Genomic DNA, 72,089 nt, shown 5'->3' with positions numbered 1-72,089 from the left:
GAATTCCTGTCTTCAATCAATTAAAGCCATAGCTGCACGCTCATCCATCTTCCAATCAAGACATCGGGAATCCCTCCATCCATTCTCATTTACGAGTAGAGTGGGTCAAACAAATTAACAGAGATCGCATCCATCCATGTCTTTTCAGCTTTTTCCCCCACACATTATCCCACCTTTTTGTAACTTTTTACCTATGAGGGTCACGTGAGGGATAAAGTCAGAAATACTAGGCTTTATTTTCCTCACACTTGCACACTATCATATCCACTTTTGCAAAACTCTTCACACTTGAGCACAATTACCTTCTGATGCGAAATCCACTTCAGTCACTGAAACTCCTCATTCAAACATGACTCATGCTGCCTTAACTAAAGCATATACTCTCTGCTATATGACTACTTACTATGTCCCTTCATGACCAACAAATTATGAAACATGATAAACTGGAAGCATTGGAAAACACACTCAGTGTTGCATTGCAGGATAAAAGAAAAAAAGTATGACATCAGTTACAGTAAACTACATATCATAATTAAAGGGATTATAATGAAATTTTAGTTGGTGCTTTCTTGTCACACATAACTGTGATTAATTTGTTTGTCTTTTCTGTTAATTTTTGGGGGTTTGCCACTAGCACCTACTCAGCTCTACTCGACTTTACCCAGTTGTTAAGGTTTGCCTTTAGGTAACAGTACCGAGTATTAGGCACTTTTCTAGTACCTACTTTGCCACGGCTCCAAGCGAGCTGAATCGAGCCAAAAATGTGACATCAACAGACTAATTGACCCAAGTGTGACATCACAGGATGAGTCACAAGAGCTACTCCATGTCCTCTATTGTTGTGTTGCATTTGTGTCGCATATGAATGATGTCACAGGAGTTTCTGGCCATCTTTGCTATGACGACCCCACTCAGATTGAGGTGGTACTCAATTGTAATGGAAAGCAATCAAAACCTAATAGAGCAGTGTTTTTAAACCTTGGGGTCAGGACCCCACGTGGGGTTGCCTGGAATTCAAATGGGGTTGCCTGAAATTTCTAGTAATTGATAATAAAAAAAAAAAAAAACCAAAAACTTACTAATAAAAAATTTATGGTGAGTTGACAGAGACAATCCCAATACATAACTGTTGGTACTGTTTATCTTTCAAATGTTCATTGTGGTCAGTTTCAGATGCTGCAGCTCTTTCATAATTCATAGTTTGAGTTACTGTTTGTTCAGTATTAATTGTCAGCCTTGTAAATCCAAGCTGGACTGACTGTACATATCCTGACCAAGGAAAATTAAATTCTCACTTAGTGCAGTAATCTACACCTGGCTTTTTTGCCATAATAATATACATTATATAGCCTGAATGTCGTCTAAAATTAACATTTATTTGCAACATAGCAAACTATTACATGATCAAAAACAAATTAATTTTTGCAAAAACAAAAGTCTCTGTTATGAATGTCTGGGGTCGCCAGAAATTTGTGATGTTAAAATGAGGTCATGAGCCAAAAAAAGATTGGGAACCACTGTAATAAAGTGAAGAAGAGTCGAGTAGAGCTAAAACTGCGAAATGGAAAAGTAGCATTTGTGCCACCTTACTGTATTAGTAAAACACATCTTTGAATCGGATTTTAGAACACTAAATAACAAAATGACTGAAATCTACAAAGAACACTGTAGAAATGAACGATAATGACTGGAACCAGTGAAGTAAACAGTCCAATTTTGTCACTAAAAGAGCACCAGTCACATCTCAAACTGTGGAAAATAATATGGTGATGGAAAAGTGACATTTATGTTAGTTCCAACCTGCTGTTTTTATGTAGGTGAGAGGAGCCCATCATCATGACTATGCAAAATAATTGCAGTCGGCTCAAGTAATTACAAAAGGCAGTGTAAGAATTGTGACAGGCCTAAATGTAATGCCAATCACATACAGTAAATGTGGACTTCTGCTCGATGCTTCATGACACCTGTGTTACATTTACTGAGGTTAATTACAGTACAACAAAAAAGTGTGCTAAGGCTTCATTTTATTACAGAAAGTGAAACAAGAGCATGAGACCTCCATTGGAAATGTACCACACCTCTATTTCTGATCCATCCTTGGTGTCCGACCTTCATATGTATGAACTTCACATTTGCCTTGAACCTTGAGAGGAAAAATCTCTAGCATTTGACTGTATCCATCCATACAATCAGCCACAAATATTTTAAGTTAAATAAACTTCTGACCGGTCTTTGTGCCAGGTGTACATATCACTGTTGCGCCTGTTAAATGACTGAAAGTGTAGTTCTCTCACTGCTAGAACCTTGAATTGTATATACATGGCAATAATAGTGGGAAAAGATGGACAGCTACATCTATGTCTTGCTGATACGCAAATATTGCTATAAACATGACCACATCCTGTTAGCAATGGTTAATCAGAGTCGACAGGACATTGAAGCAACTAAAAAGATACAACCAGTTCTGACTCAGTTTACATTCAGCTTGATGTTCAGTGATGCAGGGGTTTTAGCTCATTATTACTTGTACATCTTCATCCAGCTTCTATTGAAGACGTGCAAAATATGTTTTCGGTCAGACTGGGGGGGGGGGGGGGGGGGGGGGGGGGGGGGGGGGGGGGGGGTTAATCAGCTCTCATCTTTTCTACTCTCAAATAAATCCACTATTAGACTATGCGTCGAGCTCTCACATGCACAGAGGAGGCTTTAAGAAGTCCCCAAATAACAATAATCTGTCTCATTTTGAGCAATAGGTTTAATTTATCTGTCAAAATGCTGTTTCCATCTACAGTGGTTGAAATTTACTAGGTTTTTGAGTGAACCTGTGTGGAACAGTGCATTTAAACATCTGCAAAATTAGATGAAAGTGTACAGGACCTTGACAGAAATGTTGGAAGAAGTTATAATCGAATGTATTATGTATCTAAGTAATTCAACATTTCTGTCTTTGTTCTAAATAGGAACAATGTGCTTCTACTACAAAGTGCAAGCCTGACCCCTCACATTTTTCTCTGCACCAAGTGACTGCTGTGCTTGTAATTAAAATGTATTCTGCTGAATCCTTGAGTAAATACAGTGGTCTTTTATCTGAAACCCTTTAGTCCTGCTCGTCTACACTAGATACTGTGATACCTATTGTGAAGGTAAGTAACAGTGGCTCTCTTCATTTCTTAAAAACTCCTCTCAACACACACAAACATCAACTCTTACACACTGAAACACACACAGTTTGGCACCACCTGCTGGAATCTTGAGAAACATAGGAGAAATGTTTAGCTGGAGAGGGTATCTGTAATAATGTAAACAATTGAGTGGTGAAAAACAGGGGAAAAAAAGCCTTAAACAAAGGGAAATGCCCAACATGCAGCAGCGCTTCAAGGCATTTTAATGACAGCTGGTTGTTTTTTGACAGAAAAGCGGAGGGTTGTTGAGTAATGAACGCAGCCTGTTCACTGCTGAATTAGAGGCAGGAGAAGGAGCACAGAAATGGTTGCCAAGGTGCCAAGATAGTCATTTAACCCTCATTGGTTGAGAGAGAAGCTGAGGGCAGTGCAGCCTTTTCACATGCTGCTCTTTCCATCCCCATTATCTCCTCTGTCTCATCCCTGCAACCTCCAATATGGTTTCCTTGAAAGGATTTAGCATTCTTTTAAATGTAAATACCAAACTGTGCTCTATCTGCGCAGACACGCTGGATGGTGCTGAAGATTAGGTTTGATGTTTTATCACCGCGCTGGCTTCTCTTGAGCAAAATCGTTTAACGGCAGCACCAACTGCAGCGCAGAGCATTAGGGGTGTTTTGGTCACATTTAACATTGGGGAAGATCAAACACAAAGACGGGCCTAGTGGACTGCAGCGGCCTTGCCTAAGCATCCCACTATGATAGACTCCATAAACTGCAGCCTCAAACTTCAATCTCATCACTCTACGCGCTGCTCATCATGTTACCGGGTGCCTTCAGATGTCTTCATTCAGGGGGCAGCCTCAACTATATCTTTACTCAGAGCCCTTGCATTTTTTGGATGTCAGTGTGCATGCATTCCCTGGCACAATTTTCAATAGAGCTCCCTCTGGAGTAGCCGGGGAATGGCTATCACAACAATTACACTGACAGCTCTTTTCTAAAGTGCACTTGATTTATTTGATTTAGCAAAGATTAATGGCCCTCCCTCCAAGCAGGCCTGGCTGCGATGTGTAGCACAGGCCAGACTCGCTCATACAGAAGCACAGGTGTATGCTAACACAGATAATGAAATTGTATGAGATGTATGCATACATCTAAACATACATACACTCACAAATCATCCTCGACCACACTTTATCTAACAAAACAGTGTAGTTATCCCTGAGCTGGCAGATTTATACATTCTAACATTAACTGTAGGGATGATTGGAGTGGACAAGCACTTACAATAACAAACTATGGAAGTTCAGAATGTAAATATTAGAAGGCCCAAACGCAATTCAGCTGTGACATGATACACGCAAAAATAAAGTCTGATTTCTCAGTCTCAATTTATGAATGCAAACTAGCGTTACTGAAAAGGTATCTGACTTCAGCATGTGACACAATACTCTCATAAACTCAATTTTATTTTTATCTATAATTTTATTTTTCTAGGCACTTTTACTCAAGTGCTTTGTCTTAGTACACATTTCAGGAACTTGTATTGTATTTGAGTATTTCCATGGTATGTAGCTTTACCCATCTACTTCAGAAACAAATGTAACATCTAATGATCTTACAGGATATGATGAACAGATGTACATTAAATTACACCACAGTGTGTAAAGAAGTTTCAATGAGCTCATGCTTGAACATCCACAGCAGTAAAATATGACACATGTACATACGACTGCAGTAATGTTTTGAATGTAGATCTTTAACTTGTAGTGGAGGATTTTCAGAGTGTGGTATTGGTGCTTTCTCTTAAATGAACAATCCAAGTCTTTCTTCCTCCATATGTAGTGCTAATTTGTTTTGAATCTGTATTCAACTGTTACTTATTCAGATGTGCACAAATATTCTAAGTCTAGCAAGTTGCATGAAAATAAAGGTATTCTGTGTTTCACATTCACTGACCTCTACTTCAACACATAAGCCATATTTTGCTATGCATGCGTATTCTGTGTTGCAATAAATTACATTATTTGATATGTGTCACACACAGGATTGCATCGACTGTGAGCATACATGCTTGCAGAAACATACCCTCTGCTAGAGGGAGACACCTGCTTCTCCTCTATGTGCCAGAAAGTGCTGCGTCTGGCGAACTGGCCGACAGTTGCCAGGCCAGCGGTCCGGTATGGTCCAGTGCGGTTGGCACTGACGCCTACCCATCTGCCCGAGTTGACACGTTTGCTCCCACAACACTTGTCCAGGAGGACGAAATGTGCTATGGTGTCCTGGCAAAGTTCCCTAAAATGTCAACCTGGCATGACAAACCCATGCCGGCCCCTTGGCCCTTGCAGGCCTAGTTGTGTGGGGCACTGCCCCGGATCAGGCGGGGAAGCCAGGAACATGCCACGGTAACAACAACCGCTGATCAACTACCGGGGCGCTACCATCTTGTCCTGGGTGGGCAGAGCTTGTTTGGTCAGTTAGAGGATGACCGTTCTCATTACTGGCCCTCAACCTTACAAAACTTGGCTTTCCATGAGCTGATAGAGGGCAGCTGGACAGAAATGAGACATTGTACGCAGGAAACACATTTAGAGAACATGTTTGGATCCTCTGCTGAATCAATCCCATCCATTTGAAAAACAGTTGATTGTAACAAATTGGAACTTGGCATCCCACCATACAAGTAAAAGACAACAGAACCACAAGACAAATATCAAGCAGAACATATTTTCTGTTGTTTGAGCAGATGGTCTTGGAGGTTCTGTGAGGGTCTGATGTTGGCTGACTCTGTCCTGCAGCCCCCTCAGGGCAGCAACTGTGAGTGGTCATTAACACGGGGAGCAGGCCCTGCCAGCACAGAGACCAGTCTAGCAGTAGTTAATGGCCACGATCCGGTTAAATCTTTCTCATCTGTGCTAAACAGGAACAACTACAGCATTCCTGTTGGTTGCCAAGGCTGTAAAAGCAGCACATCATGTAAGACCTCTGGAAAAAAAAGACATTGTTTTGCAACCACAAAGGAACAGAATGGAGAAGGTGTATTTCTACTCCACTGCGCCTAATCGCTCACTTTTGCTGAATCTAAGGTTACGGCCAGGGCTGTCTGGCAGTTATCCATACGCAGTGATTCATGGCATGTGTATGCGTGTGTGTGTGTGCACAATGGAGCTGTGGACAGGTATGACAGGCTGACCTCCGCATGTTACCAGAGAGAGTGTGCGGCCCAGTGTTACCTGTCATAACACGGGCTGCCTGGAGCCCCGGAGCACCAGTCTGACCAGGCCACTGGGCAGCCAGAAATAATAGAGACTGGCAAGAGGGCAATGAGGGGTCACACAGAGGGGAAGAGGAGGAGGGGGGACAGGGACATATGACAGGAGGAGGACTGGTGGAAGAATGAAGGCAGCAGAGGCAGAAGAAGAAGAGAGGAAAGAGAAATGTACTGTGGTGAGGAGAGTGCGGATAATGATGTGGGAGCAAGTGGGTCAATCAAAGAGCAGACAGAGCAAGATAAAAGAGAAGGAAGGTAAGGTAGGTGGCTGCTGTTCTCCCTGCATATTATCTCCTCAAGCCTCTGAAGAGAGCTCAGAATTATACAGAGACAGTCATTGAAGAGACTCCTCTGTCTGACACCTTCAAATAGAATGGGAATAAGACAGTAAGTCATCATACAGTACCATCGCACTAACTATGGAATCATGATTCTGTGATGTTTGATACAATGGAAGACAATCATGTACCATATATCATGACGTCTGTGCAACCGAAGGAGAGAAAGTACCCCTAAATGGCCAAACAGCAGTAAATATGTGCCTGGTCACTGCCATGTGCTGTCATATTCTGAGAAATTGACAACTGAGATGAAGCAATGTGCATAAAAGTGCATAGTCTTAGTGCCTCTAACATAAACACACACACGGCAACTTCCATGTCCACATAGGCCAACACTCCAAGTAGAGACTCTGGTGAGTCAAACTGGCAGTTTGTTTACAGTGCCTGCATATTTTAATAACAATATCAATATTTGTGTATGTACAAAACACTGTACTGTATTCTGTGTCCTATGTATCATATATACTGTACAGCATAGTATATTCCCTCAGGGTTAAGGAGGAACTAGTTACATGTAATGGTGTCCCAGTTATCAGGAGAAAATAAATTCTCAACAAATGTAGCAATATATATTGTGACACATTTGTCATGATTTATTAATATGCAATTTTTTAATGCATAAACTGTTAGACTATAAAAAACATGCCTCTGTATGCATAAGTTAAATAACTACCGTTTCCGCAATCAGTCTGTTGTTCTTGTTTCCATCACAGTCCCTTTAACATCCAACATAAAACTAAAAAATGCCAAATGTTTTTTACTTGTAAAGTATAAACTAAAATTGGCAAATGTTTTAATTGAAGAAACGTTAAAGAAACAAGAATTTCAGACATCAAAAATCAAATGTACGTTGCTTAAAATATTAACTCGTAATCTGTAACCTATTACATTTCAAGGTAACCCTCCTAAAACAGTCCCAATATCAATATTTTTTTGGTTCAAAGAAGAAAAACAAGCCTCAGTTTTGACAGGGGAGACCACCTCTTTGCATCACCACCCATTTGTTCTGAAGCCCAGTTTATCTTTGTGAGTCCGACGCTGGAGCGTTCTGGAGGCGCAGCCTGCAGAGATGAAACAGCTGAATTCACTTAGGCAGGCTTGGCCAGCAATTAAAGTGCTGGATTAAGAGTGATTGCATTTTGTGTCCTGAGGAGGCGCTGCCTGCCATCTTGAGAGGTCTCATTAACATGGCTGCTGTGGGCTGTGCAGAGCACGGCCACAGGCAGTTAAAAAATAATGGAGACATTATCAACCTTAATGTCCTGTACCTGGTGTGGGGAAGATTTTATAATCACTATTGTGATGGGCTACAGGCTGGCAGTTGTGCGAAAGGGAAAGGTTGGATGAAGATAACCCTTTTTTTTTTTGACCAGACCCCTGTGTGTTTTTTTTCTGATCAGCCACTACACGTGGGGAGTCTGAGCAGCTGGATTTCATTAATTGAGTGCTGGCAGCGTTCTGCTCTGGCGGCAGGGGTGAGTCACACTGGTGGGATTGGTCTCTCTCTCCCTGATATCATCTTCCAACCATAACTACAAATAATTATTCACTCAAATCCATTACCGGGGGTCAATCAAGTTCCCCAATCAGTTCTAAAGTCCAATTACTGGCGCCAAGGCTCGATTCGCGCCTTCCTGCAGATGAAGGCCTGGCCCACAGGCTGCCCAGTAAATTACACATAGCAAACAGCAGAGTGTGCATGTGTGGGAGAGCCAGTTTCCTCAGGTGGGTAATAAAGCAGAGGTACATTCTGGTCTCCCTGGGGCATTCTGACCGTACCATCTAGCAGACTTCACTAGGTTAAATAGAATTAGCCCATGCAATGAGACGCACCTCGAATACCAACCACATCTCATCACTCTACAGGCTAGAGAGCAGGCGGCATGCACAGCGCAGCCTGGTATTAACATCCATCTCAGCAGTTGATATAATAAGACATGTCGCCATAAGGGTCTTCTTATAAAGAGGCTGCACAGTGACCCACCAGAGCAGCATAATGAGTGGGGTGTTACATCTACAAGCGCACACGCACACTCAGGGCTTCGATGCAGCTCTCCAACCCCATTAGTGTGTGGCTCCTTGTATCGTTTTGCAGCCAGTCTTGAAAGTGAGCCCCCCAGCCTGGAGGAAATGCTTCTCACACACTCATCTGTCACTACAGAGAGACAGCAGTGCAGCCGGCCGAGTCGGAGCAGGGCGGGCAACAAGGCAGGCTGTGTGTGTGACAGCGGATGGATGGCTTGAATGTATGTACGAGATGTGTAGGAGGTGAGCAGAAAGGGTGTTCGCATGTGTGGAAAAAAAAAGAGGGAGGGGAGGGGGGGGTTGAGGTGAATGTGGTGGCATGTGCTCGAGTGTACGGAGCAGAGCAAACATAGCAGGGACGGTTTGAGGCTTTGTGGATCAGCAGCCCATGACCAGCTGTCACACGGCACACACACAAACACCAAAAACAGCCTAGTAGGGGGGCCACTTTGACATTTCCCTCACTGTCAGCCTCTGATCTGATCAGAAAACAACCAAAATATAACCAGAGCTGGGGAGGAACAACTTACATGAAAGGGCATCACATAATTAAATCAAAAGGTAAATTTAACTGTACTGCAAAATCTCGATAAATACACACAATACACATACAGTAATGCTGGTGATTATAAATGAAACAAACAGCCAAACAGCTTACATGTGGATTATGACATTAATTCTGCTACTGTGCATCTTCTCATCAGGTAGGAATGACTTTGGCAGCATTAGTTAGCATAACTGATGGCCCAAATGAGAGTGGAACACCAGGTGGGATTGGTGAAAAAAAAAAACAACTAACAAAACAATAAAAAAGCATTACAGACAGTTATGAGTCAATATATTGCAATTTTTTAAGTCAAACACCAGGAAAACAACACTACTTCCTGTCTCAGTTTACGTCGTCATGTTGGAGGGGAAGGGTCAGATGGCGAATAGTATAAAGCACAAATATCTGACCCTGAGTCCAGTACGCAGTGAAATTAGCACATTGACAATTAATAAAAACAGCTTCATTTAAGAATCAGTGCAGTATCACAAAAAACATTGTGCCATTCAAGTGTATTTCTAAATTTTGACACCTCTAAAGGATGGGATAGCATACAGCAAGTTGTGTTTCTCCGTAGAGATAATTCAGCTGTACAGGTTCACATTTTCAGTGTTTTTGATTGGCTCTCTTATCTAAATTTACACCGTTTCTTGTCTGCCAACTGAATCAAAACATGACGCTCTAAGCAAAACAGGTCTGCCGCCCAGCTGACCGCACCAAGAGAGCATCCTTTAGTAAAAGCGGCCCTAAGGCGTTAGAAAACTAAGCATCTCCAAGAGCTCTTTAAATTTCGGACAAGAGATCTTAAGATGTGTCGGTTTCTTTTAATATATTATGCCCATGACAATCATACAAATCTGAAATACTATCTTAATTTGATTGTTTCCTGCTGTCCATCAGACTCGGCGTGCCATTAATGTGACTGTACAGGCATTAACTGCATCATAAGGTACACAAGGTGAGTCAAGTTATACTTTTCTCCGCAGTGGGAGAAACTGCTGCAAAAACAATAACAACAATAGTAATAGTAATAATAATAGACAAGTGGGTGCCAGGTAAAACAAACCCCGCCCCTTGCACATATTTCACTCACTATAAGTGAATGGGAAGATTTAAAATATTCATTCAAAATTGGAACTGTGACCTACAGTTCCCAAAATGTAATGAGATCCATTCTGGGTCACTGGCAATCTATAAAGTCAGTTTAGTATGAATTCAACCAATAGTTTTGCTGCCACAGATATGTGAAATTTCACCCATTATAAGTAAATGAGGAAAAAAACAGATTTAAACTAGAAAAGCACACGGACAGCGCAGACCTCCGCCAAGGCAGATTAGTCGTCGTCGCCCCCCCCCCCCCCCCCCCCCCCCCCCAGACATTTAATCATTTGTTCCTTGTGCCAGTATCAACATTTCCTGAAAATTTCATCCAAATCCGTCCATAGCTTTTTTAGTTATCTTGCTAACAGACAGACAAACCCCAATGAAAACATAACCTCCGCCGTTCCTTAGGGGAGGTAAAAATTGCTAAAACATTGAAACTTTGATGTATAAAATGCAAAGACATCTATTCTGGGTCACTGGCAATCCATAAACCAAATTTGGTATGAATTCACACAATAGTTTTGCTGCTACATTTGAAATTTTGTCCATCATAAGTAAATGGGAGTTTAGAAATTCATAAAAAATGGGAATTTTGACCTACTTTTCCCAAAATGTAATGAGATCTATTCTAGGTCACCGGAAATCTATAAACCAAATGTGAAATTAATTCAACCAATAGTTTTGCTGCTAGTGTTAACAACCTAAAAAAAACAAACAAACTAGAAAAGCACTCGGAGAGCGCAGACCTCCACCAAGGCAGATCAACCCCCGACCCCCACCTCCCATGATCACCACCAAAATTTGTTCCTTGTACCAGTATCAACATTTCCTGAAAATTTCATCCAAATCCTTCCATAACTTTTTGAGTTATCTTGCTAACAGACAAACAAACAAAAAATCCACGTATCCCCCGATCACCACCAAAATTTTATCGTTTGTTCCTTGTGCCAGTATCAACATTTCCTGAAAATTTCACCATAACTTTTTAAGCTATCTTGCTAACAGACAGACAAACAAACAAACAGACAAAAAACAAACAGACAAACCCCGATGAAAACATAACCTCCTTGGCGGGGGTAACAAACCGAACCAAAAACAATACCCCTTGCCTCCCCTTAGGGGGGGTGGGGTAATAACAGTAGGAAGGTAGAAGCGGAAGTAGACAGATCAAATTTTGCATCGGACCCATGAAGGCTTAGGTCCACACTTCTTTCTAATAGGTGGAATTACACATGTTCCATCTGAAATAATATTAGCACTCTAACATTACTGCAGTGAAAATACTGTCAAGTGTTGTTGAAACACTTGATGAAAAGTAAAATCCAGTAAATTACTTTGATGAATTACTTAAATTAATCCATAAAGAACTAAACATCCACTGGCAATCAAAACTGTCTAGTTATGTAAAATGTTAAATAACTGTCGATCCACTAATTCTATCAATCTATGTAAATAATTGCTGTAAAACACAGTTTGTCATCTTTTCATGGCCATCAGATATGACCCATTTGGATGTTCAGAGGCTTCGTAGTGAACATGGAAACACCGTCATCTTCTACGTCAATTCAACAGTAAAACCCATGGAGTTGGATCAGTGACAGTGGATGGAGTCACTTGTTTTATGTTCAGTTAATTATATATTTTGCCAAAAAAGTAACTGTTTCTTCAGTTTTCTCTGTTTTGATATAAAAACCTTTGAATTTACTCTGTTTTCATGAACATCTAAATTAAATATAGGAAATTAAATATAGGAAAATACATGATTTACAGTGAAACATGCAAAATACAGAGGATAATATAATAATAAATTGTGATATATCACTTAAGAAACATTAAATAAAGAGAAAAATTCATTTGGGAATGGCCACAAAAGTAGCACTGGGTCTGTATGGGTTACTGTGTGAACCTTGTACAAGTATGTCTCCATACACCGACACAACCGACACATAGAACAAACACAAATGTCTGTCCGTGCTATGAAATGCTCGCCTTGTTTACAAGACATTTGTAGCTTTGTATTGTTCAGAGCTCATTCCAGACTTTGAGGTTTTCAAGGGGGGAAAAGCTGAGGTTTTGGACTGCAATAACAGCAGTATGAGGGCACCGTTTTGTTTTGTCCTGAGCCAGGAAAGCATTCTGACTTCAGACTGCTGACACAAAGAAAGGCTGTCAGTGTAAGCCTGTCCATTAAACATGAAAAAACCCTCGCAACCTCATCAAAGAGCCAGTCTCTGTCCTCTGCTTACATTCAAGAGATCCAGCAAAATGCTAAACACATGTGGATGGGCCCTGTGTTTAGGCTAAAATGGCTGAACACGATCCGGCAGCATTTGAGTTAATCTTCCTTAGTGAAACCGCATGGTGTTGTTTACACTGGAGACAACTGTGTGTATGTATACGCATATGTGTATGTGTGCGTGTGTGTGTGTGTGTGTGTGTGTGTGGAGAATGTCCAGAGCTGCAGAACTCACTGTTCCCTTTTGCAAAGCCAGAGTAGTTACAGTGTGTATGTGTTTGTGTCAGCATGATGGAGGAGAAGGGTGTTACTCAGACCTAATGAATCCATCTGCATTCAAGGGGCATTCTTCCTCTTGTATGCAGACGGGAGCAAATGAACAGCGACCTGGGAGACTGTCCAGCGGTTTGGTGGGGTGGGATGAAGTGTGTGTGGGGGGGGGCTTTCTCCGGTTTCCAAAGCAGACCTCGCAAACACAAGCACATGAGTTAGTATTGAATTTACCACATTTTTTCTCCATGAAATACTGGTTATTTTCAACAACAGGGCTGAAGTTGAAAGCAGAGCAGACATACGCTGAATCCTCCTGTCCTGCGCCGAGCATTGATGCTTTCTGGTTTTCAGCGAGGACTGCGAGTAGCCAGGGAGGCTTTGGCACCGAGGGCGAGGACTACAGTACAGTGTGTGCTTCAGGAGAGTGGCAGCTGCTGATGTCCTCACCTCTGAGTGACCTGGCACCCTAGGCAACCTCAATGAAGAATGGATGGAGGGCAGGAGGCGGGGGCGTTATGAAGGGGAGGGTGCCTGGCACTGAGGGCCCAGTCATTAGGATAATGAACCCACAGCGGAGTGGACTTTGGGAGACCTCTAGTGGTCGAAGGAAGACAAAACTTAAACATATCAGGGTGGATGTGTTAACTAGGGATGACAAGTTACATCAATGTTAAGTAACACTGTGGTAGAGAACATATTTTCTTTACTTTTGCAACCCTTTTATGAATTATTTAAAAAATAATTATGATATTATGGGGGTTGAAGTCAGGGTCAGGACGTTGGATGATTTAAAACATATCATCACTGGTCTATAATGCTTTAGAAATGATCTGCTTCAAAGATAAAATGTACCGAATCATACTTTGACAAGGTGAAATGGAAAACAAATGACAGAAAAGCTGGTAGGCTGATGTTTCCAAGACGTACTATGATAAGGTGCTATTACTTATATACACAGGTTTATGTGTAATTACAGTCATGGAAAAAATTATTAGACCACTCCTTGTTTTCTTCAATTTCTTGTTCATTTTAATGCCTGGTACAACTAAAGGTACATATGTTTGGACAAATATAATGAAAACAACAAAAACAGCTCATAAGAGTTTAATTTCAGAGCTGATATCTATCCATTTTCCATGTTTTCTTGATAATAACCAAAATCACTTGTTCTTACATCAATAGCTATGTCATTGTTCTGCCAAAAAACAGTGCTTTTAGGCATTCCATGTTTTCTTTTCCGTCTGTTTTAGTCACATGATACACAGTTAGTAGTAGAGTTAGTACTTGATTGCATAACCATTGTTTTTGATGACTTTTGATGGTGTAATAATTTTTTCCGCAACTGTATTTAACAGATTTATTTTTGAAGGAATCTGAAAAGTGAATATAATAATGTACAGACAGTGTGTTTTGAAGCAGAACTAGTAGCTCAGAAACATACATTTCTTTTGACTAAACCCCATTCTGTTATTAATTGCCAGAATTTCACATTTTGACCAAATATTGCATCTTGAAAACTTAAGTCAAATAGTGCTTGACCTTTTTTTTTTTTTTTATTAGTGACTAAAATTTAATCAAGTTTGACTACTTTTTTACTGGTATAAGTTTGCATGTAGATCAGTGTATTTATTCATTATCAGTGCAATAATAATCAGTACAGTAATTCTTTTAAAAACAAGGATAACGCAGATATTATGCAAAATGTATAAAGAAAAATATGTTCACTTATGAGTCCAGACTAATGTTCAAATTTTTGTGTACCATGAAGAAAATAACAATAAAGTCAGATAACCTCTGAACATTAACAGAAGAGTTACAATGATCATTTTAGCTACCAGTGAAATAAAACTGTTTCCATCCCATTGAAGTTGAATACATAGCCTGCGATTTCTTGAAAAGAATAGATATTAAAAAGTGAAGGGATCTGACCATAAAAGACAGGAAAACATGGCTGTAACTTTTACTGTACTCACTTCTCCTATTTCTATTCAGCTTAGATGGTGTGGCAAAACACAAAGGTGCTCTGCCTGTTATTTTATAAAACCCTGGATTATCTGTTGGCATCAAAACTCCAAAACTACAACTGAAATAAGAGAACATATTTTATCACCAACCCATTGAGTTTCAGTAGCTTAGAATGCTCAATCTTTTTTAAAAGACACTGTGATCATCAATGTTATTGTGTAACGTCTTGGTCAAAACCAGTGTTTACAACTTTGTATCACAATGTGCCACTGAGGAATTAATATTTTGGGCCAAAAACTGCTGACATCCTTGAAAGAAACTAAATGGATTCCAGGTGAATATGACCTAAGTCTGCTTTATTTTTGTGCGTATGTGAATCAAATGTGTTTTATTCATAACAGACAAGGGGAAAAAAGTTTTTTTTTTTTAAAAAAAGCATTTGAAAACAAGTGAGATGAAGTACAACTTACATAATACCCCCGCCCCCTTACCCCATCTTTTTCTACTGATCACAAAGTCCCTATATGACTTCCTATCAGTGCTCAATAGTAACTATATTTATATCTTTAACCATCCCCATGTTATAAACCATCAAAAATATGGCGCATTATAAGTAAAGGCACAATTTCAATATTTCAAAATTTGTCAAACATGCAAAAATCAAAATTTCTCAAAACTGAATAAGCTTTAAAAGATATTGTCCCAAGAAAGCAACCGATAAAATTTGAAATGAACCCGACCTGTAGTTTTGTCAGAGATGTTGCTGCTGCCGGACACAGCGGCTTGTTTGATTAGATGTGTTTATGTATGTAAAATGCCTTGTATATTTGTATGAGCAAAAAACAAAATTAAAATTAAATTTTAAAAAAAGAACTCAAAGTGGGTCCTGTCCAGATCAGTTTTACCTCAAAGTGAACCAGCTTTTCGGGCTCATCATTCATTTATGGTGTATCCATGAATGATCTGCTGCTTCTTATCCTAAGGTTCTTTTGCACTACTATATTTTATTGTGTCTTGTATTGATCCATTTGTGTAGTCGTGTGTTTTAATATTTGAAAATTATTTGCTGATGAGTTGATGTATTTTAGAGGCCCGTCTTGAAATGGGTATTATTATTTAATTAAATTAGCTTAGGCTACAAACACTGCCATTAGCTTATGCTTCATACTCGTCTCTGCACAAAAAACATAAACCCAAGTATAAACAGATCTCTTATTTATCCAGCACTTGAGTTTAATCATTTCATGACTTACATATTACTATTTATTTTAAATTTTATATTTTTTGTGTAAGCACCATGCTATATTACGATCATGTCAATACCATGGGTTTACTGAAAGAAACAAAAAGCCTTTTAAAGGAGTGATATTTTGCTTTTTTTTTGTTTTTTTTTTAATGGAATTATGCATTTTAAAACATTTCCCTGTGGTCTACATGGTGGGCGGCTGTGGCTCAGTGGAGCAGGTCGTCCAATGACCAAAGGGTCAGCGGTTCGAATCCTGGCCCTGACAGTCCACATGTCAAAGTGTCCTTGGGCAAGACACTGAACCCTAAATTGCTCCCAGTAGGGTCTGGAAGTGCATGGCATGGCAGCAGCCGCCTACTGGTGTGTGTGTGTGTGTGTGAGAATGTGAATGGATGAATGTGAGGAATTGTAAAGCGCTTTGAGCACCATGAAGGTGTAGAAAATGCACTATACAAGTTCAGTCCATTCACTATTCACATAAACTGTAAATGCTCTGCTTGGGTCTGAATTCTTCATTAATGAAACTCCACAGGTCCACCTTCAACCTATTTCTGAGTAATAACACAAGAAAGGTTGTTTTGCGCGCTGGCCCTTTAAATCCACATGAGCCACTTCACGCTCCACCCCCTCCAGGTTGTTGGCTGTGCTGCTCTGTCCTGTTCAACCAACAACTGAACATTTTAGGCAATTGGCTTGGACATATTTTCAGTATGGACGACAACCACTGCTGCTGACAAACAATTACGTTGTGCTCTGAGAAATGTCCATCTGAAGTCTTGACCTTAAATGTACGAATGTTGTGACGTAACTAGTTATAGACGTAACAAATTAAGCAGGAATTAAAACAGGTTATAGAAATCCACTCAATTTTTGCCAAAATGAATATAAAGATAGCTTTGTAGCACCTGGAGGGTTCAAATTTAAACTTTATGAACTATTAGGGTCCAAATACACAAATAAATGAACCAAAGACTAATAAAAGTGGGTTTAGCAAAACATGACCCCTTTAAAGCTTTCAGTGTAATATTTAATATAAATTTAAAAAAAAAACTGAATTAAAACCCCTAATTTCAGTAAACAGAAACAAGATTTATCTCCAAACCAGCCACATTTGAAAAACAGAAGCTGCACTCCTTGGTTCCAGTTGGGAAAAAACTCTTGACTAAATCTGTTGACTGAGAGATTTAACAAATAACTGTAATAAGCAATAGATTATATGAGTCATAAATCAAGCAAAATTTATCTCCGTATCTTCAGGGATAGGAAAGTAACTTGCAAGTTCTTTGATCATGAAACTAATAGTGAAAACTGTAGATTTATAATTTACTAAAAGATATCACAGAGCTGATTTTTAATACACAGTTATGAGTCTGTGTCTTCTGATCTCTGGTGGCATCCAGTCGTACAGTGCTTTATGAAAGGGTTTCTGAAAATATTAGTGTGTGTTTTGCCTGAATTAGAAACATATCTGGAGCTGATGCATTCAGGGGACGCCCAATACTGACATTTCTGGCTCTGGAGCAAGAAAAAAAAATTTCATTACATCTCTGACAAATCTCGGGACTAATATTCGTAGAGGTAACATTAATCACTTCCCCTTTTTCATATCATGAGCAAACAAGAAGAGAGAGGAGCACAGCAAAGTGTACTGACAGATTTAATGTTATTCACTTATCCACTGAAGATTCACATCATTCTTTTAATATACTGTTCCACTCGGAAATAAAAATGTTGGATAAAAACATTTTAAAAGTTCTCCTGTTGTTCATAGATAGTCTTTTTGGAAAAAAAAAATCAGCATGTGTGAATCATCCTCCTTTTTGGAAAACGGGAGGTGCATGCATGTGAATAATGTGCAAAACTCCGACAAATGTCATTAATGTTTTTTGGTCAGGACCCACAGGCTTCAACTGTACCCACCGAAAACAGCAAGGGTGAAACGTTAATGTTCCACTAAATGAAGGTTCATGGTCTTCACAATACTGCCTTATAGTGTCTTACTAACCTCATCTAAACTGTCAACTGACATCTGGGTTTTGTTTTACAAACCACGTTAAAATGATTTTATTTTGCAATCTACTGTTCAAATGAAGTTGTGGGCGAGAAGTGAAACCTGTCCTCAGTGCTCTCCAGATTTGGATTAGAGGCTAGAATCCAGATATTCCACAATAATTTCAACTTTATATCATGCGTATCGCTATGATTTTCTCTTCTTTTTGTGCAAACCTCAGAGGTCACATCCTCCCTCCGTCCTGAGATGATTTTTGTTGTCTGGCAGTGATCAGTCATGAATCCGTCATTCTAAAGTGAATAAAGCTATGAAGATGAGAAGGCTTTGAGCAGCAGATCAGCAGCCAGGCCTGGGGACACGGCCCCCCTGGTGACCCTCTCCTCCAGGTGGGGCAGGGCCTCTCTGACACCGGGGTGATTCTGGAAATGGCAGAGGACGTTTTCTTGGATCAAACTCCACATCCACACCTTGTGCTGGGCCCTCCGTCTGCCCTGCAGTTCACCGCTGGACAACATGGCGTCTCGATATGACTCCATCTTGGCCCAGACCTCAGGGATCCCCTCACCGGTGTGAGAGGAGGCACGTACCACCTGAGGACGGAGTTAAGGGTGGGGTGTATGGTACGACGCGTCAGTTCAGAACATGGCGTTCAAAAACTAAACTGAGGGACTCACTGAAGACACAGAGACATGGTACATGCACTGAAAAAAAAACAGTTTTAAACAGTATATGGACCAGACATAGTATCCATTGTTTTTGAAAAATTCATATATTGTGCAAAATTATTTTAAGCTTTAGTCTGAAATGAAATTAGCAAATACATTACCTGCAGTTCTATTCAATTTTAGTTGATGTTTCATTGTTCAGTGTGTTTGTTTTTTTATTTGGATTTTCATTTATTTATTTCACTGCTACCTTTATTTTGTCAAGTTTAACAAGCCTGATATGCATTTAAGTTTGAAGTTATATTACTTCAACGCTTTAAGAGTGCTCTGTCCACAATGAGCTGTTTTTGTGTTTTTACAGTTTTTGTTTGAGCGTTTTCAAAATCTGACCAAAATAATTAACAGAAATACTTCCCACATTTATGGGGTTTAATCAGACATGTCGAAGAAATTGAGTTTCTTTTTTTAGTATACTAAGAATTCTTTATCATAGTTACTTGCAGATGAGTCTGAGAAGTTGTTAGAAATAAACACATCTAAGTTTCCCTAGATAAATGTATAGGCTATGTATAAAAGTTGAAGACACATTTTTGCAAAGCATCTCTATCCTGGACGAAGCTGTCATGTCAAAGTGAATGCGTTTGTGTCAAAATAACGCAATCGGTGTGTACACGTCACTTAAATGTTTAGCCTTCATTCCCCTTGTTTTTCACAGTCTCATACAGATTCGGAAAAACATGATGAAATTCAAGGCAAGATTCAAGTTTAAAGGAGATAAAGAAGTGAAAGTGTACCTCTGACTTACAAGAAAACAAAGCAAGTCAGAGCAGAGTCACATGAACGTGTCCATACTGGCATTCACCTCCTCTTATTTACTACTTCATTACCCACGGCTTACGAAGAAGCAACACAAAGCCACAATTGGAGAATGAGAGAAAAGGGAAAACTAGTGTTGATGTTCAATAAGCTTCACTGAGTCTCCACAGTTTACACACTGGTAAAGTGTAATTCAATTACACGTATCATTTGCAGATAATTTGACAGCAACTGGCATTTGGCAAAGTTGAATTTGACAGCCTGGTAAATATTGGAGGGCTGTGATCAACAGCCAATTATGACTCTTCTAATTGCATCATTAACTTAATCATTTTACAGGGACTGGATTTGAGACTGATGCAAAACCAGGAAATCAAACTTTGTGAGACTAATTGTATGACACAGTCACTAACTATCTTAAAGGGTGGATTCACACAAAAGAAAATTATAGCACTTCTTTCTACAAGTACACAAACAGTTTTGGTTCTATTTGTCCACTGAGGTATTTGTAAGTCAGGCATCAGAAAAATAAGTCTGGGTGTATTTGTAAATGGTGCTTTTGTTGAGGTGAAGTTAATCCCCTCTCATTTGGGGTTCACAGAGAAAGTTAAGCTTGTGATGTGTGTTGAGAACAAACTGATAAAGATGAGAGACAAAGTATTATGTAGGCCCGACAGATACAAGAGGCGGCAGCAAAGCAAAGGTAAGGATAAATACAGACAGACTATGAGAGCAGCCTATCAGCTTTAATGCAAGTGTGCAGGCTTCTAATCAGCAAAACGCATGACACAGCAGCCGAGTATTCAGAGCAGCAGCAGGAGTGGGGGGTGAGGGGGGTGCCTGGCAGTTTGCCCAGTGGGCAGATGCTGCATTGGGCTGGGAAAACAAAGGGACAAGGCCAAGCAGGCGGGTGAGCTGGGACATGCAGGGAGGGGTGAGACACTGCAGCACTGAAACCATGATGCTATGACATCATCATCATCATCCTCGGCCTCCTCATCCTCCTGGGTCAGCTGACCTTTCAGTGGGATGTCTTGTTGGGTCTACAGAGCAGTAATACTTCAGCAGCCTCTGCCCAAAAGGGCAAACGCTCAACACTTGTCAGTATTTTATTTTTTTTATCTGCCTAAATGTTACAAATCCTCGTCTTTCTGTCGTTAACTCCCTCTGTTAGCACACACACACACTACACACCTTAGGGTTCCAGGACTTGGACTGTCTCCGGAGAAGCTTGAGTGCACTGGTGTATTCGGCCTGGATCCTCCTGGCCGGCACCACCAGGTCTCCATCTGACTTAGTCACCACCACCAGGTCGGCCCGCTCGATGATGCCCCTCTTAATTCCCTGGAAAGAGACTTAGGCGTTAGGGGAAGAGGGGCTCTTACGTCCTAAAAACACTGGAAATAAATCTGACGTCTAGACACGTAATCTGCTGATGGATCTTAAGGAATGACGGATGGACAGAGGGACGACTGGATGATACTGCTGCTGAAGACACTACCGTTCCGCTCTACTGTTACTTCCTCCTGATTCGTCACTGGTGACATTTACATTGATAATGATATTCCAGGATTCTGGGCAGGTGTCAGACTGCCTTCTTGTTTGGTATTCTGAAATAGGACTTCCTTTCAATGAAGCATTTTCCAATTAAGACATGTGGGAAATGCCAATATCATTCTGGTTTATTACATTTTTGGGGGCATATATATAGTGCATTTTGTTTTTATAAAGCAGTGACAAAAGTGTTCTCAGGTAAAGTTGGATGCCTGAAAAAAAAAGCCCTCATTTCTGGTTGGAAAGAGAAACACACTTATTTTTGTTAGAGGATGAAAGGATATTAACATGGTTTTCAGGAAGGTAGTTGAAGAAGGAAGCTCTGTTGTCAACAGGTATAATAGAGGAATAATTATTTCCATTGACAAAAGAATACTGTCTATTTTAGAGTAAGGATGAAAACCTGAATATATATGAATGAATGAATGAATGAATGAATGAACGAGTTTTCATTACTGTGTTCTGCATAAGAATATGGCCAGCCCTTACATGGGCTTATAAGACACCAAAAATACAAACCAAAGACCAAATACCAGATAATAGGCACAACAGATATTAACAAGACAATATACTAACCTATTTAAACAAACACATCTGCTGCTTTTTCCAGGCTTTACAAACAAATAATACTAATTTATATACATTTGAACTAAACAACCATTTCATCTTATCATCAGTGCTCCAGAACAGATCAGGATTTCGGATAAACATGTCATCAAACAAAGAGGCTCTCAGCTCATCATATAGAGGACAATACAAAAGAAAATGTGATTCATTTTCCATTTCCCCCAAATCACACAGTCCACAAAGCCTGTTTTCTTCTGGGATTTGGGTAAATCTCCCAGTTTCTAAGGCCAAGGGAAGGATTCCTGTATGCAACTGAGCAATTAGGAACCTTTGGTTCCTGATGAAATTTGCTCTGACATAAAACTCTGTTTTATATGCGTTTAGTTGAATGTACAGTATGTCCGCAGCTTTGGTTTAGTCAGGATCCCATTCACCCATTTTTCGTCAAAAGCAGACATTAGGTTAGCTCTGATCTTGCTCATGCTACATCAACGGTTCTTGTGGAATATACAGGGTGTCCCAAAAAAATGTATACACACTTTAAATAATTGTAGAGTAGGTGTTTATTAAAATTCATTTAATTTTCAAAATGTAATAGAATTTACAAACATCATCTTATTGTTTTGTTACCGCCTGTTCTCAAACTGATGTCCGTTCTGGCCCAGACACTGCTGACAACGCCAAGCCAATGGAATCGCACACATCACAAAACACTTCCCTTGGTATTTGTGTGCATTCACGTTCAATGGCTGCTCTCAATTCAGTGACTGTTGCAGGTCTCATGGCGTAGACTTCGTCTTTTCGGTGTCCCCGTAAAAAAGTCTAGTGGTGTGAGGTCTGGTGAACGCGGAGGGTATTCTACGAAACCCCTCCGTCCAATCCAACTGTTTGGCAAGTTCACAACATCTCACACCACTAGACTTTTTTTTATGGGGATACCGAAATGTTAAAGTCTACGCTATGAGACCTGCAACAGTCACTGAATTGAGTGCAGCCACTGAATGTGAATGCACGCAAATACCAAGGGAAGTGTTTTGTGATGTGTGCGATTCCATTGCTTGGCGTTGTCAGCAGTGTCTGGGCCAGAACGGACATCAGTTTGAGAACAGGCGGTGACAAAACAATAAAATGATGTTTGTAAATTCTATTACATTTTGAAAATTAAATGAATTTCTTATAAACACCTACTTTACAATTACTTCAAGTGTGTATACATTTTTTGGGACACCCTGTATATTGAAGTTGTGCTTCCACAAAGACAGCTCTGACCTCTGAATATTCTACAATCTGAATATTTTGTGCATGTAAAGTGTATTAACTGACATCACCTTCAACCTGAATCCAAGGTAAGGTAAGGTTATTGAGCACATTTTGAACAGTTGGTTTCATGTACAAAGTGAGAAACAAACAAACTGCGCCTCATTTTGGTTGGTTTGTGATTTGTTCCAGCTCAGCTCCAGAGGCTGGAGGTGTCAAGTCCAGGTCTTATACCAGTTGTTGCTCATCATCCTTCCTCCTACAGTATATTATATGAATCCCTTCTGTTGTAACATTTATAAAACTTTTATTCATTTATATCTAAATGTCTGTACACACAACACCTATTGCACTATTGTCCTGAAACAGGGATCCTCCTCTGTGATTCTTCTACAGGTTTTCGGGGGAGTTTTTCGGAGTAAGTCTAAGGACAGAGGGAGTTTTATTTTGCGATATTGGGCTGTATAAATAAAATATGAATACAGTTGAATGTGCTCCTACTTTGAGAATACGGAATAAAGATAAAAACATCAAATGGCACAGAAAAAAAATTCCATTTACCATTTAAAGGATTTGCTTTAGTCGTGTGTGTTTTGGAGTGGGACAGCTCTTCACTGTCAGGGGAAATGGACGCTTCATTGTTGTGTGGATTTTCATTATTTTGTCAGTACACTGATTTCTTGGATTCAGCTATGTGTTTCTGTTCTTCTCTTGGGCAAGAGAAAATTTGTGGCTGAAAGCACAACTAACAACCTAAGAAAAAAAAAAAAATACAGATTTCATGGTGCACAAATTTGTCCCACTCAACGAAGCATGAGTTTTATATTTGCATGAGTTTTATATTTGAGGAATATACAAACACATACATTGTTTTTACCTAATCCAAATTACATTACTACATACTTTAGATTGAGGACAATTATTGAATATTGTGGACTTAAAACCAGTACCTTTGCTAATAAATAATCAACTGTGTGCGTCCAGTTGAAGTACAAGTCATTATTTTGTCATTTTGATGAACATTTGATGCATCTGGAGTTGATTTTTCTTATTTTTTTCTTTTAACATATAAAGCTGGAAGATAGGCACTTGATTACAATTTTCAGTATTTATCCCTTTTTATTAGAATTTGTTATTGTTCAGTGAATAAAATAATGAATGTCTGTGTGCATTTTTACATGTGAGATGCACAGTACCTTGAATCAGTTTTATTCTTATTATTTTATTTTGTCTAAACGGCAGAGTTCAGCTGCATTCATTTTAATATCAGCAATCATTCTGAAACCATTATTGTGATGTGTTTACACTGTCAAAACCACTGCAATAATTAAAACAAATGCCAATTCAGCTGCTTAATGGCTCACCATAATCACCATAATATTATTCATGACCAGTTATGCAAATTAAGTCATTAGTTTTGGTAATGAATGTATTGTTTTGCATACAGATTTTGTCAACATATTTATCTTTACATAAAATGTGCAAAGAGTTCAAGTAAAGATGTATTTTTAGAAAATCGGTTTGTCAGTGAAGTAAACGTGTGCAGACAAATGGCTCAAAATGCAGAGAAGTCTCAATCACATCAGTGTAAACACAAACCCTTGGTATATTTTCTCCAAACTTGCACAAGCAAACAAATCCAGTCTGCAGTTATTAAATACACGAAACACATGCAAAGATGTAATCATTGGACATTTTAGATCAAACAAGTGCAAGGCTCTGTAAAATAATCATCAGTAAACTGTCTGAAATGCATCCAAACATCCTGGATGTTAGTGCCAAATGTTACATTAAATCAGAGTATTAATCAACCAAGCCAATCACAACTGAAAACAACATCTGGATGTAAAGGAGTTGCAGCTTCTGCTTTCTTTCTTTCTTTTTTTTTTTTTTTTAACTGACCTGGAGTTCATCTCCCCCTGCTGGTGGAATCAGTAGCACAAACATGTCGACCATGTCTGCGACGGCAAACTCTGACTGGCCCACACCTGACAGAAAACACAGCAAACTGTCAGCACTGATACTGCAAAACAACAAGCGAAAGATTTCCAGAATAAAACTAGTGAAACTTTAGTGAATCTGGGTCAAAAATAAAGACACCAGGTGAAAAATGGCTGTAGTTTAAGATACAGTATTTGGAGAAAAAGTGAAATTCTATGAATTAATGAGAAAGAGGGTTTTAGTCAAAAGGAACGTTTGAGTTATTGAACTCAATTTGGCAGCCCTTTATAAATTACTTTAATATTAAGGAAGAAGGGGCAGACCTTATAGATGACAAAAAAATGAACCCCAATTTAGAAATTAACCCCCAAGACTGTATTTAGCAGAGCACATTCACACAAGAGACTAAGGTTTTGGGGTTTTTTTGGGGGTTTTTTTTAAACATGTATTTAGTGACATTATCCCCAGATCTGATGTCACAGCCCACTACTAATAGACCACCACTTACAGAGAACTGTTAAACATTTTGCAAGCTAAAAAAATGTTTCTAATTGCAGCTGCTATGCAACCATTTTATCATCTTCTGAAAGATTTAAGTTTGCCCTTTCAAGTCCTAATGCATCCAAAATTGAACCAAAAACATTTTTAAAACGGATTCATAATGACCAGTTGACCTGCAATAATTCTCAACCAAGAAATAAGCAGAACAAAGGGGAAAAAAACACTCCATGTCATAGAGATGTTGAACTAATATCACTAATAATATCAAGTAGCAGGAGAATTTTTCTTTGCAAATTACAAACATGACAGATTTGTACAGAATTAAGATCACACATGACCTTCGCAGTTATTCTATGTGTCCAGACGTCCACAATAATGATAGTCCTGTGTGAATAGAGTTTATGATTAAACTAAAACTAGCGGTGAAAAAGTGATAACTCTAAACTGAACTGTACTGAACTATATAAAAATTACAATGAACTATGCAACACAGTGTTTTGGGGTTTTAAATTGGTTTTGCGCAATGTGTGACAATGACAATTTGTGAATCATATCTGATGTCAGATAAGCTTTTTTCTTCTTACATTTTTCAGCTTCTATGAAAAACTAAACTATACTATTGTTTTTATTTTTGTTTTGAAATTGTAGAGCTGTTTGATGTCTTTTTAATCTATTCTTCTATTTTATTATTTTATTTTGCTTTTTATTTATTCTTCTGTACAGCACTTTGGTCTACTGTGGAAGTTTTAAATGGCTTTACAAATAAAGGAGAGAGAGAGACGAGAGAGAGCGAGAGCGAGAGAGGGCGAGAGAGAGCGAGAGAGAGAGCACTTAGTTGTTAATCTTCCCCTTGTAAGTTGCTTTGGAAAAAAGTGTCTGCCTTATGTATAAATGTAATGTAATGGTACATGATACTGATAAACCTTTACAGCTAAAGGTGAATTGAGTAATGCATTCTTGTCTTTTAATTTATTCTATGATAAATAAATAAGGTCACATTCTAAATTTGTAGCACGCAAACATGCACAAAATAAAGAACATACATAAATAATCACTAGGAACTTCTTTAAAACAAAAACAAAAATGAAAAACAAAAATGAAACTTCTGTTGCACGTCTAAAACTAAGTAAAACAAGTGACAAAATAAACGAAGTTTACCAAAACCCCCGCCCAGTCGCACAACAATTACCGATACCCTGCCTACTCTGCCCTACCCAGGGATTAAAAAAAAAAAAAAAAGAAATTTGAAAAGAATCAGGTGAATAGTGTCTGAGAAATGGGTTGAACAAACTGTCAAAGTTTAAATTTTCTAAAATATAGAAGAAAAATCCAGCAATTGAAATTCAGCCATCAAACTGCACTTGTCCTCGAGGTAAAGAACATGTGTCCTGAAGAATCGGGTACATAATGTCTGAGACATCGGTTGGTCAAAAATCTTGGACGGACAGACAGAATTACTGGCATATATTATTAATAATAATCATTATCATCATCATCATCAATATTCCCGAGATGCAACTGAGGCGTCTGATTTATTGGGTCGTCCAAATACTGACCTACATTTGTCGATATCACAGTAGGTCTGAGTCTTATTTCTGCTCTCAGATATTAAAAAATACTTGATATTATGTAAATTGCGTATAAATGTTATGCATTATAAAAACAGGACAAAAGAGAGACAAAAAAACTCATAAGATAGGACCATGATTTTATTTCTGAATTTTTCCAAAAATCTGATAATGTTTCTGTCTTTGTGGTAAAACTTGTTCTAAAATGCACCAGAAAATCTCAGTGTCTTACCTACAGTCTCTACAAGGACAACGTCGTATCCTGCTCCCTCACAGAGGACGATGGCCTCATTGGTTGTTCTGGTGACTCCGCCCAGTGTCCCAGAGGTCGGTGACGGTCTGATGAAAGCGTTCATGTCCCTGGAGAGTTCAGTCATACGAGTTTTATCGCCCATAAGAGACCCTGGAAGAAAAAAGATGGTTCAGTTGGAGACAAAAACAGCATTTTTGCCTTATTTTATCCATGTTTATGTACTACAAATTATGACAGCAAGCAACAACAACCTTATTTATTTATCGTAAAACAAACTAAAACATAACCACCCATTCTCCGACTACTGTTACAAACACTGTGAGGACAAATGTTCAGGTTCATCAGCATCATATGACCTGCTGATGTGTGTCTTACACTCTACCTCCGGTTGTGCAGGAGGACGGGTCAACAGCCAGCACTGACACTTTATGTCCACGTCCCGTCAGCATCTTCCCCACAACTTCAATAAAAGACGACTTCCCTGCTCCTGGAGGACCAGACAGACCTGCAGAAAATCCACAGATCAAATCAACAACAATCCAGTAACACTGATGAGTTGTAGTCCTGCTCTTCTTCTGCCTCCATCATCATTACTCATTTATCTAAATACTTATGATCGACCGTGATCATCATGTAGTTACATGGATGATAGAGGTTTCTATTACTGGTACTAACAGCTGCAGTAGTAGTATATCCACTGTTAGTACTTGCATTTGGAGTAGTAGTGATAGCAGTTATGGGTATTTGAACTAGTTATTGGTAGTTACACTAGTAACAGCAGTTTTAGTTTTTAATAATAATAATACATTTTATTTAGTGGTGCCTTTCAAGTCACCCAAAGTCACCTTACAGACAATAAAAAGCATTAAATAATAAGTGTTCAGAGAACGCAAACCTCTGCCAAGCACCCCGAACGGTGTGCATGTGTGGATCGACTATTTCTTTTTAAATTAAACAGTTTCAAGGTCGTTCCATACAGCAGAAAAAGTTGAAGCTTGGTACCAGTCATGTGTATGTCAAATTATATTTGTTGAGTTATAATGAAAAATGTGTCATAAATGGGATTTTCAATGTTAAATTGAAATGTCCACAGAGTCCACATTCCACAGTGGATGTGGACAATTTTGTGCCAGATACAAGATATTGTTATAAGCTACAGTTGGATCAAATTGGAGGCTAACTGCAGTTGTTTCACATTTTTTATAAATTTTCAAAAATTGCTCAGTGATGAGAGATAGGAAAATTTGAGATTTTGTGACCTTGCTGTGACCTTGAACTTTGGCCTACTTGGCCCAAAATTTAAAGGGTTTGTCTCAGGGCCTAGGCCTATCTGTGGGTAAAATTTGGTAAAGATGGTTGTAATAGGTTTCCCGTAAAGTTGCAAACAAACAAACAAACAAACAAACACGCAAATAAACACACAAAGCAAAGTGATCACAATACCTCCTGGCGGAGATAACAACATCAAACATAATTAAAACAAAACAGCAACCTAAAAACCAGTGTAGTGCACAGTGTCCAGTCAGAGTGAGTTTGAACAGATGGGTTTGGAGTTTGGATGTGAATGTTGTGATGGAGTCTGACTGTCTTATATGCGTTTTAACAGTTATATTTCAGTTTGCTGTGCATCCACACACACACACCCCCGCCTTCTGTCTTTCTCTTCCTTTAACCCTCTCTCTTTCACCCTAACTGGTCATGTCAGTCTTCCATCCTCCAGAGTGGGGGTCTGCTCCAGGTTTCTGCCTGTTAAAAGGACATTGTTCCTGCCACTGTCACCAAGTGTTTGTTCCTGGCATTGGCACCAGAACAGGGGGGGCCAGGGGGCACTAATAACAGACTTCACCACTGATAAACAACTACAGAGAAATATCCACCCGTCTGTGTGGAAAAAGACCAACTTCATATTCATGAGTGCAGCAGTTCCTTACATACATTCTTATTTCCATTTTCAAAAGACAGACTCTTGTAGCAAAGGCTACCTTTCCACTGGATCTGATAATTATGATTAAAAATACGCACCGACACTAGACTGCAGTGTGACAAAATAATGTGCGCCTGACAGTCATTTAATGCAACAACCCCCACGGACCCCCCCACCGCTAAAATGTATCCGGCACCGCTGGCTCCTGAAGGATTCTGTTTGTGTCTGTGAATTGGCTTAAGAGTCTGATTCTGACCAGCTCTACATGTAAAGTGTCATGAGATAACTTTTGTTATGATATGGCACTATGTAAATAAAATTTGACTGGTTTGACTGAAGTTCAGAAAGTGTCTGTGTGCAAAATGATATACAGTTGCAGAAAAAATTATTAGACCACCCCGTGTTTTCTTCAGTTTCTTGTTCATTTTAATGCCTGGTACAACTAAAGGTATATTTGTTTGGACAAATATAATGATAACAACAAAAATAGCTCATAAGAGTTTAGTTTAAGAGCTGCTTTCTCGCCATTTTCCATGTTTTCTTGATAATAACCAAAACCACTTCAGTTCTTACATCAATATCTATGGCATTGTACTGACAAAAACAGTGCTTTTAGGCATTCCATGTTTTCTTTTCTGTCTGTTTAAGTCACATGATACACACAGGAGTTAGTACTTGATTGCATAACCATTGTTTTTGATGGCTTTTGATGGTCTAATAATTTTTTTCCACGACTGTATATAGGAGTGATTAATCGGCCGGCCCATTAATGGGGCCGATTACAGCGTATCACCGATTAATCAACACTGGCCAATATGTAACCAATTTATCAACTTTTTTGCTGCTGAGATTTTTTCACTCGCTGCTCCTGTGTGTGTGTGTGTGTGTTGCCCAGAGAGTTAGAGGAGCAGTAAAGTGTGTCAGTTTCACTTTCACTTCCGCTCGGACAATCATGCTATCATCCCCACACACACGCACACACAATCACGGACCGCTACCAAGATTTATGCAGCTGTTAATCCACCTGTCCACAATTATCTAATATAAGATTATTATATCCTGTGTAGATCGATGTTCTTATTTCATATATCGGCAAATATATCGGTTATCGGCCAATATCGGATATCGGCTTTTTTTTAGCCCCCAATATTGGTATCGGCCCCAAAAATCTCACATCGGTCAGGCTCTAGAGTGAACATGTACTATTCTTTAGTGATTTCTACCAAACATCTAATGAACTGAGGACTGACTGTAACACACTGTATAGTACCCGGTCTGTACAGTCCTTTGTTGAGCCAAGAAACACATTTTCTTCTGTGACTTTTTGCCTCAGGGCCACATGGACCTGAGGGTCACTGCATTTCAGACTGATTACTGGTCATGTTTTCATCCTGTATTTTTAAATTAATATTGTAACCATGTCAAAACAGATCTCAGAAGGACTTAAATGTTGTATTTTATATGTTATTTAAATGATTCTGAATAAAACTGTGATCAAATAACTTAGCACAGACAAACATAGTGTAGGCAGTGTGAGGTCAAGAAGAGTCTACTGTGTGCACTTACTGAAGGGAAACTCTAAGGGCACTGGGTACATATATACCATATATAGAGCACAGATGGTTGGAGGAGGAGAGAGAAATATTTGACTCAGGGTCCTAAACAGGTTAATCAGGTCATGGAGCTGAGGTTATTATTATCCTGTACAGCCTCGGAGGTTCAGCGTCTGCTAAAAAACAGGCCATGTCTGGAGCAACTCGTCATTTCACCGATGGGTTATGCTGCCTGATTTAAAGTTGGGCTGTATGAAGCACTTGATCATAGACAAGAGCGCCAGTACGGAAGCTAAATAATGTCATATAGAACAGGGTGAGCAGCAAAAAACTGTTACAGCCTCCTAACAAATCAAACAATAATCTGACTGGACGTCTTTCCAAAGCAACCAGACTCCTTCCACAAAAACAGTGCGATCTGTTGGTTCATGTGCCGTTTTGTGACTTTGGTTTTATATAAACTAATGCAGTGGAAGACCTTCAACTCCTATGTTCAGCAAAGAACAATTACTGTCTTTGAGCAGTAAACACTTTGGTTTCCCATCATGAAGAGCTGTCTGAAGGCGAGAGAAAACAGTGAACATGTATGTGGGCCAGGCCAAGCCAAAGTGAACATCAGGGTCAATTTCATTTTTCTCTAAAACAATATTTTTTGATTACTCAGCATGAAAGACATATCTCTAGTTTCTAAAACTGTGTTTATTTAATTTGTATTTAAATTACAACTGGATATATAAGAAAATATATGAGAATACAGTGTAAATTAAGAACAGTAAAGGTTGTAAATGAGTGTATACAGCATAAATTTAGAATGTAAATAAATATGTTCAAAATATATGCTTGTGTCTAATCTTATATTTCATAATAATCAAATACTGTAATGATTTTGCATGTTATTCATTTAAAAAAAAAAAAAAAAAAAAAAAACAGCAGAAAGATGTGTGTTAAATATAGTCACGAAACATTTGTTGCCGAAGGCTCATAATTTTATCAGTATCTTAATAAAATCTTTGATTATTATTCGGGTGCATCACACTGTACAAACACTCACTCCATTACTTTTTTGGATTCTCACACAGTTACCATGAATTAATGTGTTTTAAAACTAAAATAAAAGTGATATCAGTTTAATTTTTGGATATAATGTACTCTCATATATTAAGAAAAGTGTGGTATGCTAAATAGTTGCACTTTCCTTGAAGAACAGCACTTTTTGGCATTTTTTCCAAACCTTGAATAATTGCTGTATAATTTTCCTCACTGTTATTTTGTCCATGATGATAAATTCATGTCTTTAATAAATATTTGGTTATTGTTCCTTAATGGCTTGTTAAAGTACTTTCTTAGACCTACAATTTGAGCTATCGTGGTTGCTGCTAAATTAATTTTTAAAAACAGATACGGAATGATTAGTATTGATGCACAGTGCTTTCTCACTCTGTTACTTGCTTAGCTGGGCCCAAAAAGAGTAAAAAAAAAAAAAAAAAAATCTAAATATAGTGTACACTTGAATTAATAGTCCTTCTTTTTCTCATATTTTGGGCTTTTTGTCTTTATTTTTAGAGACTGTATACTCCAGGGTGCCACTATATTCCTTCATTTTTGATGGTTGTAACACTTGATGTTGCCTGTGTACACAACATTCAACTTAGCCTTTATAATAATAATAATAATAATAATAATAATAATAATAATAATAATAATAATAATAATTATTATTATTATTATTATTATTATCATCATCATTATTAATTTTCTGAACCTGCTTTATCCTCACTAGGGTCTCGGGGGTCGCTTGGAGCCTATCCCAGCTACACGGGGCAAAGGCGGGGTACACCCTGTACAAGTCGCTAGTTCATCGCAGGGCTGACATAAAGAGAGAAACAATTACTCACATTCACACCTATGGGCAATTTAGATTAACCAATTAACCTATCAGTGCATGTCTTTGGATGGTGGGAGGAAGCCAGAGTACCCAGAGAGAACCCACGCAGACATGGGGAGAACATGCAAACTCCACACAGAAAGGTCCCACCCCCGACTGCTATCCACTGTATGAGTAATAATAATAATAATAATAGTAATAATAATACTGGATTCCTATAGCGCTTTACATTTTTGATCCATTATTCATTCACACTCACATTCACACAAGTTGCCAATCCAGTGTGAGTGTATTAAGTGTCTTGCCCAAGGACACAATGGCACATGACTAGGACAAAGTGGGACTGGAACCACAAAACCTCTGGTTATTGAACTCTACCTCCTGAGCCACAGCCGCTCCATGGTCCTGTCTGGTTCTCCAGACTGGGGGCATGAAAACGTCCCTGTGCTGTGGTAGTACACTGACCATGGATAAGAATACATACAAAACCACTCCAAACTCACCACCCATAAATCCAAACAGCAGGGACACTTGAAATCTAGTAATTCCCAAAAATTATGAATGTTCACAATTTTCATAAAACTATCAGGAGTGCCTAATGTTGCTAAAAGGCCAGTCAAAAGAAAATAAATCCTTTCACATTTACAGAAGTGGTAACTAATAAATACTATACTAATACTTACTATACTTTAAGTACAGCTGTGAGGTTTAGTTGTTTTACTCCCTTTTCCTGCATTTTGACACTAATACCTGAGTTTCCTAAGCCTCACAAATGCAAAACAGTCTCTTTACTTTAGTTTTAATGCACTAGAAGGGAATTATTGTTTATTTTGCAGGTGATCCATTGGTGCATATCACACACCGTAAATGGAACAACAGACTACAAAAGTGGAAGATAATGTAAAAAACATAACTAAAGTCTCAAAACATGATGAAAATGATATCAAAGATGTCTCAACTCAAAAACATACCTGTAGTCCCTGATAATGATTTTCTGCTTATTTTGTTGATTTTGTTCCTCAGTGATACTGTTCCATCCATTTAGGTTGAAATGTTACTTCTGATATCACTGTATTGTGTCAAACATACAGTTCATCCAAACCAAAACAACAATAATAAAAACATCTGAGGGCAAATCACAAGTAAACTATTTAACATTTAATCTCTTATTATTCAGATTTCACTTACCATATGCTGCACTGGGGCAGAAACAGAGCCATAAACATTAGGTCTGCATCTCTATGATGTAAAACATAAACCTCTTTAAAGATAACAATTAGTTGGCTGTTTCAACCAATCGACTAATGGATTATTGATGTATCTAAAGATCTATACATCTAGCAAAGATGCAAAATAAGAATAATAAAATAACTCCCCTAGAGTGATTAAAAGAAAATAGGTGCATAAAAGACCAATGGATGTGTTTTCACTTTCATACTTTGAGTACATTTCAGAGGCTGTACTTACTCTGCTTTTCCTCTAAAATCTCCATGTAGGGATGCACCGATATTGATACGAGTATCGGCATCTCTACTCAGTGTGTGTACTCATACTCGTAAAAGATATCCGATACAAATGCACCGATACCACTTACAGTAGTTTGATATTCCCAGTTCAGTGCAGCAGGTACGCGGCAGTGGAATAATGTGTGGGGAGTGTGAAGAGTGTGGAGATTTTTCAAAATAAATGACGGGGATAAAAGTAACACTGACTGCAAGTAACGTTAAAGACACACACAGATACAGATGCAGCGTTCTGTCCGTCCTCTGCGTACATTCCATCTGTTTTCCAGGTGCTGGCGGATGTATACCCAGAATGAGAATACCAGCAGGAGTACAAAGCGGTGCGGATCCCTACCAGTGGAAGTGAAAACGAAACTTATGGCTCAATTCTCTTTTCTCTACCTGCTGAAGCTAAGCTGTTAAACCCTACCAGTGAAAACGCTGCAATATTAGTATCACATTAGTGTTACCTCTGTTGTTTCCATGTTTGTTATTACTGACTTTCTTCTTCTTCTCATTAAACTTTCCTCTTCTTCATGGTATTTGTCCAGTATGGTTAATTCAGAGCGGCGCCCCCTGGTGGATTAATTGAGAAACGCTCATTCCAACACATTAAACGTCAGTAGCAGCACTTTGTTCCAGTCAGACTAATGACAACGACAATAAAGCACATTTACAAAAGGAACTAGGAACTGGAATGGGATTATTAAGTACTCGTATCGGTACTCGGTATCAGCAAGTACTCCAACGTAAGTACTCGTACTCGGTCTGGAAAAAAGTGGTATCGGTGCACCCCTATCTCCATGTATTTTTACTTCTATTGAAGTAAAGACAGTGTGTACTTCTGACACCCTCCAGATTTCAGGTATATTTCAATTTCAGTCCAAGAAAGCACAGATTCACAGCTCTGTGTTCACCAGGTGAATACAGACAGCCAATATCACACACCTACTCTGAAGGCGACCGGCTTCCCTCCATTTTGACTCTCCTGCTCCCTCCTGTAGGCCAAAACCCTCTGCAGCAGCACCTGAGCCAGCTCTTTTTTCCTGGGATGCTGGGTCTCTACCAGGGTGATGGACTCAGCCAAAGACGCCCGCTGTCCTCCAATCAGGCCCTCATACAGTTTATTCAGCAGTCTCTGCTCAGGTGCACTCAGCTCCTGTATGTGTTCATTGAGGGCTGTGCTCACTCCCCTCCTCTGCTGGAAGCTGTAAATGGGGAAGGTTTTCTTGGAACAGGTGTGAGAACCAGTGAAGACCCTTCGGTGAAGACAGCATGTCCTGGTGGCTGTGGGGACAGTAAATGAAGTGGGGAGGCTAGAGGCATAGCGCAGAATGGACAAGCTAAATGGGCTCATCTTAATGTATATGTGAGGCATCTAGGAGAGAAACACAAAGAATATTTAAGGCACAGGTGTCAAACATGCGGCCCGGGTGCCAAATCCGGGCTGCCAAAGGGTCCAATCCGGCCCTTGGGATGAACTTATGAAATGCAAAAATTACACTAAGATATTAACAATCCTTTTAGTTCTGGTTCCACATTCAGACCAATTCAATCTCAAGTGGGCAGGATTCAGTAAAACACTATCATAATAAGATAAAAAATAATGACAATTCCATTTTTTTCTCTTTTTACACATGTATTTACACTAAAACAAAGTATAATTTGGCAAAAAAATGTGAATAACCTGAACAAATATGAACAACCTGAAATGTTTTAAGAGAAGTAGAATTTTAACAATTTTCTGTTTGTTATTAAATGTTTTGTGTGTTTGTAGATGCACTGTGATCTGTAAGTTCTAATGTACATGTGTAAATGATGAACTGAGGCAGAATATTGTTAAAATGACACTTATTTTTTCAGTTTGTTCATGTTATTCACATTTTTGAAAGGATAGTTTGCAGATGTAAACCTTTTCATAATGCAAATTTACTTTTTTTGCTCTAAAACAGAGAAAAGTTTGGACTTGACATTACTTATATATTACTACATTATTATTTTACTGGTTCGGCCCACTGCAGATCAAATTTAGCTGATTGTGGCCCCTGAACTAAAAGGAGTCTGACACCCCTGATTTAAGGGTTTACTTAGCTATTTAGCAAACATGAAGGCTGTTGTCAAAGTGCAGGCCCATCATTGTATGACCTTTTCAAACACTGGATGCTTTAGTTCCATAAAAACACAAGCAGCAAGCAGCAACCTGTCTCACAGTGGGACATTTTAACACGTTTTGTCCCAAACTGAGCCCCAGTTTGTGCCTCATGCATTAGCCTGAGGTGGAGAGACAAACTGGGTTCAACCGTAACTTACGCTAAAACTACCGTTATCAAAACTATCAGTATAGCTTCAGTTCTTCCGGCAAACAGTTAGGACAAAGTATCAAACAATTAAGAATTTAAAATATAGACTGACCTCGTATTAGTTTCATGAAGGTGGCGTTAACACACAGGTGACCAGCTGTGTTTAATTCATTCACTTCCGGGATCCGGTGACGTCAGACGCCGCCCCCGACACGCCGCTCTTCTGATTCGTCTGGCATTTATTTATTTATATTTGTCAGATATATTATTTATTTACTTTTTGTATCATTATTATTTGTATTTTCTGTATTTTTAAATCTATGCATTATTTTCTTAAACTTATATGTTCAAATGCTTTTTCTCTTTTGACATCTTGATGTTTGTTTAAAATTTTGTACTGTATACTCAAATGTTGTTCATAAAGTTGTTAAAAAAATCTTCTTATTCGTTTGTGAAATTTTTTTTTTTTTTTTTTTAAGTTTAAAATATTTAATTCTAGAGGAAAAATAATTAATACAAAATGTAAAACGTATTGTGTTGAACTATTTAAGGCAATGTTTTAACAGGAATGCCGCTTAATTGTCACTTCATTATAAACGCACAGACGCTATTAAGAGTATTGGCCACCAGATGGCAGCAGAGGTACATTTTTAAATCAGCTGGTCTTAAATGTCAACTTAAACGTCAGTCTTACATTCTAAATAAACCAGGGGTGTCAAACTCATTTTAGTTCAGGGGCCACGTTTACCCCAATAAGATCTCAAGTGGGCCAGACCACTAAAATAACAACAGTGACAAAAGTGAAATTAAATTATGTCAATGTTTACATCTATAAAGTTTCCTTAAAAATCTGAATAACATGGACAACTTGAAATGTCTTAAGAAAACCGGTGCAATTTCAACAATATTCTGCCTCAGTTTATCAGTTTATCATTTACATGTGTGCATTACAGCTTATTTTACAATTACAAAAACACAAAATATTTCCCGACAGGCAGAATATTTGTAAAATTGCTCTTAAATTCTCTTAAGACATTTCAGATTGTTCATATTTATTCAGGTTATTCACATTTTTTGAAAAAGGAAAGTTTGTCGATGTAAACATTTTAGTGTAATTTTACTTTTTTTTTTACACTAAAACAACAAGAAAATTTGCATTGTCATTATTTATAGGTTACTACGATAGTATTTTACTGGATTGACCCACTTGATATTATATTTGTCTGTATGTGGAACTTGAATTGAAATAATTTTGACACCATTGATTGTTAATATCTTCAGTGTAATTTTTGCATTTCACAAATTCATCCCACGGGCCAGATCTGATCCTTTGGCGGGCCGGATTTGGCCTCCGGGCCACATGTTTGACACCTGTGTTGTAAACCTACAGTTACAGTGTCTTGATCACTCCGTCCATTTGTAGGAAGTTTTCATTTGTCTGTTTCTTATGTTTGAACCACTGTTATGTATCATATTGTGTGAATTTACTCTAATATTTGAATTATCTTCGATTATCTGTGAATTACTATCTAATGCCATTGTTCACTAATATTTCACCATTAAGCAATTTTATTAGAATACTATTTTTATGAATGTAAAAGTTTAATATGCAGTACAGTGTAAAAGTATTACACTACCTATATGGTTGTAATAAGGAACCAAAGATTGTCTCTTTAGTAACATACATGAACAGTATGTGTAAGAATGTACAGTGTGCATGCCTAACTTTTGGTCTGTGAAGTACACTGCAGATTGTAAAAGCAGTATGAGAGTAAGGAGCATGTATTTAACTCATAAAGACCCAGTGCTACTTCTGTGGCAGTTCCCAAATGAATTTTTCTCCATATTTAACCATTTTTAAGTAATTTATCATCATTTACCATAGTATTATCCACTGTATTTAGCTTTTTTTTCTCAATGTAAATCATGTATTTTCTATATTTAATTCACTGATCGTGTTGATGTTCATGAAAACTTTGAATAAATTCAAAGGTTATTGTATCAGAAGCAGAAAAAAAATGAAGAAAAATAGATTTTTCTGGCAAAGATATCAATAACTGAATGTAAAACAAGTGTGTCCATTCATTATCATTGATCCAACTCCATGGGTTTTACTGGTGAATTAAAGTCGTAGAAGATGACCGTGTTTCCACAGTAACTACAGAGCCTCTGAACGTCCAAATGGGTCATATTTGATCATGATTTAAAGCTGAGAAACTGCACTTGACATCATTTAGTTACATGTATTGATAGGATTAGTGGATCAACAGGCGTTAAACAGTTTAGATCAGTAGATGCTTTTGGTCACCGGTGGTGGTTTGGGGTCTTTATGGTTGAATAAAACAGTGAGAATGAAAATCATAACCAACACCAGATGCATTTACTGAAAGAACCCCTTCTCCTTATGAAGTCTACATATTACACAGTATTAACCGTAGTATACATTAAATAGATATAAACCACTATAAATGCTTTCATTCTGGTTTCAAACCATGAAAGTGGTCATCATGGCCACATTTAATTTTTCATTAGATTTTTGTTACATTCATGCATACATTTATTTCATTCTATCCTCTGAACTGTTTTTTTTTTCTCAGATTGATCATTTACTTCTCAACAGTAAAGAGGAAACAGGGGCACAGTGTCCTGCAGTGAGGTGAGCTGACATGGCTGGGAGGGGGGGGGGGGGGGTTATCCAAAGGTTTGAGTCATTGAAATGTAGACTTTCTAGTCCACCTGATGTTCTCGTCTGTGGAATTTCAGAGAAACATGCAAACTCTTGGGAGGCAATGCAGTACTAACCACTGTGAAACCATGCCACCCACGTCATGTACAGTGAAATGAGCCTCCTGCACGCACAATCACACACACACTTCACTTCTTTCCAGTTTCCTGGAAGCTCATAGTCTCTGTTCCAGCTCTGTCACAATGTGTCCCATAAAACAAGAAGAGGATTTTATGCATTTGGTGCAATTTACTGGAAAATGCAATTATGCTTTACATTAGTGCAGTTGGCTTTTAGATACACATGTAATTGTTGTGCTTCCCTAATTGAAGGTCTACCTCCAACAAACACACATACACACGATATTTCTCAATTTCCCGAACATACTATGATGCGTGTTTTCTTTGTATGGTTGGTCTGTAATTAAACAGGCAAAGACAAAATCATACACACTCGTACTACACACACGAACACAATAAGTGAGACTGTGTCCATAAAAGACAAGACATACTTTAAGTAATGAAACAAATTTATTGAATCTTCCAGTAGAGACATGATATTCATGGAATAAAACTGCTTTTCTGGGAGTTTTATTGAGCAAACACAAAGAAAACACAAAAACAAAACAAAACAAAAGGGGCAATGTGTAAAAGTGCAGAGAAACAAAAAAGAAAACATTCAAAAATACAAAAAGAATGTAAAGAGTTTAACAGTTTTAAAAGCAAGTAGGACTGATCAAAGCAAAAGAAGAATCAAATGGTAAAATCTGCATTTTATAAAAAAAATAAAAATAAAAAAAAAATTCATATGTGGACATCAGTAACTGATACCATTTTCTCAGTCAACAATTAAAATTTGAATGCTCAACATTTTCCCATAACAGTCGTTTTACAAGTTTTGCTCAGTCAATGTAATAAGAGAATGAAGCACAGTCACTGAAATATTTATGTCCTAAATGTGACTCTGTATTTGACACATTAGATTTTGCTGTATTATATACAACAAGGGACAAACTAAACTGCACTTGTATTTGCCTCTGCTTGGTGTTCAGCTACCAGTTTTAAATGTGGAACACTACACTAACCAAACTATGCTTTGCAAAACCAGAATGCACAGCACATATTCTAATAGTGAATGTATCTAAACACTATTGTCTTTTCTTAAAATTCATTTGAACACGAGTGTAACACAACATGAGCAACATTTAAACATTAGTCTTTTTTGCTGAATAGTCTGAAATGCCCTTTAGTGCCATGCCCCGTACTAAAACCCCGCCCTAAATGCTCAAGCTCCCCCTAATTTTGCCCTCCAATTGTTCTCATGATCTGTGATATGGAATTTCATTGGAGGTTATATTAACTTTTTTACTAACCTTTATTTTTGTCGGACCAAAAAAAAAAAAAGATGAGTAAACAGTATACTTCTTTTGATTATCTGGAGATGATTTGAAATTTTCAGTCGTGCTGGTCATCTTCCCAGTCTCTGCTTTCTTTCTTCATGTAGAAGTACATTTCATGCCAACCTGATCGCAGTCAGCCATATGACGGCCGGCAACTGCAATCTCAGTGACCTGGAATGTCCCATAATTACTTTAACTACACAAGTATATCTGGATTTCAAAGGAAGCATTTAGACGCAAACTAGTTATGAGTCAGAATAATAGAACAATGAATGAGAGAAGTTGTGGGAGCAAGATCAGGGAGAATAGTTACATCATGATGAGTGTGATGGTCTAATTATTACAGTTGGTCACAAAGATCAAGTATCTTCCAGTTGCATCACGCTCACTTTGCTGACTCCTCTCCCAGACTGTTAATGTGCCCAATTCAGACATCCTTCAAGTACAGAGCAAATCAACCCATTTAACAGTGTGGGCCCAACCCTACAGGTCCCAGATCAGCTTGTGTGTCAGTCAAAACCTCTATCAGTATGGAGTGAATGAGCCACAAACCATTCTGGGACCAGCGAGCCCCTATTCTTGCTACTTAGACCAAAATGCTGGGGTATGGACAGCCACAGGGCCAAAGACCGTAAAGCCTAGGACACAGAGGATATAGGGTTGTGGGGGGAGCCCATTTGGGTTAGCACCTTGTCCAACCACTGCAGAGGACCATGCAGGTGAATCTCAATCCAGCAGGGCGTGCTGGTCACATCCTGGCGGTGGTACTCTGCTCCCCAGCCCTGCGACACCAAAATATCGGAATGTTAAAAACTGAACATCAGCACTAATTGGAGGTGCATTTCACGGGACTTTATATTTCTACTCCACTACATCTCAGTGATAAATGTTGTACTTCATACTTGACTGCATGTGTGTGACAGCTTTGGTAACTAGTTACCTATCAGATAAAACATGCATGCATAGATGTTTTCTGACATCTTACAAACAGCAGTGTTTAGCTGGGCTCACATTCCAGGAAATTATGAATCGTTAACAGCTTCAACAAACAGTGATTCCTCTCTTTAAACTTCTCTCACCGTTAAATTTTAATAAATGTTCAGATCATCCAATATCTCATCAAATATCCACGATGGGAGAAAAAAATCCAAAAAGTAGAAACAGATGTGTGAATCAGAACTTTTTGTTCTTTCCTCTCCAATTAAACATGTGATGAGCTCTGAGATTAATCTGGTGTCCCTGTATATGAAACAGATGCAACACTGACACGCTGATCTAACACTGAGGCTTCATGATTCATAATCTAATGATGACATACATCATGTCAAACAGAGGAAGGACCAAAACAAGTACTTTTACTTCAACACTTCAACTACATTTTTCTAGTAATACCTGTGCTTTTAGTTAAGTGGGATAATTAAAGCAGGACTTCTACTTGTAATTGGATTTTATGTGCTGGTAAAGCAACTGACTACATCTTCCACCACTACACAGGGCTGATCATTTTTGGTTTTCAAAGTTTAGACTCATTTGATCTGAATGAACATTATCTCAAGAAAAGCATTTAAAGAAAGTGAAAATAATGAGCTCTAATGCTGCATTTCCACTATTCCTGGAGAGTTTCCATTACAGGATACTACTGACTTTAGAGTACCTGGTCATCATAGTGACACTGCACAAAACTTCTGTGACATCTGCTCAGAGAGTTGCTGATAAAGTCGCTAGTTGCATGTTGCCCCATTAAGCTCTCGTTGAATTTTTTTCATCAGCCACCAAAGACAGAAATGTCTGAACCTCCTCGACCGACCAACGGTGTTGTTTTGTGGGCTGTCATCATGGATTAGCCTACTGGTATATTTACTGTAAACTTCTGAATCTGTTTTTTTTTTTTAATGGCAGGTCGCACATTGACGATGCAATGACACAGAGACAACTCTCTGGCCAATCAGTGGTCTGCAGTGTTTACATGTCACATTTTAGTATCTCTTCACCCGTTTTGGATCTTCAGCCGAGCAAGTAGCAAAAAAAATAACAGATAATAGAAATAAAATAATAGATAATAGAAGATTCCAGGTTCTTTTACATAATGGAAATGCAAAAAGCCCAAGTCGAGTCGGTACCACGCAGTGGAGACGCAGCGTAAGACTGGACAACTTGGTATATCTTAAAATGTATTCTAAGTTTATAGTAGATTGGACAGTGTAGACAGTGTGTTGTGTGTGTTTTTTTTTAATTCTGCACTGCTTACCTTAACAAAGCTCATGCGAATGGTACACATCTTAGTGAGCTCATAAACAGCCTCAAAGCCATGGTTGACAGACTGGGCCAGCAGCTCAGCGAACTCTTGGTTGTTAAAAATCTTCAGGCTGCAGCCGCTGGGAATCTTACACACAGTTGTAGGATGGAAGCCGTGATGGTAGTTACAGTTACGACTCTGAACGAAGATACTGCTGTCGCTCAGGCATTCTGCGTACACTTCTCCTCCAACATAATACAGATGGACACCTGGAAAGAAACGGTACAAGAGAATAATGCAATTGTCACCTCTTCAGAAAAAACAAAAGCCAAAACATGATTGTGGTCAGTTGAGAATCAACAGCTTACAGCAGGGGTGTCAAAGTCATTTTAGTTCAGGGGCCACATTAAGCCCAGTATGATCTCAACTGGGCCAGACCAGTAAAATTGTAACAGTGAAAAAAGCAAAATTACATTATAAAAACGTTACCATCTACAAAGTATTCTTCAAAAAAGATGAATAACATGAACCATGAACAACCTGAAATTTCCAACAAAATAAGTGCAGTTTTAACAATATTATATCTCAGTTTATCATATACACATGTTCATTACAGCTTATAGATCACAGTGGATCTACAAATACGCATAACATTTAGTAACAGGCAGAATATTGTTAAAATTGCACTCATTTTTCTTAAGGCATTTAAGGTTGCGCATATTTGTTTGGGTTATTTCTATTTTTTGTGAAAATATAGCTGGTAATGTAAACATTTTCATGTAATTTGACTTTTTTTTTACACTACAACAAAGAGAAAAATTTGTAGTTGTCATTATTTATAGGGTATTGTGATAGCATTTTACTAGTCCACTTGAGATCGAATTGGGCTGAATGTGGAACCTGAACTGAAATGATTTTGACGCCATCAATTGTTAATATCTTCAGTAAAATTTTTGCATTTTACAAATTCATCCCACAGGCCGGACTGGACTCTTTGGCAGGCCGGTTTTGGCCCCTGGGCCACAAGTTCGACACCCCTGCCTTACAGTGTTCAGTTGGTTAATACTGTTTGGTTCTCCTCTACGTTCTAATCCCTGAAGTCTATTGACAAAATGAACAGATTAGGTCTGGTCTTCACTCATTGATTGGTTTTGCGTACTACACCTTTGCCAATGTGCCTCCGGGTGTTTTCAATGGTGGAGTTGCGGTTGACGTTGGAGAGGAGGCCGAGGCAGAATCTGTTGCGGTTGTTGGAGGGATCTGTGAAGCCATCGACAAGTACACTGGTGGAGGAAGCCTGGAACGCCTCTCCAACCCGATTGTTGAGCTCATAGTAAACAATAGAGCACCAGTGCTTGGGTTCCTCATAAGCCACGGGCTGCACATCTGCACAGGAAACGCATTAACAAGTCACAGGAGTGAGCTGAGTACACACAGACAGACACAGACACATTTAACGCACATTTAAAACTCCTCTGTGCAGACAATATGCCAGGAGCCACTGATGCCAGCAGAGACTCAGCCGTAAATCTAACTCATGCACACAATTATTTCATCCATATTGTCCCCTGTAGCCCATAACAATGATTTGACTAAACATATAGGGCCCACTGGCTACATTTGTGTACATTTATCCTGACCAAAATCAATGAAGACATATCCTCCATCACACAGACAGCCTGTGGTCTGCATGCCAGTCTTTACTGAGCAGAAAAACAGTCAATAGTGGGAGTCCACCATGCTTTCTGCAACTGGTATCTTCAGAGAGTGAGTGCCAGCTGGCCTCACCCTCTTGCAGCGGGGGAAAAAAAAAATCCTGTTTATCTAAGCACATACTTCTCCAAAACTTCCTTTGTAGCATGGCAGTGACTAGCAGGTGTGTTTTGTCTGTCACCTTCCCAGAATTGGCCTACAATAGAAACCTACACCCCTGTACAGGATGCAGCTTGTGGAAAAAGAACTCCCCAAACTCCAACTTCTATCAAACATTTCAACAGATTTTCCCACTACTGCTGTCACCATGTGTGGGTAGAAGTGTTAGGCCCTGCATGCATGATGATAAAAAAAGTACAAATATTTTGTGAGTCAGGTGTGGAAAACAGAAGTGGAAGAAAAGTCTCCTTGTAACACAACACTGAGATGCATAAAGTAGAAATGGCTCTTGTGCTGTGGAGTCACAAGAAGACAAGATACTTTATAATAAGATTTTTTAGAAAAGGTTACAAACTACTGATATAAAAGACATCACCTGGACGCAAAATTAAAAGCTGCATACTGAATAAGCAGGTCATATCATTTCCCATGAAAACTGTGTGCATGTAACTATACTTGCACAGCTGTGCATGTTCAATTTCAATAATTTGGCTGACCTCGTTTTTTTGCTTCATCTTAACTGAGGTTCTTTTCACTTATTTTTACACTTTCTAAATCAATATGTTATAATTTGCCCAGTTGATAGATCTCAGCAATTACTGTGTTAGGGACCAAGAGGGTTGTTTGTACTAGAAGTGGTGGCCAAAGCTAACTCAATAAAACCAAAGTTGTATCAAACAATAATTTCCCTCTAAATTACATCGTTTTGCAGTTTCCACTGTAAGGTCTGTTGTGGATTCATGAATTCACTGCTCAGATGTGTTTGTCTAGCTCAATAAAGTCAAAGCCGCAAAGTCAAGATAGCAGCAATTATTGCACAGTACTTCAGATTGGAAAGTTGCAGGTAATTAGTGAATCCTATTGTTAACGAGTTTGAGGTCATTACCACCAGCAGAGATGACATAAGCCTGAGCTTTTATAGATCTCATAAAACTGCTCTGAGGCCTGCCTTAATTTGCTGAGGTTTGTTGAGCTTCCCCTGGGCTTGCACCCACAGACACAGGCTCACTGTAAATTGCAGATCTTTTCCACACACTGCTCAGGTTTTATCTGACAGGATATGGCAGAACACCAGCCCAGCTGAGGTTTGGCTTTTTTTGTACAGGGAGTATGACCACAAGAGGAAAAGAAGTTTTAAAAACAACTAGACTTCCCAGAAATCTTTGCACCTGCAGATCAAGGCAAGCAGGTGCAGAGTAGCTTCATGTGGATGATATCACCATGAAGGTCGAATGTGTGTATGTGAGACTGTAACTGCCATGGTTACCTGGCCGGTTGTTGCTCTCTAGGGGCAGGGGTGGAGCCATGAGGTTGGTGTCCATTGGCTGGGGACAATCCTGAGTCATCTGCTCCTCTGGGGGCATGTAGGCAGGAGGGGGGGTCTCTGTATCAAAAAGGAAGCAGAACAAAGGGAAGCAAATTGTTGTAGTTCATTACAGTGGAACAGTAGATAACCAAATGCTTCTTCATTGCAGGATCTCACCTGGCATCTGGAATGGACTGCCGGGGTCGGAGCTGGATGGTGAATGAGGAAAGGTGGCGCTGCTGCCACTTCCTGGCGAGTTTGGGTAGCTGTTTCCCGGTGAATGGGGGAAAGGCATTGTGTTGGCCTGAGCAAAGGATTCTGGAAACGTGGCGTTTTGTGGCATGTGCGGCTCATTCTGTTGTAATGGGTTGCGGAAGCGAGGCAACATTGTATGCTTGGCATTGAACTCGCTGTTCCTTGGTACCAACACAGGAGGCAGCACTTAGGAAGGACAGAGAAATAAATAGAAAGAAATATCAAGAGGCAGTTCAGTACTAGAGCAAATCCTAAACCAGTCCTTTATGTCTGACAGCCTTCGTCAGACATAAAGGCAGTCCACTCCACCTTTAAGTCAAACAAAACACTGATACGACGTATTAGCACTAAGTTCATTCAAGAGAGCCCATTCAGCAATATTACTTACATAAACTAGTGACAGTTTTTTATCATGTCCCCTCTGAACTAGTGTTTGACCACAAATGTGACAAAATATGGATCCTCACTTTCTTCAAAACAGCACTAGTTCACACTGGTCCTTTCATTCTGCATCTTTCATTTTTTATTTCATTGTTCTTATCAGTGTTGAGAAGCTCATTTGCCAAATTAAATGTGATGGGTTACAAATTACTGCCATACATACCACAAAAATCTGGCACTATTTGAATGTAATGAGTCTAAAAAACATAAATTGACACAATAGAGTAATATTGCACCCCTGTTCGGGTTTTAGAAGAAGAATTATTTCCATCACAGGAAGGTTTTTTTGTATGACAACATGGTGATTCACATAGGTGTCCTCAATGTAAAGAGCCTCATCTTAGCACTGGTATTGTACAGTTGTCATTTAATTGAGATTACCAAAATTGTTTTTGTGATTGTCTATTCTCAGGCATATAGCAAAAAAAATATTCTAGTTGTGTGTTACTAGTGGCTGTTAACAGTTTGTTCCTTTTCTGCTTCTTTGGTGACTTCTACTGATTTTTTTATACTTGTACTGGGATTGATAAAGAGCTTAATGATAAACATCTATACACCAATTCAACACGGACAGTGTTATATGATCCCAGCATAATAAAGCAATCTCTTTCTGGCACTCTGTGTGATCCTTCATACTGAGTGCAGATGTCGCGGCATTTTTCAAAAGTCAGCTTTGAGCCTGTTAGTCTTAGCCAACAGTATCTGGCCTGGACTCTCAGATTTCTGCTCTGAAGAGACATTTTGAGGTGAGCCATTCTTGAGGAATTCATCACTTGGGGTAAGTATCCTGGCTGATGTGAGGCCTATTCAGGTGCAGAACATACAAACCACAGAGATACGCTCCATTTGTGTCTATAAATACCTGCGCAGATAAATAAAGCTGGTGCTGAAATTCAAGACGGGCCTGTGGTGCTGTCAGTGTTCCTGCAGGTAGTCCGTGTGTGCTGCAACGGGCCAGTGCATCAATGTAGCAAGTTTATTCCAAAGGTTATAAGCGGAGAAGGCGGACAGCTGTAGTGTTTGGTAGAATAGTGAAGGGAGATTGACAGGATGTGTGCGTAGGCGTGTGGTGTTAAAGGGGACGAATGTGGAGGGGGGAGGACAAGCTAGTGTGGACAGACAGGTGCTGTGGGGTTGAATCACCTAGTCCTCTCTTCCACTCCCCGCTGAAACAAAAAGTGTGTGAGGCAGGCAGCGACTCTTTCCTCCCATTGTGTGTGGGTGACCGGCTTCCTGTGTTCCAGTCATCCTCAGAGAAATTGTGTGTGAAGTTATGGGTGTGTGTGTGTATATCCCAGTTTTTGTAACATGCGTGCAAAGAGTGTGTGCCTGCGTCTCTTCATGTGTGCATAAATGTAAAAAAAGAAAAAAAAAAAAAAAAGACAGCCGCACAGAGCATGCCCAAAACAAAGCCCTCATTCTCCCCGGGATGGAATTTCCTGCTTCACACACACACAAACACACACTAATCCATTTACTCAGGCACCCTGCAGACAGCTGTTTCTATCTTGTCAGCTGACCTGCATTTTATGTTTAGAGGCCTAGTACTGTTTGATTTGTTTTGCATCTACACTAGGCCAAGGACTTAAGTAAACTAAAGTGAAAACAACTCAGATATACACATTCGTAACCTAGATGAGCACTCAGAGAGATCAGACCTTGTGCCAAGGCCAAAAATCCACTCTTTTCTTCAACAATTTTATTAAACCACAAACCAACCCCAAAATATGACTGTTGTTTTCTTCCCTTCTGGTCAGCTGGTGCCACTTGTTATGCTAAATAAAATTAAATATATTTTACGAATGGGTGAATACTGTCTTTCTCCTTTAGTGGCTTAGCTGCTGTAACGTCTTTACTGTTTGCTTTGAGATTAACCATAAACACCTGTATACCACTTCAGTGAGGACGACGATATTTGATTCTAGTATAATAAAGAAACTTCTTTCTGGCCCTCTGTATGATTCTTCATACTGAGTGCAGATGTCCTGGCATTTTTCAACACTCAGCTTTGAGCCTGTTAGTCCTATTCAGCTTCTCCTCTTTGAATGAATCTCCTCCAGAACGCAAGGGGTTCATTCTTGGCCTACGCCCTAACCTTTCACCAAGTTTCAAGAAAATCGGCGCAGTATTTTCCGTGTAATCCTGCTGACAGACAGATAGACAGCAACAAATTGGAGTGACCACATAATTTTCTTGGTAAAGGGAATAAATATAATGGCTTTATCATGTGTGTCATGATTTCTAGTTTACAGTGGTAAAGCCTCAGACAATTATTCCAACACTAGCACTTTGTTTGCAAAACTCATTGGAATAATGACAGGCTGTGAAGAGAGAATGAATGAAAATCAATAATCACTGTATTCCTTTTCTTTGATGTTGCAAAAGGAGCTGCTGAGATGCATGAACATTAGAAGTATAATCTGAACAGAGAAACAAACACTGACCTTTATAATAACTGAGTGGTATTTACAGTATCACTATACTGTCCATTCCATAGTAGGTCATATTTCAGAAACATGTAACTCACCTGGACTGTCCACTCGTTTGTAGTGGTAAGGGTTGATACACACATCTTTCTGTTTGGAGCCAAAGGGGTACTCGCAGCACTCCAGAGCCTTCAGCTCATGGTGTGACTGCAGATCAGGCCAGCGCCACACCCGACAGTAAATGACATGAGGCAGGCCTTTCCTGTGGGACACCTGCAGCCGTCCATCCAGGGAGCGGGGGATTGTCACACAGTTACTGGGCTGACCTGGGCAGCTGAGAGCCCGCTCCAGTTCTTCCATGGCTCCTTTCTTCTTTTTCAGTTTCTTTACCAGAGCGTCTACAGCCTTTTCTGCCCATTTCTCTTCTTCATCTCCCTGTTTCCAACCCAGCAGTCGTTTGACTGCCGGGCTGGTGAAGGAGAAGAGTGAGGTGACGTTCATGACAGACAAGCCGGCCTCCTCCCCTCTCCTTTCTGTCCACGGGAAGTTTTATCAGTGGTGGAGGACAGTCCAGAGTCAGAAGAAAAAGGGGAAAATTCAATATGTGTCCTTTTAAATTTTCCAAGAACTCCCAGCTGGCAAGATGGTCAGAGTAGATCCACTTGAAAATCTAGAGGAGAAGCAGAGTTGGGTAAGCAACTATGAAGTTAAATTCTCATCAATCAGAGACAGTTCTGTTCACTGTGTACCATCTATAATGAAGATGCAGCTCAGCATGTACGGTGATGTTACCTCTAGCTCTTTGGTTTCACTAGCACTGATGTTGTCATCTGTGTAACTCTTTATAAGGTGAAAGATGAAGTCATAGGTGCTACAGACACGTCCACAGCTTCTCGGAAACTGGCAGCAGCAGAGGAGTTACAACAGGCACCCTCATGTGAACGTCAGGCATTCTCCAGATAGCTTCCTGTCTGTATGGCTTGTCACATTACCACCACACACTAATGTGAATTATGCAGAATACTTCATTTACTGGACTCAGCCCACTCGGCCTATACGAATCACTGACAGGGAATGTGGCCTGCAGGCACATCACCTTCTCGTGTACTATATTAGTGCCCAACAAGTCAATCACTACCAACCAGTCATCACAAAATTATTTTTGGATAATTAATGTCACCCCTCACCTGACTGGGTCTGAATTTTAATCTTTCAGTATTATATATTACTGTTTCATGCCTCCTCCTGCTGGTTTTGCTACATTAGCTGAACATACAATATCCATCATGCAGTGAGTCACATTGGATGTGCAGACAAAGTAGATGGTGCATTAACAAGCCAACTGAGCTATGATAGGAGCAGGATTTTCTGTGAGGCGTAAAGTCAGTTTTATTTACAAAGCCCCATATAACTAATTACAACTTTGTTTCAAGAAGCCCACAGAGGAGGCAGTCAAAAGCTGCCAAGTTCAGATCTACAATGATAGAAGACCACCTCTCTGCCTGCTGATCATTCCAAACAGCTGCTGCACACCTGACTATGAGAAAGGAGCATCTTCCTCCCAATCCCACAGATCCAACTTCAGTCATGTTCAGTTTTATCTGAAAAGAAAAGCTGCGTGTCCTCTTTATAACAGTACTTTTTGTGGAAGTGAGCATGGGTCGTTTAGATCAATCATGAAGCCTTCTGTATTATTGTTCAGTATAGGCAGTGTTGCCATACATATATATACTCCCTCTATATGAATGAAATTGTATTGGTAGTAGATGCCCTGGATCACAAGAGCATTGTTATTTCAATAAAGTTATCCCTACAGAAAAGATGATTCGCCCCTACTAACTTTGAGTGATGGGGTTTTCAAACCAGATGTTTTTATCTAGCTTACAAGTGTAAGGAACCTATATTCCTGTCAACTCTGTATATATGCACAATTATATGGTCATCAAAGGTGTTTTAAGATTTCAGAGGAAGGAGCAGCCAGCTAATTCAACTGTTGTAAAAAGTTTCAAAACCACCAACTAACACACACTGATTTTGGGCAGGAATCTGGCAATGTGCAGGACAATAAAAAGAAAGTGTATGTGGACCCCAGGATAAATGTGCCTATTCAGTCCAGTCCCACGAGAGCAATTCAGTAGCCAGGAGTCACATGCATTCTAGCTTTTACTGGGGGAAAATAAGAGCACACTGAGCTTTCCTAGTTCCAGTTTCTTTTCAAGTTTCTCAGAATGCAATTAGGGACATAAAAACATAGTTATAGTTGAGGATCGGCTGTGGTAAATGTTCAGATGCAAAGCCAGAATGAAATCAGCAGCATGTCAGAAATCCACACTAACCTTTTATCCCTAATGACTCATGGGTGAAGATGCATCACTCTTTGACAGTACAGCCAGCAGTATATTGGATTTCTTATGAGCAGGAACAAATACATCATTAAGACTCTTCTGTAGTTATTCTTGGCCCTTCAGATTATGGGATGAATAGCAATTTCTATGTTTATCAGCTACTGCATGTGTAGCCTTCATCATAGTGACAAACAGGCTGGGGAGTGTGATGAGAACAGGTGCTGTTTATCGTGTGTGTGTGTTTTGTTGAGGCTCTGGACATTTACTACTGCCAGCCCAGGACAGTAGAGCTGAAAGCTGAACCTATACTTAGCTTAGATACCCAAATCACATTGGCTCATCTAAAGGGTCAGTTAAACTATGGACGTACATGCATAGGGGGAGGGGAAAAGCGGAGTATATCTGTGTGTGAAATCAGGAGAGACTATCTCTACAATGGCAACTTTAGGATCTCCTATCACCATGTGTTAACCTTAAGGACACCACACAGACAGGAAATATATAATAAGAGTTTTGTCTTCATATCTGTCACCACAAACACTGTAAACATGTCACTTCCTTTAGCTGCTGAGGCCTGCAGGGTTTGACAGGTGCAGAGTGGGAGGAAAAGGAAGTTTCCTAAACCAACACCCCCTGTGACTTTTGTCTTTTAAGAATGGAGGAGCGTGGGTCAAAAATATCATTGGGGAGGCCTCTTCCCGCCTTTTCAGCCTTCGCGAGGTTGCAGATGTTTTGTAATCATACAGAAAATGTGTCCATTATTGGAATATGCATTATTAGAGATAGAGCTATGATCAAACATTCATTTATTTCTTTTAGTATGACACTATTGAACCCACTTAAGTTGAAAGAAAAGTCATGTGGCAAAACTAAGGTATTGCTTCCCCTGATTTCACAACCTGTAAAGTAAAAAGGATGCATAGCCATATTTAACTTTTTTCCCTCTGAAAAATGTACAACAACAAAATCAGTACAGAGAGTTACAGACATGAAATAGTTAAAAAAAAAAAAAAAAAAAGACCATTCAATCTTTTTTATCCCCCTCCACAGTGTATTAGTTAGAAATGGAGGAACAGGGTGTGTTTAAAAAAAAACTAAAAAAACAGGGTGTATAATATTTCAGCAGGCGTATGAGTGACACGGGGGTGGGGGGGTCTTACACAGGGTCTTTACATGGGGTACCGCCCCAGTTGAGAAACACTCTAATAGTCCCCGCTTGTTATTTAATTGATGATTCGCCTAATTTTTGTGAAGTATAGATGGATTTAGTCAAAATTAGGCCGTGACAAGGTAAGAGAACAATATCTTGATAATAAATAATTTTTTTGGCCGTGCTTTTCAAAAATGAACCGTGCAAATCACAAGTGCACGGCTCGCTGTCTAATACACTGCCTCTCCAGCCACAGAGCTAGTTTGATCATCTCTCCATGACAGTCTTATCAGCACAAGTTCAAGACTAGCTGCAGAAAGACAACCTTTAATCCATTTCAGATGGAAGAATCTAAGAGGTTCAGTATCTAACATCTGGAGCTCACTTATTCAATTCTTTACTGTCATTCAGCTACAGCTGGAAACCAAATCTTTTTAATATTTTCAATCCTGACAGTAATATCTGAGTTCTGGCCTGACCACATGCTTATTTAAAGGGTCTGATATGGCTTTGTGTTGGTTCTCCAGACAATGCTAGTTTAGAGTTTTCTGTGAAGCAGACAAAATATAAAGGCGCCACTGTGCCTCCCAGTTCCTATACCTATGTATAGACTAGGATGTTTTCCTAATATAAACAAGCTTTTTGTGTAACAACTTTCCACGATTACCTGAAATGTCAACTTTAAAAGACTGTGCTAACATTGAAACATTTAACATTTATGAAAACCTAATGTGTCAACAGCATTTTTTTAACTGATTACATAATTATTTAATCAATCTTCGACATATTTCCAATATATGATTTTTAAAAAATTTGTATTAAAATACCCACAGATAAACAAAACATCAGTAAAGCTAGAACCAGAAAACACTTGAGATATTGTATGAGAAATCACTTTAAACAGTTATTCAACAGTACTCTAATTAACACAGTAAAACGCAACCGTCATAAATAATTTTACCCTCCCTGTCAGTTTGAAGAATCGAGGAAAACACAAAAGGTTGGCTGGAAAAAGGGTGGAGCCCGAACTGGTTACTATCTGACTCCTCACTTTACCCATTATGGGAATCTACGTGTATTCAATGCATCAAATATCTCTCTGTGGTCATCACAGAGATATATCTCACACACTCACTGAAGAGTCATAGACATGCCTGCAGTGGCCTTGGCTGCTGTTCTCCTCCCCATAAAAGCTGAAACACACACCATCATTTACACAACAGCTCCATAAAACCACTCTGACATTCCCTACAGCTGAGTGTGAGCGCTGCTGTCTTACTATTAAGTTAGTGGTTGCTTGTTATGGCCATCAGTTAGCCTACTGGACAGAGACGGAGGCTAATGGGAGCACAGAGTGGGATCATGCGACACTGACTGGCGGAGGGTTTGACCCACCTGGTGTGAGCTGTTAGCCACTACACTAGTCCCATGGATCATTTTGCACCACTCCAGTGTCTGTTAATCAATTTAAGCCTGGGCTGTGTAGGATGAGGAGACAGTAATGATGCTCTCTGGACCCTCCCCAGGGACGGAGCATTATAAAGAAGCTACATTATTTATCAGCAGGGTCCTGGATGAGGCCTCCATTAGCCCCCGCTCAATGGAGTCACTGGCTATAAACAGAGGAGAGCAGGAAGAGAGAGAGAGAGAGTGATAGATAGAGAGAAAGAGAGGCTGATGCAGAGAGAAAGAAAGGAAGACTGACGGCAAAGCCAGAGATGTAAGACAGAGTGAGTGTTTGGAGAGAGGCAGAGAACACATATATCTGGTCTCTTCACAGAGCACTTCTGGATTAAGTGCCTTCAAGGGTCATTACAGAGGAAATAGTGACACTACAAGGATGCCACATATGCCTTTTCACAAATACAATTCATTGAAATGTAGCAGTGCCACTTGATCTTAGAAAGCAGAATATGCAGCAAATTAGTACATGGACAAAACTGGGACGAATCCACAGTGGAATTGGACTAGACACAACAAGCTCTACAGGATTTAAAATTTTGTAATACCAAAAAAATGCATCTACCTTTTAATTTATTAGAATTTTTAAATTATTGCAGTCAGGCACAAAATGATTAAAAGCTAACACTTTCTGTGAATAATCATGTTAATCAATTATTAAGACATATTTCTTAACTTGCTCTGGTTTAGGCATCACAAATGAGAGGATCTGCTGCCATTTTGTTTAATTTTACAGGACCTTGGGGTTGTGAAACGTAACAAAAAACACCTAACATCCATCAATCATATTTTGAAAGTTACGTAAACTAAAGAAGATTTGTTACTATTAAATCATAAATGTCTGATTATTTCAGCTGTCCAGGATCATTTTGCATAAGTATTTAAATTCTTTTAGATGTCAACTGATAGCAGATTTTTTACTAGTTTTACTAGTTAAAAGTCAACACCTGTTATTGACCTGATATTGCTGCCAATACTGCTATTAATACTTTTGACTTTATTGGAAATTACGATAAGTGTTGAACTGTGAGTACATGAATAAATTAAACATTCAAATAAATCTCGAGCTGAACATCAAACTAATAAGGAGAAATATAGCTGACTGTGGGTGTGATTTCTATTATTCCAATAGTTTCAAATTCTCATACTGGCCATTGGTTTTATTGTATAACATTAGGATGGTTGTCCAGGACTGAAAGACTGTAAAATGTCCTCCCAGCACCAATTTATCTCTCTAAATCATTCCACTCACCTGTATAGAAATAGCTGAATAAGTAACTGAAATGTCATAATTCCATCTGATTCCACCTCTTTCCTTCTTCTGCTAAGGCTTGAAGCGTTTATCTTAAGGTGCTTAACTTCTAACATTTCAAAGACCATCTATCTACATTAACATCTAGGGTTTAGTGTGAAAGGGACACAGAAATATATAGCTCCATGTTCATCACCAATACAAACCTCCCACATCATTACAAGAATGAATCCTACTATAATGGACGTTTCTGTGTCCGGCGCGTCTTTGTCCGACACATGTCCCGATGTTACAGCACGGGAGGGCATACGGGTGCAATGCCACTGTTGCACCATGGGAGGGCGCTATCGTAAAATGGCACCACGGGTACAATGCCACTAGAATCATTAAACTATGATTAGGCTGATACTATAGTATTAAAATAAAATTCCAAAAAATAACCATTACATATATATTATAATCAACAAAAATGTTAGTTGCAACTAATTACCTATTAAATTTTATTATCACTGCAATTATCCACACACACAGATTTTGAGGAAGTGCATTTTTAACATTATAAGTGTCAGAAACAATATAATCAAATAATAAGGCAACAGGACATTAAATGTGTTTCATATCATCTTTCAGGAGTTGTTTACTCTTTGTGCTACAGAATTCGCTTTTCCACTGACCCTCAAATTATGCGAATATAACTTGAGCATAAAAATTTACTGAATGGAAAAACAAATGGGTATACCATGTAAAACTGCAATGGAAAGACCTTTTTCTGCAACTAGAGTCACATGAAATAAAAAAAAAAAAAAATGGTTGTTGATGGACGTTACAACAAGCAAAGAAGAAGAGTTTTAAAAGAAACACGGCGCAGTACGCTATGTGTGGACACACCAGGAAACCAAATCATTTTTTAATTTAGTACGGGTTAGAGGCGTAATATATAGCCCTAATAATGAATATATCTATAAATCAACACGATATTTACATACATCATTATAATTACATTCTCGTGTCATCTCGCAATAACAAATAAGCAAATCATCCCATTTGAGACTTAGTGGAAAAACTGACATTATGCACTTCTGTTTGTCGACATTTAGTAAATATCTGTAAAGTTTTGCGCATATGTCCAATGGAAAAGCAACAAGTATTGATCAGTTGCTATACAATACTGATGTTCAATAGTAACATCAAATGCAGATTATACTTACAGACACCACCAATACAGCAGTGTAAGAGCAGGTCTTTAAATAAACACACACACTGTCCTCAGTGACTATACATGACATTGACCTCGGAGCATCTTCCACCCACAAAGGTCAGTTTTCCACACAAACACTAACATGTCTGAAATCCATCTGTCATTCTACTTCAAACATGACATGGAAAACACTGGAAAACCTTTTGCTACTTTTCAATGAGTGAAAAGCTGAATTGGGATCAGATTCTTTACGTCCCAGACACAGCAGAGTCCATACACGACTGCAGACATAACTAGCAAACACATGGGGTTTCAGCAGCTATCTCAACCATGCTTGGCACTCAGTGTTGGGTTAGTGTTGTGTTAGGGTGGACACCTCACCCCGACACATGTTGTCCAAGCTATACAGACACACAGGACGGTTCTGACAGTGTTCACTACAGTTGTGACTGTCTTTGGATACAGGAATGCTGCTAACCTATATTTACACCAAGTAGTTTTTTTTTGTCTTTGCTATGGTCATGCACAGACAATTATTTCAGAATAGATAGCTAAATAGATATGCTGTTTTCAGTCATTCATATTTGAATTATAATTCATTATGAACCCCACTCTGAAATAAAATAACCCTGTCCATTTAAACATATTAAAACCAATTGTTTAGGTTTCAAGCAGAACGTAAAGCTGCATACCCTGAGAATGCTGCATGATAAAACAATTGAAGTAAATCACAGACAAGGACAAATTCCTGTCCTTTGGGTAATCTGATATGTCATCCTCAATAATGTCAGGAGATCCAGCCTTTGCTGCTGTAGGTCTCTTTCCCTCTCACTAACTCTCCTTCCCCCTCTCCCACATACACACAAATTCATAAACACAGTGTCATAACTAAAACCACACAGATGGGATACACATCTTGCACAGCACACCAATTGAAATAGCATCAGTAAATCCACACAAGCCAATATAGTAATTCACATTTTGTAGTATATATTGATAAAGAGAGGGCGTGTGGCCATGTGCAATCAATGTGGTGTATTATACAGCTTATATACTTCACAGTGATGGAGAAAATGCTGAACAATATCCTGTTTCAGCCTCTCAAACATGAAGACTTCTTTTATTTTACTTATCTTACATGATATTAAAATGAATGTCTTTGAATATTAAGCTGCTAGTCATACACACACACACACACACACCAGACATCAACACAGGTTTAACTTTACTACTACTATTTATGGTTCAGTTGTTTTTATTTACTTATTTGTCATTTAATAATCAAGATTACTTTCAGACACCATGACATCACCCATTAGTCCACATCCTACAGCTTCATAAATTAGTAAAAAGCCAATAGTATGTGTCTGTTAATTCCAAGACAAGCTTAATTACTTTCTGGAAGAACAATAGTTAGATGATATGAGCTACTAAATCTACTTATACCTGCTTAAGGATGAAATAACACCAGATAGTGTTGTTTTTAGCCTCAAACAGCACTTCTGCACTACAGCTATAAGTATTTACAGTTTTACTCGAAAGGTACACCAAGTTAGCTTACATTCTTGGGCTACGAAAGGAAAGGACAGTTCTCCAGCACATTACTCCTGTTTTTAACAGTTTTACATGAAAATGCGGCTGGTGTTACATCTGTAAAAACAGTCTGAAACTGTGTAAAAGAGAAAAAAGAAAAAAAAAAGTTTGAGTCGCCAACTGACAAACTGAACAGAGCTGAAAACAGTTACTACTACTTCCCTGAACACAGTGCCGTGCACACAGTAGGAGTGACATATGACATGAAGAAAGTTTTCATTTAAGGTGTTGGAAAAGGAATAAAAGTTCTCTGTACCTTTTTTCTCTTTCCAGTGTGGTGGTGTCCTCTCTCGGAGCCTTCCCTCCGTGCTCTCTGTGCCCGACTTGGGTCTGCTCGGCCTGGCGTCAGTGAGTCGCGGGGGCGTATCACCCTCCGCCGAGCGCCAGTATCACACCGCGGGATGCAGCCCCGACAACAACAAGACCTATTTTTTACACATCTAACATCTTCATTCACTGTGTGCAAATGAAATATATAACTGTGAAACAATGCTGTGGGTTTTTGTGTTTTGTTTTGTTTTGTTTTTTTGCTAATTTGGAAGAGGTTCTCACCGGCTTAGACTTTCTTGTCAGATGTCTGATCTGAGTTTGCTGTGAGAAAACTGCCTGTTGAATGAAGTGACATTTTTCCTAATTGTGGTGCATTTTACACAAAACTAAAGCAGTGAAGCACATAATCCCAATAAAATCAGTAGTTATTTTTTTTTCACTGTTTGCTGCTAATAAGATGGGGCTTGTCTGATGAAATGACACATTTTAACTCGTTGCTTTAAGGACAAAATGTTGGTTAATAGATTAATGCAGAATACAGCTAATACAACAATGTGACTTAATGTATTAAGATGTACTAAGATAAGTGCAGTAAAATTAAGCAGAATGTAATGAAAAATAACTCTAAACTGTCTAAGATTATTATAAACTGTATATTTCTCACTTTTTAGCCACAACAATCCTTTGAAAACATTGCCCTGATCATTTTTTTTAGTTTAATTTTGTATTGAGCTAACTGAAAAAATAAATAAAGTTAATCTCACTCATCATTACTTCTCTACTCTTTCTTGTAAAACACCTACACTTCTGCAAAAGTAGTGGTTTTTAACTAGTAGATAGGCAACTCTGCGGTTTATCTGACAGCCCTGTGAACTTCTGAACTGCACAGTGCTATAAGTCTTCCTCTCAGTTCCCCGGTGCTTTGATTGTGATATGATAAGCACTATTTATGTTGTCGGGAGAACAAAAAGTGTCTTAAGAGAAGAACAAGCATAGAGACATGCTTACACATGCCGTCATCTCAGCCTCTCACCTCAGGATCATAATCTACACAACCATCTCAGACCTTTTCCATGTCAACAGTGAAACTTCACAGTTTTTCAATCGACCTCATTAAAATTGCATGTTATAGTGCATTAAAATAGCCTTTTGGCTGTGCAACACAAGACAAGTTTGTGTCATTTCCTCTTAAGTCTACCCCTATGCATGAAAAATGCTTTTAGAATTTAAATGGAAACTGAATGATAGTCTATGACAATGAGAGAAAAGTATTGTATCTTCAGTTGAACAAAACTTAAGGTGAATTCCATGTTGCAAAAACAGCTATAAGAAGGATGCGAAGGTGATAGATTTCTGCTTAGAAATCTAATAAACATGGCTTCCAGAGACATACATAACCATAAGAAACCGGGCCTTTATTCACATCCAAAGTAGTAATTACAAAGTTAAAATAAGCAAAGTAAAGTTATTACAAATGAAGATAAGATAAGATATTCCTTTATTGATCCCACAATGGGGAAATTCACAGTGTTGTCAGCAGCATAAAAACATACATAGACATACACATACACATAAAAACAGTCATATAAATTTCAGTAGAAAAGTGTTTAAAAGGAGAGTGCAAATATTGTTCGATAAGCACACAGGCTTATTGAAATAGGAACTTTATGTAAGGCTAGACGACAGACAAGCATTTATAAAGAGAAGGAATCAGATCGTAGACATTCGTATTTTTAAAGGCTTGCAAAGTCAGAAACTGTATTCTTGGAGGATTATTAATTCAGTTCAGTGTTGCCGCGGTGAGGGACTAGATTCTCATGAAGACCGGCGGAGGGAAACAGTCCAGAGCGGAGGAGGCTCCTGGCGCAGGTGACGTCACGGCCCTGGCGACAGAATGTCTGAGTGAGGCGGGAGCGAGCTGCACGTGAATAAATCTGGGAAAACAGAGCGAGGAGGGAGGGGCGGCCATGAGGATGAAGAGGAAGAGGAAGAGTATCAGCAGAACGAAGGCTCCCCAAACTTTTGCAGACGGTAGATTCCCTCCGCAGACTGTACACACCCACAGTCTGGAGTGATGGGGAGGCTGCACAGGCCACACACTTTATCAGCTTTTACTGCAGTCTTATCTAATTAAGACAGTGTAATCGACCTGTAGCGACTGTTCTAATAATCACTTTAATAATTTAGTTTGCACTGCATTCATAGATGTTCAAAAGGGCAGGAAGATACAGCCATAAATACTGGTCAAAGCTGATATTAGTAAAATAGTTAACCCTTTCATGCATACTGGTCACAACAGTGGACAGTTATTCTCCAGCTGATCTCTTGTATATTCATGGATTTTATTGTTTTATTTCCATATCAGCCAACACAGTGAACGCTTATGCATCATCCACTGCATACACTGTAATTCATACCGTAACTGTAACTTTGCTCTTCTTGATAAACCTGATCTGCAGTAACATGTTTCAGTGTACATCAATTGTTATTTGTTAGAAAAAAAAGTTTTGTTTTGGATTTTTTTGCACGTTATCTCCATGAAATTAGTAATAATTAGCATTAGAATACGTTAAAATGTGAGAAAACATCAGATTTTATTTCACTGTTTTAATATCAATTTCTGATATTGGGTTTTAAACACATTTCTTTACCTCAAAAATTAAATGCATGGACGTTTTTGTAACTCCATGAAAAAAAAAAAAAAAAAAAAAACTTGATCACATTGGGTTTTTTTTTTCATGTCTATGGAGGAATAAAAACACTCAAGAAAAAAAAAAAATCTTAATTAAGGTTCTCATAATTAATGCATGAAAGGGTTAATATGCACATGAGACATGGAGACACCAGATGGTTATTTGTGATTTATTCTCTATGGCCAGAACATGACCTAAAGTTGTGTTGTGTTTGTTTGTTTATTTTGTGCGTTCACGGAATACATCCAAATTCAAAATTTAAAAAAAAAAAACCCCATTCATTTATACTCGAAAAGGAGTGGGAAGAAGAAAACCTTATTGAATCCCACCTCAATCTCATCTTCAAATAACTTAACGTAATGACTTTTAAATACTCACTCCATTCCATCCAAAGTTGATGTAGGGCCAAATGTTTTGTATAGATACAACAATGAACACTAAATATATATGAGGATAAATAAGAAAGCAGCAAAACTACAGACAAATGTTAAAGAAAAAAAAAGATATGTATAGGAAAAAAATGGGATGTTTATGTTAATCAAAGAAATCCTTGAACCTGTATAATCTTATACTTATATATGCTTATTTTGACTTTTTTGCCTAATTTGTCCTGAACCTGTCTGTATTTTGTTTGTTTAAAGGTTGAACCTAGATGCTCTAACTGTTGTGGTATATTTTTTTGTTTATTTGTTTGCTCTGTATACTATAAAATTTGTATATAAAAATAAAGTATAAAAAAAGGAAGCAGCAAAACACTGACACATTTTTTTTAATATGACATTGTAAACAAACTCTAAAGACAAAAATGTACACTACAATATAAAGTTACACTACCAGTCAAAAGTTTGGACTCACCTCATTTAAATGACCAGATGAGACAGACCACAGATGACCAACTACACTATAAACAAAAATTTAAGGATATTTCATTTTTTCTTTGTCATTTTTTTGTCATTTTTTGCCATTTGTAAATAAAACTATGTCTGGCCATTTAAAAAAAAAATGTGTTTCAATTCAATTCACACAAAAAAAGTAAAAAGCACTGTGCAAGAATCCAAACTGAAAAAAATTGCCAAAAATTAAAAATATCCTTAACTTTTTGTTTGTAGTGTATGTGCTCAGCATCACTGGGAACTCCTTCAAGACTTTTGGAAAACATTTCAGTTGACTACCTCATGAAGCTCATCGAAAGAATGTCCAGAATGTGCAAAGCAGTAATAAAAGTAAAATGTGGCTATTTTGAAGAATCTATAGTATAAAACATGCTTTAAGTTATGTCACACTTTTTTAACTACATAATTCCATTTGTGTTCATTCACAGTTTTAATGCCTTCAGTGAGAATGTACAATGTAAATGGTCATGAAAATAAAAACTAGGTGAGTCCAAACTTTTGACTGGTAGTGTATATTGCAATAATCATAGTTGCTCATCTCCGAGGGAAATTACCATAATATAATAATAAAATTATATTGCAATACAATGTAAAATTAAATCACATAATTATCATCATTTTATTGCCCATCCCTGATTGTGCAACTATAGGGTAATGATCTTTTCCATGAAAAACTATTATCATTTGAGTGTAATTTAAGAGACTATAATTGGAATGCATTATAACAAACTGTTATTAATGAAAGCTGTAGTTCATCATACAAATTATATTTCCCAGACTTGTTTTGTACATACAGGAAAAACAAATGAGTATTAAGATTTCAGTGAAAATGAAATGAAAAAAAAAAAAATGAAATGAAAAAAAAAGTATGCTTCCCATCAAAATACTGACACATACTACCTTCACAATATGATAATTTTGACATCATTTTTTTTTTTGTATCTCATTAAATCTCTTTTTGCGGTATAACACCTAGTGTGGTCTTTCTTAGTGTGGTTATTGCATTGAATCATGAGATCTGTCATGTATCTGTCTACTTCTAATGACGTGAGTTACAGGTGCTGAAGCAAAAGGGTGTCCTTATTATCATATAATTAACCTGCAGTAACAGGACATTATTACTCTGATTATTTTTTTCACAACATTCATGACTACTGTACTGTGCAAGTTACTGTTCTTTATTTGAAAACCTGTCCTATTCTCTCTGAATTTCACTTTGAAATCATCTACTTTTTCATTCCCTACATTTATCGTATCTAGCCATGTTAAAGGAGTGATATTTCGCTTTTTTAAATGGAATTATTCATTTTAAAACATTTCCCTGTGGTCTACATAAACTGTAAATGCTATGCTTGGGTCTGAATTCTTCATTTAATTCAACTCCACAGGTCCATCTTCAACCCTATTTCTGAGTAATGACACTAGAAAAGTCATTTTGAGCGCTGGCCCTTTTAAATGCACATGTGCCACATCATGCCCCGCCCCCTCCAGGTTGCTGGCTGTGCTGCTCTATCCTGTTCAACCAACAACTGAACATTTTAAGTAATCTTCTCAAAGTTTGGACATATTTTCTGTGTGGACTACAACCACTGCTGCTGATAAACAATTATGGTGTACTCGAAGGCCCAAACCCAATTCACCCCTTAGCCCTCCCCCTTGGCCCTTGCACTTGGCACTACCCCTTGAAACGGAGCTGCAAGGGGTAGGAGTTGAAACATTCCCCTATGAAATGGGACAATCCTTCGAAACCTGTTACGTCATCAGCAGTCATCGATGCCGCTATAAACAGATGCAACAACTTTGTTTCTGAAAGTATTCACCATGCCATCAGTAGCTGTAACCGTCTCTGTTCCATGGGTTTGGTCATCTTTTTGCGGCTATCAACTATAAACCACAGAAATTTGGTCTATAACACATTGAAACAGCATTAAACGGTTGATCAAATGATTAAGTTGTTTGCGATGAAAATTTGTACATTTTTGTGTTTCTTTCATCACACTGCTGCACTTTTGTGCTGTGTTTACCTTCATCTTCCCAATGATTTGAACAGAATTATGGGAAATTTCTCCTACCCTTCTGTTTGTAGTGGTCCTGGAAAATCTCTGTTTCGAGGGCTATACAGCTGTCTGCCTTAGCCCTTCCCCTCTGTCTAATTGGGAATCGGGACAAAACTACCCCTTCACGTGTATGCGCAAAACGAAGGGGTCGGGGTAAGGGAGAGGGGCCAAGGGGTGAATTGGGATTCAGCCGGAGAAATGTTCGTCGGAAGTCTTGACCTTACATATGCAAATATTCTGACGTAACTAGTTACGGACGTAACAAATTAAGCAAGAATTCAAACAGGTTGTAGAAATCCACTCGATTTTTGCCAAAATGAATATAAAGATAGCTTTGCAGAACCTGGAGGGTTCAAAGTGAAACTTTTTGAACTATTAGGGTCCAAATACGCAAATAAATGTACAAAAGACTAATAAAAGTGGGTTTAGTAAAATATGACCCCTGTGTTTGTTTGCATAAGTGTCGTTTAGGTTGCAGTCTCTTTTGTGGTGGGGACCAGTTTGTTGACATTAGTTAACTCCATTACTAAATTGATGATGTTCTTACTTGCCTACATCCGTGACAACAGTCGCATTAGACTGATTTCAGGTTAGATTCTATGAAAATCAATAGAGATCCTCAGTGCCCCTCATCTGCTCCACTACATTAGCTGCATTTAGCTTAGAAATGCAGTTAGCTAATGTCAACAGATGTTCATTTCTTCTGACAGACTCAATTTAAACTATTTCCAAAATTCTTAAAACTGCTAAACACCAAGACAAATATCCAAGCCTTCCTTATTATACAGGTGTTCTTTCTTTAACCCAGTGTTTTTCAACCTTGGGGTCAGGACCCCACGAGGGGTTGCCTGGAATTAAAATGGGGTCACCTGAAATTTCTAGTAATTGATAAAAATAAAAAATAAAAAACACCTTACTAATAAAAAAAATATATGTTGAGTTGACAAAGACGATCCCAATCCATAAAAGGCATGACAAACTGTGAAGCTGAAACTGAAGCACTGTGCTTCTGTTTATCTGTCAAATGTTCATTGTGGTCGTTTTCAGATGCTGCAGCTCTTTCCTAATTCATAGTTTGAGTTCTTGTTTGTTCAGTATTAATTGTCAGCCTTGTAAATCCAGGCTGGACTGACTGTACCTATCCTGACCAAGGAAAATAAAATTCTCACTTTGTGCAGTAATCTACACCTGGCTTTTCTGCCTCCGTCCATAATAATATACATTATATAGCCTAAATGTTGCCTAAAATTAACATTTATTTGCAACATAGTATAGCAAACTATTACATGATCAAAAAAGGAAATTAGTTTTAGCTAGTTTTAGCAAAAAAAAAAAAAAAAAGTCTTCGTTTTGAATGTCTGGGGTCGCCAGAAACTTGTGATGTTAAAATGGGTCACTAGCCAAAAAAGGTTGGGAACCACTGCTTTAACCCCATCACGTCTTGCTGTACAAGTGGACAAAACAAGATATGATAGTGTTTTTTTATTATTCAGCTAGAATGAAAATCACATTTGAAGTGGCTAAAATTTACATCCCAATCATCCCTGATAAAACTGCTTTCCTTTGGATTATATGAATACTATAGAAACTGACAACACTTCCAGGGTGTAAATGGGGTAGGCTCCAGCACCCCCTGCAACCCTCTTGAGGATTAAGAGGTTCAGAAAATGAATGAATGAATGCTAGAGATACAAATGGACCATCTTTATTTGTGCTTTTTGCTGCTTGTTTTGGGTGACATCAGCAGGAAGGGGGTTATTCAAGTATCTACTGTATTAAGATCACTGCAATCTGTAGCAGTAATAACGGCTATCATGGCTTAGAACATTCACACAATGCTATCTTGGCAAAAGGATGAGAGACAAACATAAATAATGTAGTCATACTGTACATCTTCTCAACAGACACAGAGTTCTTGATATTATTTCTTATCCTTAGCCTTCCTTTGTAGTGGTCAAAACTGAATGTGGATACAATTAGATGACAGTCCTCATTGTTGAGGCATCACACAGCAGGACACCAACCACTGATGGAGAAAAAAAGGTCAACGAACGGGTCAGCTCCTTCCCATCTCGTTGCTGTCAAACACATTCACTTGTGCAGTACACATAGCTCCACAGGCGCTTTAAAGAGGATCCAACCTCAGATTACCTGTGGCTGATACAGAAACTGCCTGCCATGACTCAGGGGCTCGGACTTTAATCAAAACCACCTGATTTAGAGTTTGTCATGTTAAATGTCTCTGCACTCAGGCATCAATACTGAGAGGTCTAGTATTTAAATCTGCCGATTGTTACACTGAATTTTATTTTATTTATTTTATTTTACATTTATTTAACCAGGAAGTCATACTGAGATTAGGAATCTCTTTTGCAAGGAAGACCTGGCCAAGGTAGGAACCATACGAAGTCCAAAAAACATAAAACACATACATGATACACAATTAACAATAAAACACAATAACAACTGTTCAACCATAATGGCATCAAGAAAAACAGTGACATTCTTCCTACACTGTATTCTCCATGATACTTTTAAAACCATTAATAGAAATGAATGTATGTAGTTTTACAGTTTTTTGAAGATTATTCCATGACCATGGCAGGAAAATGCTGTTTTTCCAAAGTCTGTCAGAACTCGGGGAACAGTCAAAAGCAACCACCTGGAGGAACGAATGAAATTACATGAATTAGTTGGTCTACCCTAAAGTGTCTTCATGAGTGCAAAGACATTACAACTGTCTATCTAAGGCCCTGTCCATACGAAGACAGTTTCAGTCGTATCCGCAAAAATTTTGTATCAGATAGGCCTTTTGTCCACACAAAACAGGCATTTTCAGTCACGGAAACCACAACTTTTTGAAACCAGGTCCCAGAGTGGATAAATTTGAAAACACCAGTTTTGCGTCTTCATCTGTATGACCAAACCACAACTTTTCTAAAACAATGATGTCAGAGCTCCACTTCTCTAACCTTTTACTCCGGAAGCAAGACATCACTTCACAACAACAACAGCAACAACAGTGGCAGATGACAGAGTAGTGCCCATGTTACATGCTATCGAGCTTATTGGAAATATTGAATCAAAATGTTCGGCTATTCTTTCATTACAGTGAGCAACAAACAACCATAGCTAACAATATTCACTACATGCACTTGGATCTACTGTGGAGAGGGGCAACCAGAGGGGCAACCAGGAGGAGACATTGGAACAGACCCGGTAGAACCAAATAAGCTTTATGCGCATGCTCCACATCTTTTTCGCTGTTTTTACGAGAGCATTACAGGCCTGGCATTTGTACGACATCATTTTCAATCATTTTCAGTGGTTTCGTGTGGACGCAGATATTTTCTGAAATAACTCCATGTTTACAGAGCACTTTTTTGAAAATGACAAAGAAAAAGATCACATAGGAAAAGATGCGGTTTCATATGGACATCACCTTAATCTTGAGGTGTATTTAGGTGCTGTGATGTCAAACGTCATCTTGATAATGTGATTCTTTGCTGACCTTATACATAGCAAACCAGATCTGTGCTATCTTACCTGGATGCTCAACTGAATGAAACAGTCACTATTCACAGGATTTAATACTGTTGTACATTTTGGAAAAAATGTAAAGTAATTGTCATAGAGAAAATTAACCATGATCCATATTTCAATTAATCTGAATTAAAATCCTAAATCTAAGTCTTTCCTGTGAGTTGTTTATCATCTGTTTAACATGCTTATCACTATAATTTATAATAGTGAGTCTCTTCACTGAATAGTAATTTGTACACACGTCCTCTTTTAATTCTCAACCTGTTTTTCTATTTTTAACCTAAAATGACAAATGACACATTTGGCTCAAAGCTTTTATAATAATCTACAATATACTGTATAATACTGTACTCTCTCCTTATCCTTCAACCAATGACTTCATAAAACAACTCGGGAGAACAAAGTGTAATTGTCATGGTTATGTGTAGGTCAAATTACATTAATGCCCATTTCTTGAGTCATGAGATCCCACCTTTTTTCCACCATTGTCTGATTTCCACAGCCACGCCAAAGGAGTAACAGAGGTGAGACAGGCTGGACTTTTACACAGCAGACCTGCGTTCCAGAATCAAAGGGATGGTGACACAGCGCAGCGTATAGTGTGACATATAACTTGCACATCAGAAATACCCCGAGCATAGAGGTGTTGCTAACCTCTCTGCCCCGTCTTTCACTGCTCCACAAATGTTAGCATAGATAGAGTCCTCCGCCCGAAGTGACAACAGCTGGCAGATCTCAGCGTCTTCCCAGTTCAACATCTTTCTGGTCGCGTTGATATATTTGTTTACTGTGCAGTGCCTGCACATAATTAGAAGGACTACAGAGCACATTCATTATTATCAGACTTATACACTGATTGACTTTACTTGATTTGAATTTATTTACCTCATTCACAAAGAACAAGGTGAAATGCGTCAATTTGGCAGCCCTTTTAGCATCATGTGAGCCATTTCACACAAACCCAAATGGTGCTTCACTATTTGTGCCACAAAATAACTTTCTAAACTTGCAAAATTCCATAATTCAGACAGGATCAAAAAATTATGCTTGTCTTGTCATTGATATGTTTTTCAAAAATAAGTTCCAGTGGAGCACAACAAAGCAGGCGACTCTCTGTTCTAATCCTTGAATCTGAAGGAACATTTATGCATCAATTGAGGCCTTTATTCATGACATTTATGAGACAGAGCAAAACCTGAAAATATAAATATGGAAGAAGACAACAGATCCTCCTTCAGTACAGTCATGCAGTAGATGTTGAACAGGAAGCAGTGGTGAGGTGAATTTATGGGGAAACATCACGAGTCTACAGTAGTTATTTACTTTTATTTAAAATGGAGAATGTAAATGAAGAATGTCAAGGTGTATATTAGGTGTACATTTCTGTCTGTGATCAATTAAATACATATACCCCAAAGAGATATATCTTGAACATTTTATTTCATTAAATGTTCAGTATGTAAACTTTATTTGCTTGTGTGAAGTCTGTTTTGTGCTGGTAGCCAGACATCTGTTGCTACCTTATTGTTAGTTAACTCAGTTTCTAAGCTAACAAAGCCATCCACGATAACATTCATTCATTTTTTGAATTGCTTAATCCTTGAGAGGGTTACAGAGGCCTGGAGCCTATGCCTGCCAAGGCAGGGTGCACCCTGGATGTGTTACCAGTTCATTGCAGGGCTGCCATATATATATATATATATATATATATATATATATATACACACACACACACACACACACACACACACACAAAGAAAACAACCATTCACTTTCACTTTTCCTTGATATTACCCTGAATGTTAATTTTTATCTTGAGAACTGAGGTTGTTTCTTCTGCAAAAGGTCTTATTCCCACTCCTGGATTCTTCATTTTTTCTCTCCTGGCTCTCTGTTAAAGCAACAGTTTGCAACACTGTCTAGCATTACAGACTGATCTCATGAAATTGCATTTTATGTCAGGCCAGATCGTATGGCATTTGGCGTACTATATGTACGCATTTTCATCCTCTCGTATGTTATTCAATGCCATTTGATTGCGTGCCAATGTACTCCAAGATCTCCGGTTTACATATCCGTAGCTGCTAACCCTAACCCTAACTCTAACCCTAACCGCTAACCCTAACCCTAACCGCTAATCACATGGCATTTGACGTGGTGGGAACATACACACGGAAAGCTTATAATGTGTACAGACAACACACCAATTAAAAGTGGCGTGTTATCTGCACGCAATTCTTGATATCACATTGAGCATTAGCTTAAAAATGTAGCCAACTTCAAGAACAACGCAGACTCTAAATTTCATCTAAGCACCCAAGCATGTGCAAATCTTACATATGAAACCTCCAAAACTCTGACCTGAACTCTATGTCCTGACCTAATTCTAACTGTTCCAAAATGACAAAAATAAACCTTCTTATTTCTCATCTTGTTGCCTGAGTTAACCTTAGCTGTTGTTTCACTCGCCAACCACTTTGGAGGACAGGTAGGGCTGACTGCCTCATCTAAATGAAGACCTCTAACGCTAGAAATAACCAATACTCCTCTGCAGAAACCAAAACAGGTCAAGAAGTACAAGGCCAATACGTTGTCCATAAAATGTGTAGACAGGACATTAACATTTGAGCCACTTAGTAGTAGGTTCTATTAGGTCAGGGTTCACGATGAGGGGGAGCCATTTAGAAACCCTGGAGCGCTGCCTGTCTCTAACCACACAGAGGAAGAGTGAACTCACGGGTTAGGATTGATTACAACATTAACTCCATGGGCTTCTATGAATTAGCACATGGTTGAAATACTTAACGATGACTGACACACGTGTTTAGATGACACTCCTTCACACATGCAATTCATTTCGCTATCACAGAGCTCTTGGCAGGCCCATCGAATTTTTGCAGCAATGCGAGGCATGGCAGCGCTGCATCTGGCCGGCTCAGATTTCAAACGGGTGGCTCATTTGGCGCGGCTTTTTGCAAGTCCTTCTAGAAATAATGTCCGGGGTGGTAATATTTGAATGCTGTCTCCAGGGGCTCTCGGTTTACCTCGGCTACCTTCGCTGCACAGAGACAGAAGATGCACCAATCAGATGACACAGAGGGTGACAAGACTTTAAATCATAATGGCGTGCCGCTCTTGTCACTCCAAGATGTGTGCGTTTATAAGCTTTGTATTTGATCGATAAGTTAATGTTGAAATATGCATGTTCTTAGCTAACACTTTCTCTTGTTGTCCACTGGATTGGCCATTAACCCATAAAGACCCACTTACTTTTGTACTTTTCTGTTCCCAGATTAATTTTCCTTTCTATTTAACTTTTCTGAAGTGATTTATCACCATTTATTATAATATTATCCTCTGTATTCTGCATTTTTTCAGTGAAAATCATGTATTTTTCTATATTTAATTCACTGATCATATAGATGTTCATTAAAGCTCAGAGTGAATTCAAAGGTTATTAAACCCTTTAACCCCTTGCAAGCCTGTGGTGAGTGTTCTGAATGTATGATTTATTTTAAATATTCAAAAAAATTCAGCCATTTGCTCATCATGACAAATTTCAAAATGTGCTGATAGAATAGACCTTGTTCTTTCCATAGGTATCTGAGCATGCTCAGTGCAGCCCCGTCTGTCCGTGTAATGGGAGGTTAAACACAGAGCAGAGAGTGAGACCGGCTCACTGTTAAAAAAAAAAAAAAAAAAAAAAAAAAAATACTGGGCTTTTTTCTTTTTTTTTTTTTTTTCATCATTTTCTTTGTGTTTTTTTGTTTTTACTGTTATTTGCAGTGTGGCGATTTTCTTTCTTTTTTTCTTTTTTAATGTGTTTTTACTGAGTTTTGACTGTGTAACTGCTTTTTGGAGTTCAACCACGTGTCAAAAAGCAGCTGAACTGATTTAGAAAAAAGAGTCCCTAACCTAAACTAAAACTACTGGGCCAAAATTCAAATACTTGTACACACTGTAAACCCGGATAAGTTTAATTTACTTTAAAAAATTGAGAAAAGTGGTTGCCTTAAAAAAAAATGAAGTAATGACATTTAACAAAGCTTTTAAGTTAAATGTACTTAAAAAGTTCATTAATCTTTACTTAATTTTTTGAAGGCAACCACTTTTGTCAATATTTTTAAGTAAACTCAACTCATCCAGGCTTACAGTCTCCCCCACTGAGAAAAGTAGTAAGTCAGCTATGAACACCTAGAAAAAATGTCTGTGGAACAGGTCGGTGGAACTGGTGGACAACAAAACAAAACGCTCCCCTCAAACAATCGTTGATAGCCGACAGCCCTTAAAACCTTTTTGAGTTGTATCTTGTATGATAAACACTGAAACTGTAATGGGACTAGTACAAAGGCTGAACCCAAATGCAAGACCAGAACACAGATGACCAATTGAGAGTGTTTATTAAACACAATCACGGTAGTAAAAACACAGCACAAAATTGTTAACACGTCTGTGAAGGCGTGTGATACTGGACTCTTCGTCCGGGCTGTGAGCGGAGAATATGGATGGTCAGCACGGCCGAGCCGGAGGATTCCCGTCAACAC

General features: G+C 38.6%; 2 protein-coding genes across 2 annotated transcripts; both read right to left on the bottom strand.

Annotated features, from left to right (window-relative positions):
* Positions 1-17,774: 17,774 nt before the first annotated feature.
* On the bottom strand, positions 17,775-36,612 carry mmaa (metabolism of cobalamin associated A). Its single transcript, XM_030140767.1, has 7 exons — positions 36,543-36,612; positions 35,079-35,508; positions 27,649-27,771; positions 27,246-27,416; positions 24,906-24,991; positions 20,820-20,969; positions 17,775-18,734 (listed from the first exon to the last, which is right to left on the bottom strand). The coding sequence occupies exons 2-7, from the start codon at positions 35,506-35,508 to the stop codon at positions 18,450-18,452; spliced, it is 1,245 nt and encodes a 414-aa protein (XP_029996627.1). The 5' UTR covers positions 36,543-36,612; the 3' UTR covers positions 17,775-18,449.
* Positions 36,613-39,666: 3,054 nt separating this feature from the next.
* Positions 39,667-58,442, bottom strand: smad1 (SMAD family member 1). The gene is made up of 7 exons (XM_030146186.1): positions 58,346-58,442; positions 49,192-49,760; positions 46,146-46,409; positions 45,930-46,046; positions 43,955-44,176; positions 42,803-43,059; positions 39,667-41,336 (listed from the first exon to the last, which is right to left on the bottom strand). The coding sequence occupies exons 2-7, from the start codon at positions 49,589-49,591 to the stop codon at positions 41,193-41,195; spliced, it is 1,404 nt and encodes a 467-aa protein (XP_030002046.1). The 5' UTR covers positions 49,592-49,760; positions 58,346-58,442; the 3' UTR covers positions 39,667-41,192.
* Positions 58,443-72,089: the final 13,647 nt, after the last annotated feature.

This window comes from Sphaeramia orbicularis, chromosome 1 (assembly GCF_902148855.1).
Source record: "Sphaeramia orbicularis chromosome 1, fSphaOr1.1, whole genome shotgun sequence".
Classification (NCBI taxonomy): domain Eukaryota; kingdom Metazoa; phylum Chordata; class Actinopteri; order Kurtiformes; family Apogonidae; genus Sphaeramia; species Sphaeramia orbicularis.
This window is presented reverse-complemented; position numbering and strand designations above follow the sequence as displayed.

What these genes read in the sequence shown, in the direction of transcription:
- mmaa (XM_030140767.1), bottom strand. Translation starts at nt 35,508, where the DNA reads ATGCCTCACATATACATTAAGATGAGCCCATTTAGCTTGTCCATTCTG. An exon ending in GTCCTCCTGCACAACCGGAG is followed by an intron (nt 27,417 to 27,648) that starts GTAGAGTGTAAG and finishes TTTTTCTTCCAG; the next exon opens with GGTCTCTTATGGGCGATAAA. An exon ending in CCAAGTCCTGGAACCCTAAG is followed by an intron (nt 18,735 to 20,819) that starts GTGTGTAGTGTG and finishes CTCCGTCCTCAG; the next exon opens with GTGGTACGTGCCTCCTCTCA.
- smad1 (XM_030146186.1), bottom strand. Translation starts at nt 49,591, where the DNA reads ATGAACGTCACCTCACTCTTCTCCTTCACCAGCCCGGCAGTCAAACGA. An exon ending in CAGTCCATTCCAGATGCCAG is followed by an intron (nt 46,047 to 46,145) that starts GTGAGATCCTGC and finishes TTTTTGATACAG; the next exon opens with AGACCCCCCCTCCTGCCTAC. An exon ending in CCGGAGGCACATTGGCAAAG is followed by an intron (nt 43,060 to 43,954) that starts GTGTAGTACGCA and finishes GTTTCTTTCCAG; the next exon opens with GTGTCCATCTGTATTATGTT.